Below are 72,089 nucleotides of genomic sequence, written 5' to 3' on the forward strand. Positions count from 1 at the left end.
CAGCGCTCGTCCAAAGGACGATCGCGCGCATGATTATAGCCGCGGTGACGGCACATCGCTGGCGATGGAATATATCGCCGCCGCGAGCGTACACAGATCTGTAGCTCCGGATCTGTTCATACAGCAACCAAAAAACACTCTAATCCGGATTTGCAATCAATCAAACACATTGATCTCAACAAAAAATCCATCATGCATTAAACCAAACCAGCAGATCATCAACAAATTAAATTAATCGATTAATCAGTTTTCTTAAAAACATATTTCAGACAGTTTACACAGATTCAATATGGCAACATATTATCATCAAAAACATGTTTAACCCATACACATAAAAATTGTAAAATTCGTACCCTAGGCTCTGATACCACCTGTTAGTAAACGATCCCGTATACGCAGCGGAAAAAAAAAAAAATAATGAGGATCGTTACTTGAGCCAAGATCAAGGGTATGATTTTAACAATTTGATTAAATAAAATCTGCATAATATTCAACATGAGTTAAGAGAAAACAAACGCACGTTGAAGGCTCCTCCAAATTTCGTCGAACGTTGTTGACTACCGATCCAGTGTTAGGAGAACCTGCGTAGTCCACCGAAGAAATCTTAAAAGAACCAAAGAGGGGATTTGCTAGATCCTCTTGGCTTCAAGATTAAGAGAAGACAAAATCAATTGAATTATTTATGGCAATGGTGTTACCTGCCTGGGAGAGGCAAAAATTGGGGGCTGCTATGTTTTGGTTTCAAAGAAAAAAAAAAAACACCTTAATTAAAAAATCACACACTTTTCCTTTTATACTTAAAAACAATTTGCCCTATCCCATACGGAATAGGCTGGCTCCACCCAAACGCCCATGTTGCCAAACACTCCCAATTTGATTTATTTAATTCCATCATTATCTCAATTAAAATCAATTAATATATATTTAAATATATATAACTTTAACAATAAATGATATATATTTAAATATGTGCGAACAACATTTAACGTAATTTCACATTATTTATTTTTCTAACAAATTAAATAAAGGCTACGACCTCAGAAAATTTAATTACACTGTGAAATTACCAAATACCCTTTCGCCTTAAAAGACGAAAACGCCCTTCTTCTTCTTGCATCTTAAATTGTCTTCTATGTGTGTGACCCTTAGGCTCCTATCATACGGCAGTGTATAGTATTGCGATTAACACCAATTAATCGTCTAATACACAGACCAGATGGCCCCTAGCAAGCATCATGGCCACCCGATAGATTCGGATTCACAAAGTAGCTACTGTCACGAATGGTTACCGTGCAATGCGATCCTTTCATCATACGTTCATCGGACGAGAACGAAGGCATAGAAATAGTGTCAACCTTCGGTTACTCTCGATATATTTATTCGTTTCGGGACCTGACCTGTATTAAACTGGATAAAGCAAACACTCAATCCCACTGTGGCCACCGTTTTGTGTCATTGCCATATAATGAATTGCGCCGTGAGATAACTTTCCCCGTACCAGGAGTGATGAACTCCTCTGTCAATCCACATAGTCTTGATACACTCCTTGATGCAGCCAATCACCACCGTATTGACAGCTCTGAAAAGAACTGCGTTAGGCTAATGTCAAACTACACCAATCGGTGCACAAGGCGCTCCGTGATCTCAAGTCTAAGGATCACTGCACCACCATTCGTTAGAGGATTTGTTCCATAGACACTGGGGTTACTCCATATGGAATCCTCTGGTGGTCAGTCCAGTGAACTTGCTGTGGTGTAATCGCTACAACAAACACCCATGTGTTGCACCAGGTTGTCATCAAAAACACCTTGACAGTGAGATCAGTCACTGCCTTTCGACGGGCGTTCAACACTATGATAGCCTTACCGTTATTATCTGTGCCCTTAGTTAGAATAATACTGGGGCTACGGACGTTTCTAGAATGGCCACCATTGTCTCAAGGGTCTCACTATCAAGATTTGAAACACTTGATACCCTCGTCACGGCTCTACCATTAGGACATATATCATACATTTCAATAATAATGATTTCGCGATATAGAATAAATGCCTTTATTGATCAATGAACATTATTACAAGAGTCAATTCTACAATAATGATTGGCTCTAGGGCATCTACTCTAACAGGTTTGACTTTTGAGAATCTACCTTTATAAAGTAATGGAGTTTGTAATTTTGAATTTATAATTTGTAATTTTATTTTTGTAACAAGTGCCAAGTGGGAGGGTATTGTAAGTTTTAAAGGTTTTTTGCTATTTTAAAAACTTTTTGGGGGTCATATATTTACAGGGTACCCAAACCGGAACGGAACCGTTGTTACAGGTTCTGGTTCTGGATACCTAGGAACGGAACCGTCGGTTCCGGTTCTTGTTCCAAATTTCAAGGAACCGTCGGTTCTGTTCGGTTCCGGTTCTTCAAAAAGTGTAGGGTACCCAGAAACGACACACCCCTATCTTTAATGATGAAACTAGAAATTATTAATATTTCATAATACCTGTGGGCTAATTAAAAAATAAGAATAATTTTTATCATCCCTAATTAATCATAAAAATATACATTCCCTGGTGGTAAAATGATTATACTAATATGATTAACTACAAACGATGTTATTAACCTTAATATGATCATAACTAATATTCTTAATGCATATTATCATAATTTAGATGCGGCTACTCTAAATTAATCAAAAATATATACGATCATAAAACATCAAATAATTTATAACAGAATTGTATAATAACCACAATCAATACAAGAAAATACATATTTATGCAAAACAATAATAATAACATAAAAAACCATCATACAAGCTGTCACCGACTTCCACGCGCCACCGGACCTAAGGACGCGCCCCCACCGCCGCCAGAAGGTAGCACACACTCTCACGCGCCCTCACGCGCCCCCACGGTCTACAGGCGCCCTCACGCGCTTACACGCGCCCAACACACACCCTCATGCCCTGACCAAGCACAAGGCCTTCACGCGCCAGCACGCGCCGGTCTTCAACAGGGTCGAGTTGACCTGTTTGACCGAGTCGGTTGACCTTTGACCCATTGGACCGGTTCGGTGGCCGGTCTGACCGGACCGGGTCAGTGATCGGTTTGACCTGTTGACCAATTCATTGACCTGTTTCTGGACTGTTGACCGGTTCTGGACTGTTGACCGTCGGGTTAACTAACGGGTTTTGGGCTGGGTTGATCGGGTTATTTGACCCTTTTTTACTGGACTTTGACCGAGTCAGTTTGACCCGTTTATCCTAGTAGTCGGTTCTTCTTGACCCGTTTTCCTGCAACTTTACCCAATTTTTTCAGATTTCAATAGCCCGTTTCCGCCATTTTTCTGGCTTTTTCGATGGGAAACTGAATGTGGACATATAACATATCAGTGACATCCCAAATGACAATTTCGCCTAAATCGATGCCATAAATGGCTTCAAAAACACCCAATAATATACTAACCAAAATTTTAACTAGCATAACTTTGCATCAGAACTCGTTTTGACAAATAATATCCGTTGGAAAGCTTTTTCAACAAGGATTCCAATGACATCAAAATCGAAAATATTATTTATATAAAATTATGCTGATTTACAGTACGGGTTTAATGGAAAAATCCTAATTTTATGCAATTTTTTCAGATTTGCAACAAACAACTTTATGCTAGGCAGAGATTCAAATAATGCTCTGATACCAAATGTAAAAAACACATTCATACCAATATTCATTATAACACAATCATTTCTATATAAAACCTCCATGGAATATAGCGGAAGTAAATGACAAACCTCCAGCCATAACAATGTGTTCTTTGATCTTCTTGCTCCTTTATAAATTAGGATCTTCCACTGACTGTAATTTTGGGTGATGTTTATGGAATCAAATAAAATTGCGTCTAATGGGGACCTGTAAAGTCCTTTCTTATGCAGTTGTCTTCTCAAGACAACTGCTCAAGAGACACAACCGTATGACCCATCAACAGGACCAAAATGTAATTATATGAGAAGGTGTATACCATATTGTAATTCTACACTTTTATCTTCTCATTCCTAACTACTAATCAAAATTTAGGACCGGTTACCTATATTAGTTAGGTCGACTTTTTCAGTGCTACCATGAGCTAGTCAGATCTCATTTTATAATAACACTAATTCCTTTTTTTTTTTTTTTTTTGGGATGACTGGGTGTCTAGTTAGCTTACGCACCTCGACTAATCTCTAGAGCCCATTGAATACCATAAAAACTCAATGTTCCAAGGTTTATGCACCTAACTAATCCTCAGGGCCCATTAAATACCCTAAAAACTCGATATTTCAAGGGAAGTCATGAATGTGGTAGGTGACCCCAAGGTTTAAACCCAAGAATCAATAAAGGGAGCAAACATTCTCGACCATCAGGCCAACTCTTTAGACTTGCACTAATTTCTTCTTACTATACATTTATATTTAGGGTTAACGACTTTTTTCCACCTAAATAATAATTTAATGACACTTTCCCACCCATAGACTTTTAAAATACGACTTTACTATCCAAATTTATATTTCGACAGCAAACAAAGAGCAAACTCAATCCAAGCTGTTGAGGGTTTTGAAGAGGCGAGGCTGGTGAATCTTTTGGTGATGAAAGGTTAGATTTTGGTGGTTAGGATTGATCGGAATTTGATTTGGGAGGGGGGCTACGCAAACCCTAATCGTTCAATCACCAATGATTCGCTAGGTCAACTAGAGTAAAGTTTGAAGGATTTTGGTGAGTGATGATGGAGGAAAAAAATGATGGTGGTGTGAGGTTGCAACGATGCTAGAATCAAAAACAGAATATAAATTTGGATAATAAAATGATATTTTAAAAGTCTATAGATGAAAAAATATCATTAAGTTATTATTTGGGTAGGAAAAAGTCGTTTATTGTTTATATTAATTTCTTTTTTATTGAGCCACTTTTAGATTTTCAATCATTTCCCTTCCCTTCCATTAGTTATTCCAAAGGAAGAATCAGAACAGTAAATTACTTTTATTAAACAGCTTTTATGCATGGCTAAACCAAGTTACAAGTAAATTACAAAAACGAGCATGGAATTACAATATTCCCTACACCTATGATGATTGAAGCAACGACTCACCCAATTGTAAACCAGTACATGCATTCCGAAGTTGCAAAGTTTATTATTTCTAGCTAGCATGGAACATGGATAGTGCCCTTCTTACTTATAAGTGATGTTTGGGATCGGGACCTCCAGGACTCACTCGTTTGGATTCAACCAGGCTCTTCTTGGTGCTTTCGTCTCCTGGCAAGACTTCTATTACTTTTCTACCACCTTCACCCAACACTTGGATTAGCCTGGCTAAGTTCCTCCCCTCTCTTTCTGGACTAAGAGGGCGAGTTTCAGACCAAGTAAATGAAAGCAATAAAAGAATTATGCATAGATATACTCTAATACCAGCCATTGTCTTATGATTTTCAGACGATTTAATGTTTGTGAGGTTGTTATGCGGAAATCCTAGAGGCTGGCATACGTATTTATAGCCATTTTGGTCACCCTATTCTAAATTTTATTAAGGGGGTCCAAAAGAGACGTCGTACGACACTCTAGTAATCGCTTTTCTCTAATAATCACTAAAATGAAAGACCAATCATGTGGAAAATTCGTACTTTGTCTCAACCTCACCGCCCACTCATTATATATATATGCCATTGGTGGTGAAAAAGTTGTGCCGATTCGACTAATTTGTCTGCAAGCAGATCTCTTATATGTACAAAGTGACATATATATTGCTGATATTCTAATTGGCTTTGAAAAGTCAAACCATTTTGGCTTCTTATTATGACAGCGTTTGTTAACGCCTTTTACATATTCTAATATTTATTTACTTGTCTTCAATAGCTTTGAGTCTTCGTTTAGGCCATAAATAGGTCAGTCCACTACTAAAACGGTGGGCCGCCACGTGTTTGTTTGTTTTTTACGGTTTCTCTTAAGGTCTGCTTGGGAGTTTTTTTTTCTACTGGTTTTGGGGTGTTTTTAAACCATTACTTGCCAGATTTTTTATGCACTAGTTTTGACAGGCTCAAAAACTCCCCAAAACCAGCGTAGTGTATTTTTGATGTGTTTATAAAACACCCCAAATTGGGGTGTTTTGATTGGTTTTAAAATTTTATTCCACAAATACCATATCCACTATAAAACTATCTCAATTACATAATAAAAAAATATATATATATATATATATATTAACCATATTATGCATGTCTTCAACTATATTAAATATAAAATAATTTTAAGCAATCATTAAAAAAAATTATTAAAATCTCATTTGTAGATGCTTTCTTGGAGAAGTAGAGTTACAATTTTTCAATCATTCCAGATACTACAAAGAATGGCAAAAAATGATAAGAAGACTTTATCACATTTAAAGTTATAAAATACTAATAAGTAGAAAACAAATAAAGAATTCTTACCTTATAATTGAAAAAACAAAACTCCGAAGTACTACTTAGAGTTTGGGTATTTTTATGGGCATATATGTAAATTTATCATTTAAAAAACTGTTAGAACCGGTAGAAAATAAACTCTCAAGCACCGGTTGAGTGTTTTAATAACCGCTACTAAAAACTTCTCAAAACCGCTACTAAAAACCCCCCAAAACCGTTACGATGGTTTACCCTCAAAACCACTACAGTGGTTTACCCTTATAACCGCTACCATGAAACTCCCAAACGGACCCTTAAGAAATGTCTTAAAGTCATCAAACCCATATTTTTCAAAAACCAGCGAACGCAACTTTTAGTTACATGATTCTTTAGCGTTTGTTTTAGTATTTTTGATATGATTTTTGAAAAAGTAAAAGTTAAGTGATTATTACGAGGTAAGATTTAAAAATTAACAAAAACACTCCTTTAAGTTTGTTAATTTACTAAACACTCTTGTAATAAAATATTAAAAATTAACAAAAACACTTTCACCCACCTATTAAATATCGACAACTGGCCACCACCGCAGAGGGTGACCAGAGTCGTCTTATTGGCGCACGACCGACTGGATATGGCCAATTGTCCGTTGATATGACCTTTTCGACCAGATCTGGCCTTTTTCGGTCGAATCCACGATGGATCTTGCCGAAAAAGGTTAAATCAACGCACTACTAGTTAGATCTAGCCGATAGTGCGTCATTATACCAAATTTCAACCACCTTCCAACAGTGGTGGCGGTCAAAATTTGGCAAATATGGGTAAGTGGGGGTGTTTTAGTTAATTTCTAAACTTTTTTTAGGTGTTTAGTTAGATTAACAAACCTAGGGGGGTTAAAATAATTGAGTAAAATAGAATAAGATTTTCAGAATAGGGAAACAAATGTGTATTTTAGGTAGGATAGGGATATGATAGTGCAAAAATATTGAAACAAATGCATACAAGAACATTCAAGAAAAAGTCTACAGTAAACGACATGTTCCCACTTCCTAACCAAGGTTTCGTGAAATTGCAAGTTTCCACCTGGTTTTATAAATTCTAGATTCTTATTCTTAAATTAATAGAAAATTGTTTAATATAATACTTAAAGGTAAAATGGTCATTGAACCCAGCCCATTCCAAACCACTACCACAATTGTCTCACCCCTCTCTCTCCCATATTCGATTAACCACCTAGCATCACCTTACCACTGTCGCCTCCTCTTTTTCTTCTACCCATTCTTCTTCTTCTCATCTTTTCCTACTTTCTTTCTTCTCTTCCTCCTACTTTCTTTCTTTTTTCCTCTTTTTCCCTCTTCTCTCTTCTCGGAATAGGCTCCGAGGCAACTTGATTTGGCTGCCTAAAGGCCATCACGTTGTGGCCACAACCACAACGTGATGGCCTTCATGTTGTGGCCACAACGTGATGGCCTTACAGCGGCCAAATCCAATAGCCTCAAGCCACCAAAAGATGTAACAACTGCTGTAAACTAGAACAATGCATGCATAATAATAATAGAAAATGGGCCCAAAACTTTCTTTTTATTATATGTACTAAGTCTTTTATACACAAAGAGCATTATTTACAAAATGCCATTTAAAAAGACAAAAACAGGGAAAACAATGTAGCTATTACTCCTCGCTTGCCGACGCCCCTCCGACTGTATTATCACCTAGATCTTGCATCCACAAAGGAAAATGACGAGGTGAGCACAAAATAATGCTCAGTAAGTAAACCCTCTATTTGTCTAACCCCGTAACTATTTTTCTGAATTCTTTCCTCACACTTTCTTTCCATTGTTTCCTACTAATGTCATGGCCTCATCTTACCGGAGGTACGGCCGGATGGCGTTCACACAGCGCCATCTCACTCTTCATGACTGTCGGTGGAGTTCACACAGCACCAACCCGCTCTTAATGACTACCGAGTGAGGATCACAAAGCACCTATCCGGTTTCCATAACTATCGGGTAGAGATCACAAAGCACCTACCCGTTTCTCATGACTTTCGGGTGATGATCACAAAGCATCAACCCGTTTCTAATAACTATCGGGTGACGATCACAAAGCATCAACCCGTTTCTAATAACTATCGGGTGACGATCACTAAGCATCAACCCGTTTCTAATAAATATCTGGTACGATCACAAAGCATCAACCCGTTTCTAAAACTATCGGGTGACGATCCAAAGCATCAACTCTTTCTAATAACTATCGGGTGACGATCACAAAGCATCAACCCTTTCTAATAACTATCGGGTGACGATCACAAAGCATCAACCATTTCTAATAATATCGGGTGACGATCACAAAGCATCAACCCTTTCTAATAACTATCGGGTGACGATCACGGCATCTACCCTTTTAATAACTTTCTCATTCACTCTACTCTAGTACTTCCTTCTCTCTACCCTTAGAGTAGTTGCATTCACAAAGTTCTCTACTCATAGAGCAAGTGCATACACAAAGTTTCCTACTCTTTCTTAGGTCACTTCTCAATGCACAATTAATGCCTATGGATGGTTCATCTCCACTAATGCACTTATGAAATGCCAACATGCAATGTTGCAAGAATTAAGGTCCACTACTCATACTCAAACCTCTATTAGGCATTTCATCAAACAACTCAAGTGCATAATAAAACTCTACTATAACAATAATTCTATGTCTTTCTCTAACCATCCAAAATGGGAGAAAACTCCCTCACATAGCCATAATTCCTGCCAAAGAATAACACTTCCAAAAAGGATTTCTCAATATCCTTCAATTCCATCTCAAACTACCATTGCAACCCACATCTCATTTCTCATAATTGAAATGTATGAACAATCACAAAACAATAATAATCTTCATTTGAGACTCAATAACATAGCACATAACATGTATACAACATACATACATAATTGCTATTAAAACCCTAATAAAAAAAATTCTCAAATCTCCACTTGGGTTGGGATTTACTTACCTTGTGATTGAGAGATCTCACTAGCTCTTCCTTTCTCTTGGTTTGCTTGACTTTTCTCTACCCTTTAAACAATTAAACAATTCAACCAAAAGACCTCAATATTCAAATATACACAAAATCTCACAAAACTTCACATCTAAAGCAAGAATCCTTACCTTAGGATGCCTTAGATTCATTTTCTACCCCAAATCATTCCAAAAGCCCTCTAAAAGTCCTTTAACAAATGAAAGAGAAATTGAGAGGAAATAAGAAAGGAGGGTGGCGATGGAGAAGAAGAATGAAGGGTTTGCAATGACTTAATTGCTTTTAACACACTTTATGCACAAGCCTTCCCATTTTGCCCTTACTCTTCCTTAGGAACTCCATCTATATCCTTTGATTCATTACAAAAACACCCCCACATTAACATATTCTCCATGAAAAATCATTTCAATTTACTCCCCACTTTTCCTACTAATTAGGGGTAGAATGGTCAAATTGCCCTTAGGGAAGAAAATATCTAAAACTTAACAAACATTTTGGTTGGCACGGCGAGGAAGCTTCTGTCGCCGCGACGAAACTGTCCAGCAACTTCCCCATGGCTTCAACACCTCTTCGCCGCAGCGAAAATTCTTCTTCGCCTCGGCAAAGCCTGGAACACAAAACTACCTTTATTTTAACCAATTTCAAGGCAAATGTTCAACATATCACTCAAAGGCCAACCAAACAATAATACTAATGAATCAACTCAAAAAGAGCAAAAGAAAAAGCATTAACTACGTACCTCAAGTGGGACGTTACAAAATACTATTGTCGCTCCCTAGAAACCCACCCCAAGCTGTCGTCATCGTCCCCTAGAAACCCAACGCAAACCACAATAATTGTTACCCCCAACCTATGATTGGCCTTTTTTCCTTCTTCTCTTAATAAAACCTCAATTTCATTTCTTTCTCCCAAGTACACTCCCACAGTCCCACATTTCCAATCTAAATCTGGGCTTGTAGGTAAGTTTGTGATGGGTTTGTGGTGGTTTTACGATGTGTTTGTAACTCGATTTGTGGTGGTTTTTTAATGGGTTTGTAACTGAGTTTCTAATGGTTTTCGAGTGAGCTTATGGCTGAATTTGTGATGGTTTGTGGCTGAATTTGTGAGTGATTTGGTGGTGATTGTTTGGTGGTGACAAGGCTAACTTTGGGGTTTAAAGGGATTATGATGGTGGTGACTTTAGGGTTTTGGTCATGATGGTGATGGTGAAGATGTCTAGGTGGCGATGAAATAAAATATCAAGAACAGTATAATAATAGCACCCTCTGTAGTTGTGTTATAAGTCAAAATCCCTTAATAGTGTTAATTTAAAGGTGAGACTCCTGAATTTATAAAACCAAGGGTGGAAACTTGCCATTTCATGTAACATTTGGTGGGAACATGTCGTTTACTCAAAGTTTAAAATACACTTGTAAACCTCTGTATAAATACCAAAAACAAAAGAAAAAGAAAACCAAAATTATAAATTATAATTTTCATGTATTTGAAGAATTTTTTAGAAGAATGTTAAATTTAATTAATATTTTACACTTTAATAAAATAAAATAAGAGAGGTTGTTGATAAAAATGGTGGGGCCAAAAAACAAGACCCATACTACATTTATGAGACACCCAAAATCATTGAGTAAGACTTGTTTCACATACAAAGCGAATTGAACCTAGAGCTAAGGTACCGAGTTATACACACTAGCGGACTAAGTCACACCAAAACACCATTTTATGCAAACCTTTGCAACATTCTCCGGCAATAACAAATGAACATGTCACATACTGCATCTAAAATATTATAAGATTCAAAAGAAATCAACAAATTTGGAATTTTTCTCTCAAAATCCAAATACATATATTTTTGTAAGGCAATTTTAAGACTTCAAATTCGATTGCTATAGCTTCTGAAAAGCTCAAACCTGTTGATAGCTATTACGACACACAAACTCGTATCCAAATCAAGAACTGCCTCGCTTGATTGGTAGAGATTTGCTCCTCTACCAAAGACCAAAATATCGATAATTTTTTTTTTTTTTTAATCTCTCTAGAATAAATGGGTTGACTTCTAAATTGAAAACAAATACATACAGAAATTACAGATAAAAAGACAATCTGAAGTTCCAAAATTGAAATAATGAAATAACTTGTAACATTTTAATCGGTATATGGTGTGACTTATGTGCATTACACAAAGAAAAAAGGCTATCTGAAGTTACCCAATAAAGTTCTATAGTCTCGTTTATTCCATAAATTTAAAAAAAAAAAAAAAAAATCAAACAAACAAAAAAACCATAATCACGTCATCCAACTTACGCCTTCACCCTGCATAGGCCTGGCCCGGGTTTGTAAAAACCCGAGCTTACATTTAAAAAAAAAAAAAAAGAGGCAAACCCGGCTGGCACAGGTTTTGACATCCCTACCATTGGCTCATCCACAATTAATTCTACTCCTGTAGGACAAACTGGGCTGCAGGGAGAAGAACTCGTTTTTAAGCCTCTATTTTGCTTCTTGGTCTTCGTTTCAGACTTCAGAGTAGCTGAATACGAGTTGATCTCTCCTGTCCTATCTGTTTTGGGGGAATTCCTTTGCGTTTTAGCGGTGATTTAATAGTTTTTTGTCGTGTGTGAGAAGAGCTGCTAGCTAGAGGTGCAGTTGGCGTTGTTAGGGCTGTTAGTGTTAGCCTTGTAAGCGGTACTAATCCCTCTTTTACTTTGTATACGTTTAAAGCTTTTTTCTTGACAGAGTAACATATAGCTAGCAGCCAACACCGTTGCATGAGTGCACTCTGTATAAAAGTGTCATAGCCGCCATCAGTGAAGCTCAGAAGCGGTTCATGCAATAATTTCAACTATTACAAAAGAACTGAGAATAAAATCTCATAAATTTTTACCCTGTGCTGGATTGGGTTCGGTGTAAAATTATATTGAGTGCATGCAATCAATTGATTATCTGAGATAAATTTTGGCAGTCAGAATTTCTGCTATTTTTCTTAATTGGCCCATGGTCCTGATGACTGCTCATTGGTATTAGCATGGCCACTTTCTCCAGCCTGCACAGCATGCATTTCAAGATCTCGTTCCCACTAACTTGAAATCGAGGAGAAAGTATTAAGCATCTGAATATAGAACATAGACCATTTATTATTTTACATGCATTATTACAATCTAGTTATTTTGAGAGTGATGTTGTGGATCAGGCCCCCCAGGACTTTCTCTCGTTGGCTTCCTGTACATGCCGTTTCTGAATGCCTCTCTGGCAATCTGTTTCGTAGTCTCAATTGATGAACTTAGGTTCTTCCTCCTCTCCGCAATGCAACAAGTGTGCGGCTTTCGACTCTTGCTGATAGTAGCAAAGAGACAAGGTAATAGGGCAAACAAGTTTTTTAACTTATTCATTCTACTCAATTAGGGTGTTTTTTGTGAGTAATTACAGATTGGTAAGTTTTAGCTTTTATAGACGACTTAAAATTTAACTTTTTTTATGAATGTTAGGGAGGATGGTTATTCACTCAGCACAAATTTAAGTCGTCATCTTACGTGAAAAAGGCCTCTTTTCTTGTGGGTCCAGCTAAAATTAACTGTCCTGATTCTATCTCCTCGTCGGATTGCAAGCTGATCTGATGCTGATGCCTACCATAATTTTCAACTATGAGGTGTCCATTAATTTAACCATATTGTCGATTACTTACGCCTGTCAATTTCAAGCAAATCTTGGAGTGAGAATATTGCATGCTTTATGACGATAGGACACTTTGTAAGTACACAATATTATTTACTCTTTCTTCATAGAATCTATCGGATCCTTCAAAAGTATGTGGTATTGTCGCTATGTACACGGATAACAGTGGATGGCGAAAGTTGATTATGCACGAATTGTAAATTACTTAAAGAGAAACTTAACTACTTAAGCATATGTAATACAAGAGATAAACAGATAGCACTTCCTGGCACTCTGTTTAGCACCTGCCAATCATCACTTATCCGTTAAATGGTTCCACTGAAGACATTAACCGACCTCTAAGATAAAACGGATAAGTTCATCGAACAGATCGAAAGACTACTTGAATATATTATATGATAAGTGATTATACCTTTTAAACTTCACCTTTTATGTGTTGATATTGCTGATATAAAACAGCTGTCATCACCCAGCTGCTATAGTTTACCAATAACAGTGGTAAATCATCGTCGAAATAACTAATCTCTTTCAAGTTATGCCAACCCTTATGCATCTACTGGTAAAGGACGCCTGAAGCAATTCATTCCCAGATCTTTCTCAAAGAGAACACTTTTTAATAAGCTTATTAGGTGAAAGATGCATGAAACCCGATGTGAACGTTTTGTGTCTTAGCTCCATCATAGTTTTAATTGATTTTCATTTATTATTAGTACTTTATTTTGCATGCGCATATGCTCACATCGATAAAAAACAAATATATAATAATAATAATAATAATAACAAAAATGGCGTTGCTTCTGGGAAGTGGGAACTACCAAAAGGCAATGATCTTTAATTTCTAGTAAAAATTTCTGTTCTTCACTTTTTTAATGCTTTATTAATAATTTTGGTACGCCAACACCCATGTAATAGGCTTCGTACATATATATTCAAGGCCTAATGATAGATAAAAAAAGGATTGAATTATTATTCCGTACAAGTAGATGTCAAAATTGTCAATGCTCAATTGTACAGTACGTACTCCAATAGTTGATTTTACCATCTTTCATTCTACAAATTTTTGTAATTGCAACTATATATGGGAGTTTGGAAAAGTACTGTCATATATTTCAAAGGCCTAATGATTAGGATCCTCAATTACTTTAATGTTTATATTAAGTATTTATTGGTGGTTCTCCTGGCTAAGTTTGCACTATCAATGTAATATGTACGTATATATGTTACTGTGTATAATCTAGTGCGCAAGGAAAGTCAAACAGAAAATGCTCCAATACTTTGAAATTATGTGAATTATTACTGTGCTGTTCCCCAATCCCCATAATCTGATTGCCTTTTTAACCCCCGAAGAGAAGATGTGACCTTTTATTGGAACCACAACATCAGAAACCTATTTAACCTGGAGTGGATCCAATGGTTAAAGATGTTTACTTCATTTCTTAAGTTATTATGTTTAAATCTTAAGTCATCTATCTAATAACAATATGATTTATCTATTCTTTTGGGTCTATAATATTCAATTAATCTCGTGGATTAGTTGATATGCGCTTAAACGGTCCAAACACCCTAGTTATAGAAAAAAAAATCAGAAACATATTGTAAGACTTTGATGGACCGCGACTTCGCACGTAGGCCATCAAAAGAAATCCAAATATCATGCATGAAGCAGTACGCATTCAAGTTGTTTGTGGATCATTTCATAGTCAGCTTCTACAACCACGTGCAGTAACGAGTCATAATAGTGGTAAAGAGATAAAAGCTGTTGCATTGATTTTTAGCTTTCTCCTTTGTTATTTTTTTATTTGAATTTTTTCATTACGGTGTTAAGGACCTTTAGTCGTCGACATATGCTGAAAGTTTGTTAGATTATTTTATTTGTATTATTGCTCATCGACATCAATAAAGGATATCAATATTTTTAACTCAATTTCTTTGTGTGGTCTATCTCACCCGAAGAGAATACTTGTAATTATTGCTGTAGTACACGAATCTTTGACTGGACCTAGCACATATCGATAACTAAATTGAAGTATTTCATTTACTATAGTATAAAAATGATAATAGAGATATCTACCATCCCAGACTTGTTGCAATAGGTTTCATGCCAGCCCTTGTATTTCGTTTACCTTCCTATCCCAGTGGGAATGATTTGGCACGATTATCCTTAGATTAAAATGCAAGTTCAGATCTAGCCAACGAGTTGAAATCCAGATGAGAATCGGCAGAAACTTATGTTAAGCCCTTTTTTAAAATAATTGATCAGTGATTATTGTAAAACTTTGAATAGAAATAATTGTTACCACTAGTTGTTATTTTTAATGCAAATAGATTTCAAGTTGGACCAGATATCCAGCTGTTTATAATGGAAAATGAGGTAGTGCCCATTTATTTAGGGCTCCATTAGTGGCTTGTCAATGTTAATGTTCTATCGGTAGGTAAGAGCAAAGTGCATTGGCCATATCTTAGCATTGGAGGAGCTGTGTTTTTTCTCTCAGAATTTCTTTAGGCATTGGACATGAAAGAGACACCATCTTTGGTTTCTTCCCCAAAGTCCTCCTCCTGTCCTCACAAAGTCCTATTCCTAATTAATAAAAAGTTCAAGTTGTAGATTTTCTTATTGCACCAAAATAAATCCAAGCCTTTTGTAGTCTTTTTGTTTTGATTGGTCATCATCTTTATAGCATCGTAACTAGAAGATTTGTTGTGGGTCAGAGACACAGTGCTAGCTTTAACTGAGATTTGCACAATAGGCATTAAGCAGTTGATCGTCCAAAACTGCGCAATGTCATGTCATGCTATAGTAGTGAGAGCTACACAAATAACTGAGCATTAATTATGCATACGATGATGCGCAACAATCTTAGTCGAGCTATTGCAACCGCAAATCGTGCTTTCTCATTGACTTATTGATAATGTTTGAGTTATATATATTATATTAAAGGACTATTCATGCAACTATCATCTTTTTCTTGATATGAAGACACAAGGATGTTGCACTTTAAATCCACTCTCTTTATTAATCAATGTAATGAATAGTTTCTTTAGATAATTGTATAGATATTCAAAAGTACTGACTCTGTTTTAAACTTATTATGGCTGCTGAATCTAATTAAGGATGGCAGTGTTATTTAGTTTGGGAGAAAAGTGTCTACAGATTTTACTTCACCCTCAGGGTCTCTGTCTGCATATATCTCTTATTCAATATGTATAAAATCTTTTCTGGTAATTGCCATGGTAAAAGCAAACCTTGAGAAAAGGTCTATTCCACTTGGAATCAATGGTATTGAAGCTTAAATCAGGTCAGAAAGCATGGATATATGGTAAAATTGAGCTCAATTTTCATTTAGGCATATGGATTGTGTTTTTTCTTTTTTTCCAATAAACTTTCTTGTCATGTTCCTTCACAATTTAAGTAAAAGGATACATTCGGAAATAGTTGTTCTTAAGATATAGTAATGTTAATTGTTCCTTGAAAAGCAGTTAATATCACCCTGGTTACTTGTATAGTACAAGGGAACTGTAGTAGAAGAGTAGAAAAACTACTGAATAGAAAAGAACAAAAATATATCGCATTCATAATCCATTGTAGTTGTGGTTTATCTGCTTATTGCTACATAAAGCACAAAAATTTGACTTGATTAATTTAAGGATGATGTGGGTTACTTTTCCTTTCCATATTCTTTAATTACTTAGAAATTGCTTGCGACTTAGTTATATTATAGAGCTCCAGCCTGCAGGCTATATAAATGATATGGCTAATTATGAACTCCATCTTCTCCCATATGAAGCTTAACTATCTTCTTGTGGGTACTCTAAATGATGCATTATATATTTTTTAATTAATGACGCTATTGAATCGGATTTTTTTCTCGATCGTTTGATCAGCAATCTAGTATGTATTACTTGACTGAAGATGTAATTTATTCTCGAATAATGCTATATTTACACTTCCTTTACACCATTTTTTATACATCAAATGTAGTTCTACACAAATTTTTAATTATTTTTAATTTTTAATATATAATAGAATTTATTATTAGTAAAATGGTCATAGTGTAATGAAAGGTGTAAATGGTGTGTAAAGGTAGCATTACTTTTTTATCTCTACATTATGAAGGTTCCAACACAACAAGGAATCCCTCTTAACCAAAGGATATATAGTTTAGTTTCTTTATATTATCCACTAGCAACCACTAGTTCAGGTAGCTAGTTAGAACCACTTCATGTTGCTATTTTTCAGTTACCCATGATAGCTGTTGTTATTTTTGTAAATATGTTACCCTTGTTATGAAGTGACAACCTCATGTAGAGTTCTTGTCCTGTGTCATTGTATAATTTTCTTATTCTTTCCTACCGAGGCAAGCTGTATGTTTTATAACTTATTAATAGTACAGAAACCATTCATAATTCTATGCAAAATCTTGATGATCATATACCATTTCTTTATGTACATACCACAAAAAACAAACAAAAATATGCAACATTTATATATATATATTATATACATAAGCGTTTCAAATTGAATGCTACCAATCGGACAATGATTAGAATATATTCTCATTCTTCCTTCTATCATTGTCCGATTGCTAGCACTCTATGTAAACACTTATCATATACGTAATATTGAACTGGAGAACTTAAGGACATACTTGCCCCACTCACTACATCTTCTATTTCACCTGCTAGGATATTACCCGTAACTACTATTTTTGCTTCTTAGTAATCTCATAGAATTATTGTTACTGATTCTTTTTTTTTTTTTTTTTTTTTGTTTTTTGTAACCAGAGTGTCCGGCCCAACTCGCCACATCTCAACTAATCTCCAAAATTTATTAAATACCTTACAATCTAAAGGACCAGTTAGTCACAATGTTATTGTGATAGGTAACCCCAAAGTTTGAATCCAGAAACTCAAAGAATGAATCAAACCTTCTTAACCACCTGGCTAACCCCTTAGGATATTGTTTTACTGATTTTTGGAGTGATGTTGCGGATAGGACCTCCAGGGCTCGCTCTTTTCGATTCATATAGCTTTTGTTTTTGTCCTCGTTTTCCAGCCCAGTGTTCAAAACTTCATCCGCATCTTCACCCAGCAATCGAATCACCTGGTTAGGTTCCTTCCCTTTATTTTTGAGTGTGAACTAAACAGAGGACGAGTTTGACACAATTCGAATGAAAGGAAAAATATGAGCACTAGACAGACACAAAATCTCTTACAAGACATGTTTCTTATCACAATTCTGAAAATGATTGCAATATGCTTTTCTAATCAACAATACTGAAAGTGCTTGCAATATGTTTTCTGTTAGAGATTGAAACTAGGATGGGTGCCATATATATAGATGAACACATATCACAGTGCCCAAATTTTTTCTTTGTGTTTAATCAATTAAGTGGGTGAATAGGGACATCGGCCACAATGTAGCATTTGTTTTTTTCTTTTTTCTTTTTTTGTTTTGTGGCTATATGGTTGTACTCTTATGATTTCTTTTCCTTGATCACACAAAACTATTACCGGCCATGTGAATTCAAATGCAAGCTAACCTATCAAACTTATTTGTCAGCAAAAGAAACCCAGGAAACTCTTTAGTTGGATAAACTTTATCTATTTAACTCCGTCTCTTTACTGAACCCCTTCCAGTTGCCACACCAGGGGTAAATATGGTTAACTTTTATGTGTGAAGCTGCAACTGGCGTTGAAATATTTGTAGAATCAACAATCTACATCTTAATTACCAATGCAAGCTTTAGAAGCCCCAATTATAAATCAGTAGATGCGTTTCAGATGAAAATGGTAAGAGTCGTTCTTAAATCTGCCACTACAGAGAAGCAGCCCTTCTATGGCCTTTGGATTCTTCCCATTGGACTGGAGTAGGATGAGTCACATTCTTGGCTTATGCGGAGCACTTCTAAGTACTCCAATTCTTTGTTGTTGTGAGTATTAGCTTTTCCTTCCGACTATTAAAACAAATTGAATCATCCTCTGCTACCTTTATATAGTATATTGTACCTTTTCTATTAATCCATGTAGCTCAATGGACAGCCGGCTGCCGTCTTTCAGAATCATGATAAGTCCTTACAGTGCTCGTTTTTGGTCAAAGTTGTAAGTTATATTGACCGAAAGTCGTAGAAAAACTAGTAGTTCTATAATCATATTATAGTCCACATTGTGTTCAATAAACCTATTTTAGTTCTTCAGTTGTGTCTCCACAGTCCTTCGTTTTTCTTCTTCCTTTGTTGTAATCCCAGCCTCAATCCCAAACATAATTGTTTAACGTAGTGGGAGGGAACATGCTAGATAAAGGCAACGTTTATATTTGTTTGCATATATAGACGAATTCTCACAGCTTCCTAGGGTTTTCAAGAAATATAAGTTAGACCCCACATTTTGAAAACCATAGCTGATTATACTATGCTTCTGATAAAGTATAAGTCATACACCATGACCCTTACTTTCGAAAAGGATTGCTAATTAATCTCCCAAAGTTTTTGACAGTTGCTCCACTATTCGAGTTTAGTCTCGTAATTTTGGTAGTTGATATTTGGAAAAATTTTGAATAGTGACAATCAATGATAGGAACTCAGCCGTGTGACACCCGACCAGGGACCGAGCTCACGTTTACCGTGCTCTACTATCGATTTGACCAGCGGTTTAATCATCTATCTCATAGTTTAAACTCTAGCAACACACCCCTGATAAGTCCACATTAGTCCCTTTAGGTTTGAAATCTAGCAAAAAGCCCTGTAACAAGTGACGATCGGCAACCAATGATCTTTGGGATGATGGGGTTTTGGTGGGGAGATGTTAGTGAGGCAAATGGAGGGTCTGAGGGTGATTTTTCAGCGCCAGGAACGACAAAAAAAGTAAATAGCGAAACCTTAGGGGTGACCGATGACAATCGACGAGCAATCAAGGTCAGGGTGATAGAGTTTTTGGTGGGAGATGTTGGTAGGCCAATGGAGGGTTCGGGGGTGATTTTAGGCACCATAATCCTCCGAAATGAGGGAGAAAGTGCTGGAATGTGAGAGGTATGGAAGGAATAGGGGTCTTGTAAATTTGAGATCTGATTTTCTGCCTTTGCAATTAAGCCGGTGAAGGCCTCAAGTCCTCTAAGTCTCTAACTATTTAAACCGATCAGGTTCCTAATCAGTGGTGACAATAATTGAGTCAAAAACGTTGTGACTCAGCTGTGGGAATTTTAGAGAAAGATGAAGGTTATCATTTAAGTTAAGGTGCCATGTCGACACCATTAAGTCTAACGACAAGAAGTTTGTTTAATGGCATAATCATCAGCAGAAAAAACCACATAATCAAACACAAACACCAAGCACATATCGCAAAATTTGAGAAGAATTTGATTATTCTATAAAATTAGCCTTGGTCATAGGTCAAACCCAGTAGCTTGGTGGATATAAATAATTAATATTATTATGAGCCCATTTTTTTATTTTAAGGTGCCATTAACCCTCCTTTTCTTTTCTTTTTGAACTCATATAACTTTTCTATTACTTATATTGTCTTATATATATATATGAGACAAATTTAATAAATTTAATAAAATCTAATCAAACAAGTGAGACGATTTTTTAACTTGTTGACTCTTTATAATCTAACAAGATAAATTAAACTAGAATCAACATCCATATTTATTGAAAATGTTTTGTTATGTTAATGAGTGTACATGATTATTCAAACCTATTTACACTGAAAATTCAAGTGTTTTTTTTTTTTAATGATCCAGCCAGTTTGCGTGCACATCGACTAATCTTTAAGGTCCATTGAACATCCTATAAATCCAATCTAAGTTAAGTCACAAATGTAGTAGTTGACATCAAAGTAATTTGAACTCAAGAAGTCAATAAATGGAACAAACCTTCTTGACCGTTAAGCCACTTATTGGGGTTAATTCAAGTGTATTGTTGTATCACTATTTACCTTGATATCAATAACTTGTTTTCAACCATTCGTAAAACTCTAATATACCTTAATTTAATGGTATATTAAAGGGCATTATAGAAAGTTTAGTTTCCTAATATATTTAAAAGGCAAAGTGAAAGTTAAATAATATTATATAAAGTTCACTTTAATTTTTATAAAATTAGGTTGATGATTAAGCAGATGCCGGTGACATATTTGTTCCTGGTGGACACTGTTTGCGGTGGAAATACGTAGGACCTGCAAACATCGAACCACTTATGAGTTGGTCTTAAAATTAAACCCATTCTCTTTCAACTCCTTCAACCTCGTGAATCATGTGATATGTAATGAAAACAAAGAATAGTTGAAGCTGGGTGGCCTGGGCCTTGGGCAGCAACATTGAACATCTTCATCTATTCTCATCGGAAAATTGAATAATTGGATTATTGCGAGTGGAGGATGGTATTTGCCATGAAAAAGAGATCTATGCCCCTTTTTTTTTTTTTTTTTATGCTGTTAATTAAAAAATGATATTTTTCTATTTATATTAAAGTTAAAAATTTATTACAAAGAATATGATAATGGATGGTATTTTTTAGGGTTAGGAAAGGTTAGCTATGTATGCACAATTTAAAATAAGGGTGGAAACATAAATTTATTCTGGGTCCATGCATGTGCCAGGGGCGGATCCAGGCCTACCCTAGATTTTAAAATAAAATTACTAATATAGTTCCACCAAAAATTGCTATTAATATATAAATCCAACTCAACCTCAGATTTTTTTTAAATGAGAATTATATACATATATCTAGATCAAAAAACACTTGTTTTAATATATATATATCAAGCCCACATCTTATTAAAATTAAAACTCTCTTTACTTTTTTTCTCTACGTCTCCACTTGCTTTTTTATGAGTTTATCCTCATATTCTTTACTCTCTCATTCTTTTCTCATGCTATTCGCTTTTAAAACTTTTAAAAATTAAAATGTTGAAGCTTTCACTATTCAAGTTGTCATAATTAGCTACGTTTTCTCTTTTATCACTTTTAGGTATGTATATTGCTCATTTCAATTTAGTTTATTTTATGATTGAATCATGTTTATTTTTTAACGTTGTTTTTTTAATTTGAGATAAAAAGACATAGACTTATAAGTTTATTTTGTATTTTATATCTAAAATGGACCTGCTTTTCCAAATTAAAACTTTAAATATATTTTAAAAGAGGTTATTCTTCACCCTTCACCAATCACTTTCTTACATTTCAAACGTCACCGTTTAATTGCTCAAAATTATTAATGAAATTTGAGTTATTAACTATATTTATATCAATGAAATTCCTTTTTTTTTTTTATTAATTCTATTAAAAGTCACGTAACATTGACTTGACTTAAGTTTGGTTGACTTTAACTTGGGTAAGTCTAATCAAATTCATAAAATTATATTAAATCTTTGGAAGCCAAAATAAAAAAAATTAAAATTAAAGAAGGTTTTGCTCAAGGTTTACTTAATACATTTACTCAAAATTTCTTCCATAGATTTATTCAAGTAGGAAATATTGTGTTATTACATTTTCTCTCATATTCTTGAATAGTATTTTTTTTTGTTTAAGTTTAATGTTTTTTTTTTAAGTTTTCACTAGTGTTTGACAAACAATAACCGTCGGGCCCCCCGGGCAAAAATCATGGATCCGCCACTGCATAGTGCATATGGCAATATAAAAAGTTTTTCAATTTTCAAACTTGGTGGGATAACATATGTGTGTTTTGTATGTGGAGTGGATTTTGCTGGTTTGATCCATCTATAAACCCCTCTTTCTAATTCTTCATCACATTATTTATGCGGGATTCGATCATATCACAATATTTAGGTATCATTCTTTAAATTCATCATATGTCTCATCATAACCACTCACCTCAAATTCAAATCTCACTACTTTTCATTTACCTACATTAGGTATGTTCATATATTTAACAAATGTATTATCACTGCTATTCTAAGCTAATCAGATCTCCTTTCCTACACTATGAAAAGCATATAGATTTATTGGGTGCGTTTGGTTCAGTATTTTGGATAGAATTTTGGGGATAGGAATTGATAGTTGGATAGGTTTATGATTATGAGAATAGGATTTACAAATATGTTTTGGTTGAGTATTTTGACCTTGATATTTGTGTTGAATTTTGATTATTATATATTTTTATAAATGATTTTATTATAATATTTTGTTGAATTTTGTTAAAATAATGTATTATTATATAATAACTTATCAAGTTACATTTTAATAATACTAAAATTTTATTAGTAATTTTATCACCCGTAGATATTAAAATAAAAACCCATATTAATTTCAAGTACTAATTCAACTGTTTAAAACATTATATTAATACATATATGACAAAAATACTAATTATCAACCCTTACAATCATTTTTACATGTACACTTTATTAACATTATAAAAAAAATTCAAACGTGTCATAAGTTGTCAAAAGAGAACGCATGAAAAGGGGGAAGACTGCAAAAAAAAAAAAAAAAAAAAAAAAAAAAAAAATTCAAACGGTCAGTTGTCAGAAAAGTTTTGATAGAATTTTGAAAATCCTATTGAATGATATTGAACCAACACTATCTCCAATCTGACTCAAAAATGGATGAAATATTCCTCAAACGCAGCCAATTTATTCAGATCGGGGAAATAAAATGTGGTTTCCAGACTGAATATCCCTCGCACGATCATCAACCCAAAGAGGAAAGCAACTAACCAGAAAGAGATGCAAAGATAACGCTACCGTATTTTTTATTATTTACGAGCTCTAATGCACCATCGTTAATATACCGAATATTAATATTACTTGTGAAAATCAGTACCATTAATAAATTAAAGGATACACCCCTTAGTTACATCTATATTCAAGTGTTACGAGCTAATTTACTATAAAATAGCCGTTATGCTTATATTAGTATAGAATAATGCTGTTTATTTCGAGTTTGTATTTCGAGTTTTGCATGCATTTCAATTGACGTGTTTTGGTTTTAGAGTGATGCGGCGGATTATAAGATTATATGAAGTTGAAATGTAGTGCTACTTTTATTATAGTAATACCAATACACGTGCATAATATTAGTTAATAACTATAATTAATTCGTTACATAATAACTATAATTAATCTGTTACAACTTTCTCTTCATCATTCCTAACTACTAATTCAAATTTAGGACCGGTTACCTAATTTTAGTTTCGCTTTTTCAGTGCTACCATGAGCTAGTCAGTCTCATTTTATAATACACTAATTCCTTTTTTTTTTTTTTTTTTTTTTGGATGACTAGGGTGTCTGGGTTAGCTTACGCACCTCGACTAATCTCTAGAGCCCATTGAATACCATAAAACTCAATGTTCCAAGGTTTATGCACCTAACTAATCCTCAGGGCCCATTAAATACCTAAAAACTCGATATTTCAAGGGAGTCATGAATGTGGTAGGTGACCCCATTTAAACCCAAGAATCAATAAAGGGCAACATTCTCGACCATCAGCCAACTCTTTAGACTTGCACTAATTTCTTCTTACTATACTTTATATTTAGGGTTAACGACTTTTTTCCACCTAAATAATAATTTAATGACACTTTCCCACCATAGACTTTTAAATATCGACTTTACTATCCATTTATATTTCGACAGCAAACAAAAGCAACACTCAATCCAAGCTGTTGAGGGTTTTGAAGAGGCGAGCTGGTGAATCTTTTGGGATGAAAGGTTAGATTTTGGTGTGTTGGATTGATCGGAATTTGATTTGGGAGGGGCTACGCAAACCCTAATCGTTCAATCACCAATGATTCGCTAGTGTCAACTAGAGTAAGAGTTTGAAGGATTTTGGTGAGTGATGATGGAGGAAAAAATGATGGTGGTGTGAGGTTGCAACGATGCTAAATCAAAAACAGAATATAAATTTGGATAATAAATTATATTTTAAAAGTCTATATAGGAAAAAATATCATTAGTTATTATTTGGGTAGGAAAAGTCGTTTATTGTTATATAATTTCTTTTTATTGAGCCACTTTTAGATTTTCAATCATTTCCCTTCCCTTCCATTAGTTATTCCAAAGAAGAATCGGAACAGTAAATTACTTTTATTAAACAGCTTTTATGCATGGCTAACCAAGTTACAAGTAAATTACAAAAACGAGCATGGAATTACAATATTCCCTACACCTATGATGATTGAAGCACACGACTCACCCAATTGTAAACCAGTACATGCATTCCGAAGTTGCAAAGTTTATTATTTCTAGCTAGCATGGAACATGGATAGTGCCCTTCTTACTTATAGTGATGTTTGGGATCGGGACCTCCAGGACTCACTCGTTTGGATTCAACCAGGCTCTTCTGGTGCTTTCGTCTCCTGGCAAGACTTCTATTACTTTTCTACCACCTTCACCCAACACTTGGATTAGCCTGGCTAGTTCCTCCCCTCTCTTTCTGGACTAAGAGGCGAGTTTCAGACCAAGTAAATGAAAGCAATAAAAGATTATGCATAGATATACTCTAATACCAGCCATTGTCTATGATTTCAGACGATTTAATGCTTGTGAAGTTGTTATGCGGAAATCCCAGAGGCTGGCATACGTATTTATAGCCATTTTGGTCACCCTATTCTAAATTTTATTAGGGGGTCCAAAGAACGTCGTACGACACTCTAGTAATCGCTTTTCTCTAATAATCACTAAAATGAAAGACCAATCATGTGGAAAATTCGTACTTTGTCTCAACCTCACCGCCCACTCATTATATATATATGCCATTGGTGGTGAAAAAGTTGTGCCGATTCGACTAATTTGTCTGCAAGCAGATCTCTATATGTACAAATGACATATATATTTGTTGATATTCTATTGGCTTTTGAAGAGTCAAACCATTTTGGCTTCTTATTATGACGCGTTTGTTAACGCCTTTTACATATTCTAATATTTATTTACTTGTCTTCAATAGCTTTGAGTCTTCGTTTAGGCCATAAATAGGTCAGTCCACTACTAAAACGGTGGGCCGCCACGTGTTTGTTTGTTTTTTACGGTTTCTCTTAAGGTCTGCTTGGGATTTTTTTTTTCTACTGGTTTTGGGTGTTTTTAAACCATTACTTGCCAGATTTTTTATGCACTAGTTTTGACAGGCTCAAAAACTCCCCAAAACCACGTAGTGTATTTTTATGTGTTTATAAAACACCCCAATTGGGTGTTTTGATTGGTTTTAAAATTTTATTCCACTACCATATCCACTATAAACTATCTCAATTACATAATAAAAAAATATATAATTATTAATATATTAACCATATTTGCATGTCTTCAACTATATTAAAAAAATAATTTTAAGCAATCATTAAAAAAAATTATTAAATCTCATTTGTAGATGCTTTCTTGGGAAGTAGAGTTACAATTTTTCAATCATTCCAGATACTACAAAGAATGGCAAAAATGTAAGAAGACTTTATCACATTTAAAGTTATAAAATACTAATAAGTAGAAAACAAATAAAGAATTCTTACCTTATAATTGAAAACAAACTCCGAGTACTACTTAGAGTTTGGGTATTTTTATGGGCATATATGTAATTATCATTTAAAAAACTGTTAGAACCGGTAGAAAATAAACTCTCAAGCACCGGTTGAGTGTTTTAATAACCGCTACTAAAACTTCTCAAAACCGCTACTAAAAACCCCCCAAACCGTTACGATGGTTTTACCCTCAAAACCACTACAGTGGTTTACCCTTATAACCGCTACCATGAAACTCCCAAACGGACCCTTAAGAAGTCTTAAAGTCATCAAACCCATATTTTTCAAAAACCAGCGAACGCAACTTTTAGTTACATGATTCTTTAGCGTTTGTTTAGTATTTTGATATGATTTTTGAAAAAGTAAAGTTAAGTGATTATTACGAGGTAAGATTTAAAAATTAACAAAAACACTCCTTTAAGTTTGTAATTTACTAAACACTCTTGTAATAAAATATTAAAATTAACAAAACACTTTCACCCACCTATTAAATATCGACAACTGGCCACCACCGCAGAGGGTGACCAGAGTCTCTTATTGGCGCACGACCGACTGGATATGGCCAATTGTCCGTTGATATGACCTTTTCGACCAATCTGGCCTTTTTTCGGTCGAATCCACGATGGATCTTGCCGAAAAGTTTAAATCAACGCACTACTAGTTAGATCTAGCCGATAGTGCGTCATTATACACTTTCAACCACCTTCCAACAGTGGTGGCGGTCAAAATTTGGCAAATATGGGTAAGTGGGGTGTTTAGTTAATTTCTAAACTTTTTTTAGGTGTTTAGTTAGATTCAAACCTAGGGGGGTTAAAATAATTGAGTAAATAGAATAAGATTTTCAGATAGGAAACAAATGTGTATTTTAGGTAGGATAGGGATATGATAGTGCAAAAATATTGAAACAAATGCATACAGAACATTCAAGAAAAAGTCTACAGTAAACGACATGTTCCCACTTCCTAACCAGTTTCGTGAAATTGCAATTTCCACCTGGTTTTATAAATTCTAGATTCTTATTCTTAAATTAATAGAAAATTGTTTAATATAATACTAAAGGTAAAATGGCCATTGAACCCACCCATTCCAAACCACTACCACAATTGTCTCACCCCTCTCTCTCCCATATCGATTAACCACCTAGCATCACCTTACCACTGTCGCCTCCTCTTTTTCTTCTACCCATTCTTCTTCTTCTCATCTTTCCTACTTTCTTCTTCTTCCTCCTACTTTCTTTCTTTTTTCCTCTTTTTCCCTCTTCTCTCTTCTCAATAGGCTCCGAGGCAACTTGATTTGGCTGCCTAAAGGCCATCACGTTGTGGCCACAACCACAACGTGTGCCTTCATGTTGTGGCCACAACGTGATGGCCTTACAGCGGCCAAATCCAATAGCCTCAAGCCACCAAAGATGTAACAACTGCTGTAAACTAGAACATGCATGCATAATAATATAGAAAATGGCCCAAAACTTTCTTTTTATTATATGTACTAAGTCTTTTATACACAAAGAGCATTATTTACAAATGCCATTTAAAAGACAAAACAGGGAAACAATGTAGCTATTACTCCTCGCTTGCCGACGCCCCTCCGACTGTATTATCACCTAGATCTTGCATCCACAAGGAAAATGACAGGTGAGCACAAAATATGCTCATAAGTAACCCTCTATTTGTCTAACCCCTTAACTATTTTTCTGAATTCTTTCCTCACCACTTCTTTCCATTGTTTCCTACTAATGTCATGGCCTCATCTTACCGGGTACGGCCGGATGGCGTTCACACAGCGCCATCTCACTCTTCATGACTGTCGGTGGAGTTCCACAGCACCAACCCGCTCTTATGACTACCGAGTGGGATCACAAAGCACCTATCCGTTTCCATAACTATCGGGTAGAGATCCACAAGCACCTACCCTTTCTCATGACTTTCGGTGATGATCACAAAGCATCAACCCGTTTCTAATAACTATCGGGTGACGATCACAAAGCATCAACCCGTTTCTATAACTATCGGGTGACGATCACTAAGCATCAACCCTTTCTAAACTATCTGGTGACGATCACAAAGCATCAACCCGTTTCTAATAACTATCGGTGACGATCACAAAGCATCAACTCTTTCTAATAACTATCGGTGACGATCACAAAGCATCAACCCTTTCTAATAACTATCGGGTGACGATCACAAAGCCAACCATTTCTAATAACTATCGGGTGACGATCACAAAGCATCAACCCTTTCTAATAACTATCGGGTGACGATCACAAGGCATCTACCCTTTTTAATAACTTTCTCATTCACTCTACTCTAGTACTTCTCATTCCTCTCTACCCTTAGAGTAGTTGCATTCACAAGTCTCTACTCATAGAGCAAGTGCATACACAAAGTTTTCTACCTTTCCTAAGTCACTTCTCAATGCACAATTAATGCATATGGATGGTTCCATCTCCACTAATGCACTTATAAATGCCAACATGCAATGTTGCAAGAATTAAGGTCCACTACTCATACCCAAACCTCTATTAGGCATTTCATCAAACAACTCAAGTGCATAATAAAACTCTACTATAACAATAATTCTATGTCTTCTCTAACCATCCAAAATGGGAGAAAACTCCCTCGAATATTAAGAGTTATGGGAGTTTCTTAACCAATTGATACTAATTTGTTAGGTTCTTCTTTATGTGATTGAATATATTTCGAAACAACGGTGTAACCGGGCTCTTGGACAAAGGTTGATGTAGTACCTATGCGGCTTACGCTTAGCCACAACCAAGATTACCTAACACTTATTGTAAGTGTGGTGAATGTCATTAAACAATGTTACAAATGCAACATCATCTATTTTAATTTAACTTTAATATTGCATAATTTTTGTGAATTAGTTAGTGCTATGGTTTGGGAAATCACCTCAATTTCTAGGGGGTTTAAATCATAGTATTAGAAACAAGTAATTTCCTAATGAATCAATGTCAATGAAAATCTAAAAGTTTGAAGATTTAATCATGTTAAAGAATTTAAGCCGAGTGCCCAATGATGATGTTGTAAAGATGGCACTTATCTTTGTTTTAGAGCATTTCATGTTGAACAAACCTAACAAAAAGGTTATCGGGTTTGAGAAAGAATAAAGATAGGCTAACAAACAATTTTTACTAATTTTATCTCATAAATGCGACGTGATAATTTACAATTGGTTGGCTAGTATTTAGTCAAATGAGACCCATTGTTGAGCAAGTGGAATCCATTGCGAGCTATACAATTGAATTAATAAGAGAAAGTTTATGAGAAGTATTTGTAAACAAGTATTACTCTTTGAGAAATCATTTTGGGTAGATAATTTAAATTATTTTAACTTTTACAATAATTTGGAGAGCTGGATTGGGCCATTCTGGATAATTCTTTTGTTGGGCACTCGATTTTATAGGACATTGATAGGCTTAAAGATATAAAGGAACTTGTGACACCTTGGTGTAGATTCGGCCCAGTGCGGGTTCGGCCCAGCCTGGTCCTAAATTCAACCAGCCCTAGGCTTGGAAAATAAGGCCGAGGTATATCCAAGGCGACCCAGATGTACGATATTAAGTTTTACAAAATTCCAATAGCCTCCACATATAATTAAATTAAATTAAACCCCTTAAAAATTACAAACAACCCCTAAAAGTTCCAGAAAGTCCACATAAACTGCATCCTATTACCTTTTATGATATAAAATTGCAATAATATNTCGGAAGTTTGGCCGTTGTACAGATTCCGGCTATCACCGACGGTGGTTGCCGGAATCTGACAAGTTGGGTTGATGGGGGTGTTTTTGTTAATTTTTAAACTTTTTTTTCAGGGGGTATTTAGTGAAATTAATAACCTTATGGGGTTAAAATGTAATTAAAAAATATAGGGTAATATTTTGAGAATATTGTACCAAACGCTATTTGAAAAATAGGATCCAGAATAGGGATAAAAATATTAAACCAAACGCATACTTTGAGTTTTCGTTAAGGCCATAAATAGGTGAGTCCACTACTAAAACGGTGGGCCGCCACGTGTTTGTTTGTTTTTAACGGTTTCTCTTAGCAAATGGCTTAAAGTCATCAAACCCATATTTTTCAAAAACCACCTGACACAACTTTTATTTACAGAATACTTCAGTGTTTGTTTTAGTATTTTTTGATAGGGTTTTTGAAAAAGTAAAAGTTATGTGATTATTAAAAGGTAATATTTAAAAATTAATAAAAACATTCTTTTATATTTGTTAATTTATTAAACATCCTTGTAATAAAATATTAAAAATTAATAAAAACACCCTCACTTATCCATTAAATATCGACAGCTGGCTACTATCGTCGGAGTCACCGTATTGGTACACAACTGATTGGATCTGATCGATCGTGCGCTGATTGACTTTTTTCAGTCAAATCCATCGTGAATCTGGCTAGAAAAGACTAGATCTAACCGTGTTTGGTCGTCAACGACCATATCTTTGGCCAAGTGAAAGTTAAATAACCGCATTTCCACCCTTATTGAAACCAAAAGATATGGTCATCGTTGACGACTAACTACGACCAAAGACTTGGTTGTCAACAGCCAGATCTTTGGCCATAAATCTGGCCTTTTCCGGTTAGATCCACAATAGATCTTACTGGAAAAGGCTAGATCGACGCACTACCGGCCAGATCCAGTCGATAGTGCACCATTATACCAGATTCTGACCACCTTCCAGTAGTGATTGCCAGAATCTAGCAAATATGGGTGGTTGGGGGTGTTTTAGTTAATTTCTATACTTTTTTTAAGTGTTTAGTTAAATTAACAAACCTAAAGGGTTTAAAATAATTGAATAAAATAGAATAAGATTTTCAGAATAGGGAAACATATGTATATTTTAGATAGGATCGAGATAAGATAATGCAAAAATATTAAAACAAATGCACCCACAAGAACTTTCAAGAAAAAGTCTAGAGTAAACGACATGTTCCCACTTCCTAACCAAGGTTTCGTGAAATTGCAAGTTTCCACCTCTGGTTTTATAAATTCTAGATTCTTATTCTTAAATTAATAGAAAATTGTTTAATATAATAGTTAAAGGTAAAATGGTCATTGAACCCACCCCATTCCAAACCACCACCACAATCATCTCAGCCCTCTCTCTCCCATATTCAATTAACCACCTGGCATCATCTTACAACCGTCACCTCTTCTTTTTCTTCTACCCATTCTTCTTCTTCTCATCTTTTCCTTCTTTCTTTCTTCTCTTCCTCCTACTTTCTTTCTTTTTCCCTCTTCTTCCCTCTTCTCTCTTCTCGGAATAGGCTCCGAGGCAACTTGATTTGGCTGTCATAAGACCATCATGTTGTGGTTGTGGCCACAACATAAAGGCCATCACGTTGTGGTTGTGGACACAACGTGATGGCCTTACAGCGGCCAAATCCAATAGCCTCGAAGCCACCAAAAGACCATTGTCACTCCCTAGAAACCCACCCCAAACTGTCGTCATCATCCCCTAGAAACCCAGCGCAAACCACAATTGTTGTTACCCCCAACCTATGATTGCCCTTTTTTCCTTCTTCTCTTAACAAAACCTCAGTTTCATTTCTCTCTCCCAAGTACACTCCCACGTTTCCAATCTAAATCTAGGCTTATAGGTAAGTTTGTGGTGGGTTTGTAGTTAATTTTGTGGTGGTTTTAGGGTGTTCGTAGCTTGATTTGTGGTTATTTTTGAATGGGTTTGTAACTAAGTTTCTAATGGTTTTCGAGTGGGCTTGTGGCTGAATTTGTGATGGTTTGTGGCTGAATTTCTGAGTGATTTGGTGGTGGTTGTTTGGTGGCGACAAGGCTGACTTTGGGGTTTAAAGGGATTATGATGGTGGTGACTCATTATTTTAAAAACTGGACCGGAGGACAAACCGCTCTGATGGCCTGGTCACGATTCAACCGGTCCAATCAGTTGGATCGTCGGTTGAACCGATGGTTTGATAGGTTTAAAATCTAACAAAAACCTCCTAATAATTACCATCAGACCTTATAGGTTTGAAATCTAGCAAACACAACCCTGGCTAAATGCAAATCGATGATCGATTGGGAGAGCAGCGGCGACACACCAGAGAGGGTAGATCAGATGATGGGGAGGGCGAATCGGCAGCTAGCAAGTAGAGGCATCGCCGAAAAATGGCAGATCGATGGTGGAAGTCACTGGTCGCGGTTGCTTTTTTTGGTGAGATGACAGGATCTTCGTGAACGACACAAGGGAGCTTGGGAGAAGGTAGATCGGTGGCTAAGGAAGCCTGTCGATGTCTGAGCGCCTCAAAGGTGGACGACGAAACGTCACACGACAGCTGGAGATGAAGCTTGACAGCGCCGGAGAAAGTTAGAACTCAGAAGGTGGTTTCCAACAATAAGAGAAGGTGGAAGGCCTCTGAAAAAGGGGAGGTTATTGCCGATTTGCATTTGGCCAGAGGGTGTGTTTGCTAAATTTGAAACCTTCAGGGACTGATGATAATAATCAAAGGTGTGTTTATTATATTTTAAACTTCAAATAGTTAAAAAGAGTGACCCGACCTAGAGAAGGCCCCGGGTCCCGGTCCAACCGATTGGACCAACCGGTCCGGTCCAGTTTTTAAAATAGTGTGGTGACTTTGAGGTTTCGGTTGTGATGGTGATGGTGAAGGTGTCTGGGTGGTGATGAAATAAAATATCAAAGACAGTATAATAATAACACCCTCTGTAACTGTGTTAGAAGTCAAAATTCCTTAACAATGTTAATTTAAAAGTGAGACTCTTGAATTTATAAAACCAAAGGTAAAAACTTGTCATTTCATATAACCTTTGATGGGAACACGTCGCTTACTCAAAGTTTAAAATACCCTTGGAAACCTCTGTATAAATACCAAAAACAAAAGAAAAAGAAAACCAAAATTATAAATTATAAATTATAATTTTCATGTATTTGAAGAATTTTTGAGAAGAATGTTAAATTTAATTAATATTTTACACTTTAATAAAATAAAATAAGAGATGCTGTTGATAAAAATGGTGGGGCCAAAAAACAAGACCCATACTACATTTATGAGACACCCAAAATCATTGAGTAAGACTTGTTTTACATACAAAGCGAATTGGACCTAAAGCTAAGGTACTGAGTTATACACACTAGCGGGCTAAGTCGCACCAAAACACCATTTTATGCAAACCTTTGCAACATTCTCCAGCAATAACATATGAACATGTCACATACTGCATCTAAAATATTATAAGATTCAAAAGAAATCAACAAATTTGGAATTTTTCTCTCAAAATCCAAATACATATATTTTTGTAAGGCAATTTTAAGACTTCAAATTCGATTGCTATAGCTTCTGAAAAGCTCAAACCTGTTGATAGCTATTACGACACACAAACTCGTATCCAAATCAAGAACTGCCTCGCTTGATTGGTAGAGATTTGCTCCTCTACCAAAGACCAAAATATCGATAATTTTTTTTTTTTTTTCATCTCTCTAGAATAAATGGGTTGACTTCTAAATTGAAAACAAATACATACAGAAATTACAGATAAAAAGACAATCTGAAGTTCCAAAATTGAAATAATGAAATAACTTGTAACATTTTAATCGGTATATGGTGTGACTTATGTGCATTACACAAAGAAAAAAGGCTATCTGAGCTTTCTACTGGAATAAACCAAATGGGACTCCTTGCACATTGAATCAAGATCTAGGTGGACTCCCCTCTTTCGGCATTTGGCTTGAAAAGAAACATGAGAGGTTGAATTGTGTGAAGCTGAAGTTGAATCTGCTAGCGAATCCAAGAGGTTGGTGATGTCCTCAAGTGGATATCTGATTCTTAATTTGTTGGAGGTAGAGGAAGATTGAGACAGCTCAAGAACTGGTATGGGCTGCTTTGAAGAGAAAGGACTAATATTTTCTTTGCTATCATATTCACAAAGAGAGAGCACGGCCATTGTAATTTGTAAGAGAGAGACTGAAAGTAGAGATGCGGAATGAGAGCGACAAGAAGAGGTATATGTAATGGTGGATTTTGGAGGGGAAACAGGAGATGAAAAATTCGAGTTAATTTTGTTATGTTTCCTGGGTTTTGATTTTCACGGAGGGAGGCAAAAGTTTTTTTTTTATTTCTTCTTATTTTGAATTCTGCGCCTTTTTCTGCCGCTAATTGGGTATACGAGGGAGGGAGTTTAAAATTTCAATTTGGTGGAAGGTCAGAAAACTAGATTTCAATAAGAGTTAAAAAAGAAGCGGACTTTGGACTTGAGAGTTGAGAGTTGAGAGATTAAAAAATTTAAAATTTAAAATTTAACTAAATCCTGTCAGGAGTACCAACCTAAGGTTGAATTGTTTGGAAATCATCACTCCAGATCCCAACTTGAGAATTGACATATGGCCTACTGTTTATTTAGAATTATGATATCCAACATCAACTTTACAGTCATTTCATTAGAGGCATGCCATAAAAAAAGGGCAAGAAAGATTACACCATTTCGATATTGCTATGGAAAAGCCAAACTAGGTGCTGCCTTGGACCAACTCAAAGTGCAAACTCAACTCGTATTCGTGGGGGCACTTGAAACTTCCTCTTCCTCATGCCTGAATTAATCCATTTCTTGGCTCACAACGAAGAACGGTCAACTACTCTTATGTTAAGGCTAAGCTGAACCAACACAGTCCTTATTGCGTTCCTAATGTTATGTTGAATTTAGAAACTGCTTGAAAGCTGAGATAAATGTGGGGTTAGTATCACCATAATGCCATTACTTTAAAACATAATAAATCATAGTGAATTGATGGGGATGTTTGACCTGTATTTATATACCGAGTGAAATTTTCCAACTTGTCCCTTCATTGGTTATTTAATCCTGGAAGATTTTAAACACAAGTAATAAGGCTCAAGCACCAGCCTTGTAAGGACTTGACCAGCGGGGCATGAGTTGAATAATATGTAAAAGAAGAAAACTAAAATATTGAAGTAAAACCTATAAAACAGTAGCTCTCAAAGAAATATTCCTATGATAGAAATTGCAGCAGCAAAGCAAACATATATTCTATCCCTAAAATTTGCATGGCATGAGAAATTATCAACTGACTTGAAATGAATCTCTGAGAGAGAAAGAGAGAGGCACCATTGTAGAACTATTGTCCCCAATCATCATGTTGGGATTTCCTTGCACATTAATTCTGTGGCAAACTTCTGAACCATGCGAATGTTTTCAATTGTGAAGGTGCAACATCTTCATTCCAAAAATAAATTCCAAAGGAAAAAATATAATCAACAAAGAAAATTGGAAGGATATCTTCTCTTCATAGATTGGATGATTCAGCATGAGTAGATTATTGTTGTTCACAATAGTTCGCACCAATATTTCTTTGGCTTCCTCATGTTTCTTCTTCAGCATGTTGCATATCTGCAGAAAGAAACTCATACTAGCTGTAAATCTTGATATTTAAAATAACCCCATTTTTATGGACAATCAATCATTTGCAAATCATCTAACAGTTTGGAAAGCACAACTCATTAGGACTTATTGCTTAGAATAATTTGCATAATTGTAAACCTTCCATCTTGTTTCACAACTAAGCAGGGAATTCTCCCTGACTGCCTACATTCTGAGCTCCCCTATTTTCCTCTATACTGGAGAAACAGAATCATCCATATCACACACAAAAGTGGACTTATCTTTGCTGAGGAAGAACTACAACAATTGCCAGCTAATATGAACCAACCACAGGAGTTATAAAGTTGACTCAGAATTAATTTATCGGAAGCTAATTCATTCTTCAGCAGGCCTTGAAACCATGAAATTGATTCATTTTCAGTACCAGACCCTGTCATCCATTTAAAACCATGAATTGGATGGTAATGTGGTTAATACATAATAGAATCACTGTGTTCTGAGATTCAATTGATTGGATGATTGAAAGCAAGGACGAAAAACAAATGTTCCATATAACAAAAGGGATAGCAAAGATACGTCATTTAAGGAATTTGCATGTTCCCACACTTAAACGTTGAGTTAAACCACTGTTACTGCAGGTTCAACCTACATATTTCACTGTTAAAGATAATGATTCCATGCAGTAACATGTTCCACTTATTCCGACTGTGGGTCTCTTAGTCATCGTGACTTTCTGCTAGCATGATTTTTAAGTACAAAGATTTTTAGTTATTTAACATGTTACGGACATGTGCAGTTGTTTCATAAGCTTTATGAGATAAATCATGAACGACTAAGTAGCAAACAGAACATCTATGGTCACTTACATCCTCAAGCTCTTTTGAGTAAGCTTCTGCCTTTTCCACATTTCCATCATCTTCCATGACCAATGAAATTTCTAGTTCAGTCATCCTGAAATCCCTAGCAACTTCAAGTCTAGGGCGTGTATGTCCATGGAGAACATTCTTGGCCTCATTTGGTCCTTGACTCTCATGCTTCCAGACCTAGTCAAACGTAAAGGTAAGGGAAGTTAGATACTTGGATATTTGTAAGCATCAGACATCAACCTAATCCATGTTCCACATAAATTTTATAGTCATCATTTTTCATTGATGTATTGAGCCACAAGCTTTCTTGGTAAGATACCTCTCCTTCAGTAACTCCTCCCAGAGTTTCTTTCAACTTCCTGCAGGTTGTAAGGATTATATTATTCCAGCACACTCCCAGTATTTTGACTTAGAAGATATGTATGATCAAAAGTATTACGTAACCTGCTTTCCTTTGGTGATTCAGAGAGACGTTTAAGGGACTTCAAGGACACTAAATCTGCATTTGATTCCTACAAATAGCACCATATGAACATTGGAGAAATGTCACAATAATGTTACAGATATTATAGGACAGAATCTGTGGGATCAAAAGCAAAACTGCACATATAACACTTGTTTATAAACTTAATAATTTATAACATCACTTGGTGAACTTGAAATTTGAGATACCTCAATCTTTTTCCGCTTCAAGGATGGTGTTACAGGATTTTGTTTCTTAATGCCACCAACAAGATGAGCTATAGTGGATGGTGTAATTCCTGGAAGTTTTACCGTCTGTCCCGGGTTTCTAAATGAACTACTTTGCCTCAAAACTGTAGAATTTGGCATATCTTTGTTTCCTCCTATAGTCCTGTGTTCAGAGGGGTGCAGTAATTTGAAAGATTCACGAATATATAATAATAGAAATTAAATAAGAATTTGTACTGTACTGGCTTCAAACCTCAAATCTTTCAAGGCAGAAAGATTGGATGTCCTCTTTACAGTTTTAAGCCCTTCAACAGAAACATTCTTCAGGTTCTGGATAGAGCGCGTGCTTGAAACAGCAAATTTTGAATTTCCACTCGCCTGGATACTTAGCTTAAGTTGACTTTGATTTAAACCAGCCGGATTTAGATGAAAACTGACATGATATTTCCACACCATCACAATAGCTTATCATCTCAACATGATGTTTCCCAAAAGATTAAATGGCATAAATAACTTACCACATAGCATTACCATATAGTACATATGAAACTGATTTTCATGTTTAACACAAAATAAATATAAGAAAAAATAATGGTAAAAAAAACTATTTTTCTGAAGTTCTAAATTAGTAAGGAGCAGTTAGAAGCAAATAAGTGATAGAATGAATAGAAAATGGTCATGATTATACCATAACATCCCAAACAAATTTATGATAAGCTATATTGAATTTTTAAGTGATGCATGTCTTAAATAAAACCATATCTTCCAAAGAGATGGAGAAAAAGAAATCATTATCCCAAAAACAAGTAAAGAATTTGTGACATTAAGCCGGAGGAAACTCTATCCAATAATTATCAATGTCAAATTACAAGACAGCCAAAGTGGTCTGCTAAATTCCTGAATGTCTATATCATAATGTACCATATCATGCTATTTAATTAAGCTAAATAATTTCATTTTTAGTAAAACTATAGAAGGAATTATATAAAGAAGTCCATAAGAAATTATAGATTTTTTTTTTTTTTTTTGGAAAGTCAAGTACCCAATGCTTTTTTTTAATTATAAACTTTCTCGATAATATACTTATTGTGGATTATAACATAGGTTTGATACCAAGTAAAAATAAGAAATCTGAAGTGTAACTAAGAGAAAAAATCAACAAGAAAAAAGTTAGTATCTCAGATTTATAAATGACTTACCCTGACTTTTTTTCACTTTTTAGCTTAACTGGTTCTCCTGTTTTTGCTTGTTTATCTTGTGGTTTTATATTAACAATTTTGCTAAAGTATTGTACTCCATCATCATTGGTAACCTCCCTGTTGCAAATATCATAAGACAGAGTCATTTGAGTGTTAATGATTGTTGGTTCTAAACTTATATGATCAATTTTATGATTTTCTATTGCAAAAATGTGGGTAATGTATGCATTAGTTTAGAGAAAATCTTCTGGAAAGAAAAGAAAATAAAATCAATAATTCAAAAATAAGTAAGAAATCTGTTACATAAAATGAGAAGAAACTGTATTAAAGTCAATTTCAAATTTATGAAGACAGTTGTCTCAATCACATGGTTTAAACCCAACCTATTGTCATAATATATCATATAATGCTATTTAATGAAGCTAAATGACTTAATTTTGAATGGAATGTAGAATGCATTGTGACAAGAATGCCAGGAGACATTCTCAATTTTTCCCTCTGATGAAAGCTAATATCCCAATGCTTCTTATATTAAAAACTTTCATGATCGTGTACTTACTCTCAATTATTAAACAGCTCAATGCAAAGTAAAATATTAGAAATCTAAAGGGTTATGTAAAAAAAATGAAAAAGAAAAAAATATGTATCTCAGATAGAGATGCTTTACCCTGAGTTCTTTTCACTTCTTAGCTTAGCCGATTCTCCTGTTTTTACTTCTGTGTACTGCGGCCTTGAATTACCAACTTTGCCACAATTTTGTCCACCATCAGCATTGATAGCCTCTCTGTTGCAAATTGCATTAAACGGTATTATTTCAATCTTAATAATTGTTGGTTCGGAACTTACATTATCACACGATTTGCTATTGTAAATATATGAGTAATATATATCTAAAATAAATGAAAATCGTTCATAAAGAAAAGAAAATTAAATCAATATCCCAAAAACAAGCAAAAACTATGTTAGGTCAAGTGGGAGGAAACTCTTAAAATTAATAAATGTTAAATTTATGGAGACAGTGATCTGAGACATGGTCCAAACCCTGCATATTATGTCATAATATACCATGTTATGGTATTTAATGAATCTAAATAATTTAATTTTTAGTGTTAGAAGGCATTATATCAAGGAGTTCAGAAGACAGCCTAGACTTTTTCTTTTCGATGAAAGCCGAGAATCCCATTGCTTAGTTTTTCACCATAAATTTTATGATCATATCTTAACTCTAGATTACTTGAGTTTAATACCAAGCCAAATATAAAATGTGAAGTAAAAAAATGACAAAGAAGAAAAATTACAACCTCGGATATAGATGCCTTACCCTAAACTCTTTTTAATTCTCAGCGTAACTGGTTCTCCTATTGCTGCTTCTTTTTCCTGTAGTATTGAATTAACTACTTTGCTCTCACTTTGTACACCATCAGGATTGATAACCTCTCTGTTGCAAAATGCATAAGACTGTGTCAGTTGAGTACTAGTAAGTGTTGGCTCTGAACTTAAAGGATCAAAACTAGTTCATCAGAGACAAAAGTCCAAGTGAATGTCAAGACATAGAAGCTTTTGACATAAAATAATTTCCAAGAATAGTTACCTCACCTGATATTACTAAGACATTTAACATTCTTTTCACTTCCCAGAGAAACAGGTTCCTCTTTTGTTAATTCTTTGGAGTGTGACTTTGAAATAACCAATTTGTCATTAATTTGCACATCATCATTAGTATTGAAGCCCTCTCTGTAAAAGTTGAAAAAAGAAAATTTTGAGATTAACATACCAGAGATACATGAAAAACACCACCAAGCTGAAAATTATAGGCATTTATCCAATGTTATCAAACTTACATATAATAACCAAATTTACTGCTGGACTGAAATATAAACAAAAATAAAATTATTCTGTTCCAAGTTACTGTTGGGGATAAAAATCTACTGATGTCATGAACATGAAATCAGCAAGATTTAACATGACTAATGATACCAGAGCAGAACTCTATTACTAACAAAACACCATGAATAAAAGATGACATAAGTTACTTGACCTAAAATGTTAGAAGGAAAGAGCTTCTGTTCATCACATATTCATGTACCAACTGGATGCTATAAAAGAAGAGTTTTAAGGGAAAAGGAGGAAGAGACGCAAAATCTGATTTGAGGATTAAGGCAGCAAGCTTGAAGGGAAGCTAAGCAGTAGCACTTTGGGATGACTAAATGAGATTTGTTAAACAAATTTTCTCATGTCTATCTTCTACATCTCACACCAAATAAGCCAAGCTAAAACTTCTAGTTTATCAAGAAGACAACTTCCTGAAACAAAACATACATCTTAATCAAGTGACTTACTTGATGACAGATTTATGTCACAAGGTTTACTATAATTTTGCATCCTCGTGCTACCCAAAGCAATTGACCAAAAGTGAAACTTAAACCTCTTGGCATGTAAGGAAGATACCAGATTGGATACCTGAAAGGGTATCGAGGTTTCACTTGGGAAATGATCAACCACTAACCTAAATTATAGTTGAAAGCAACATACATATCACTAAATATTTTACTGGTTCTTAACTTGCAAGCTCTAATCAAACTTTGGTTTAAATATTAGAAGATTTAACACTGAAATAAAAAACAAATGATAAAATTTAAAAGTGTAGATGCCTCACCTAGTGCTTGTTTCACTTCTCAGCTTAAAAGGTTCCCCTTCTGCTACTTGTTTATCTTTTGGGCTTACATCTCCAACCATTTTGCTCTCATTCTGTACACTATCAGACTCAACATCCTCCCTAATGAAGGTTGTACAGAAAATGTCATCTGAGCATCAGTAATGGTTCTGATTTTATAGGTTATTATAAGTGTATTATCTAATTTAGTTCTGTTGGAACAAATTTAAACACCATGTCAAAAATATAAACTTTTGGTATGAGATAGTTTCCGGGAATAAATGTATCACCTGACATCATTGAGATTCTTCATGTTGTTATCATTTCTAAGCAAACCATGTTCACCCTCTGTTGACTCTTTGGTAATTGACTTTGAATTACCCACGAATTCGCTCCCAATTTGGACATCACTGGCAGGAAGATCCTCCCTGTTGAAAGCCAAGTGTACCAACAATTAATTTACTGAATCTAAACCTCCATAATCTAATTAGTTTCAGGAATAAGGAAGTTTCCAACTCCAAGTAATTATAAAAACCAAAATGTAATGAACTAATGCCCAAGTATAGACATATCACCCAATATTATTTTGACTTCCTAGAGTATCAGGTTCCTGTTCTGTCACTTGCTCATCTTGACGCCTTAAATCACCATCCAGTTTGCTCTCATTTTTCCCACCATTGAACTCCTCCCTATTGCAGAGTGCATAGGAAACTGTCATTTGAGCAATATCAATGGCTCTATTTATTGATTCTAAAGTTATATGATCTATTTCCACAGGACCAGATTTTGACACATCATAAAGTAGAGCCTTTTGGCATTAAATGGTCTCCATGCACAGATTTCTCACCCGGTAGAACAAAGGTTGTTGATATTCTTTTCATTCCTCAGCAAAATAGGTTCGTCATCTGGTAGTTCTCTGAAAGGTGACTTTGAATTACCTACAAATTTTCTCCCAGTTTTTGTATCCTTTGCAAAGTCCTCACTGGTATAGAATTCAGTACATTACAGTTATACATCTGAAGCTTCAAGGAGCATCTTAATAAGGATTCAGTCCTCTTACTCATTGAAATCAAAAGAGAAGTTGAAGAAGTCTCTTTTTCCTTGATGATTTCCAGAGGAACAGTCATCTTCAGCTCTTTCCTTGGCTTTTGCATTCTTTGTTGATGGGCATGAAAAATCAAGATCTGGCATGTCCACTTTAAATGATGATAACTTGTCAAAATCACCATCTAAATTAAAATCCATATCCCTGGAATAATAAAAAATAAAAATAAAAAGTTCCATCATCGTTTTCTGGCCACTGGAGATTCATGCATGATTCTACAATCTATCAACTGGATTGATTACTGAGAATTTTGTCTTGTGAGATATAGTTTGCTAAGCACGGCACACTGTGATCACAGAAAATGTCAGGGAAAGGGACCATGTGCAATATGCAACACAGAGTTAGAGACAACGAGTATTGGTGAAATAATGAAAATTTAATCAAGAGTTTAATGTACTTTACACTCGAGTCAGAGTAAAGAGACCACATTCAGCAGAACAAAGATTTACCATGAGAAATCACTCTTGGGAACAATAGCACAATAAGATTGTAAAATCTTAAAACTATATCAGCACTCACAGTTTGTCAAAGTCAAATTTTTTCTTTCCATTTGAAACTGTGTCAAAGCCAAAATCCATGGCATCATCTTCTGTCACTGACATTGATTTCCAGGAGCTGAGGAAGTCCTTTCCAATCTCCTCATCTGTTATAAGGGTAATACGATCAAAATATATAAATAAAATATAACTAGAAAGAAATAAGACTCAAGAAATTTTCCTATAGTGTTATGCAACATTTCAGGATTTCAAGCATTGAAGATACAGGTTGGCTGGCCAACAACATGCAGTCTTCATGAGACCTGGTGACTCAAATAGACCAGTGTAACAAGTTGGCTATGCCAAGCTCAAGGTAAAGTGGTATGAGAATGGGTGTAATTAAAAGTTTAGATATACAGTTGGTCCTTCATTCTCTAGTTTCCCCAGCATTTGCAGCAATTAGTCATACACTTTTTCAGATTTTTCTCCACTTTTGATAATATTTTTACTACTGTTATGTGTCAATTGAAGCCTGAGCTGCATATCAATATGCTTAAAATGACAAATTCATTATGAAATGAATATATGCACCACCTCAACCATTTTATTTCCTATTACTATCATCTCCAAAATTATGGATGAAAAATCAGTGAAAGGAAGAAAGACAGTACCTAGAAGTGATTTTTTCTCTTTAACAGTAGCAGAGGCAGAATTTTTGTCACGCATGTCTGCCATTTGCAGTTAATCTTATGTTTAGAGTACTGCATACAACCAAAACAGTATCAGATACTCAAATTTGGATCTGAAAGAGATGGCACTTTTAACACCATTTAATTACACAGATTGAAATGAAAAAATATTTTGACAAAGCTGCATTAAAATCAAAGAATCAGAGAAAAAACTAGACATAATGTCTGACAGTTAAAAACATGATAGACTTCATCAAGTGACAGCATGACTAAGATATAGAGTTATGAAAAAAAGCTGCGAATGATAATTCATTTTTAAATCAAATAGAAGATAAAGTCCATTGTCCACAAGTTCCGCAATATGCCAAACCAGTGAATACCAAATATACACTCGGCAAGACAAGATAGATGGATTAATAAATGGACGAACTAAAAGATGAGCAACTAAAAACTAATTCTCTTATTGTGCAGAAGCATTATATTTAGAAGCCTGCCTCGACAGGTAGAAAGTCAAGGGAGAAAATCTTTGAAACTGATTAAATTTAAAAAGCAAGCAACAAAGAGCTCAAGTTTTTAATTAGTCAAATAAAACTGCACAAAATTTGATAACCTCTTCAGTAACGGTAAAATCAAATAACGTAACTGACGGTACAAAGGTCAAATTGATAGAAGTTTTACATCAAATTAACTGGTAGACAAAATCATCACCTACATTTAACAAAACATGGGCAACAAATACTATAAAATCATATTGTGCGAAGGAGAATCTAATTCTCAGAAAGATTAAAGCAAGCTTAAAAGAAACCAAACTGATTCCGTTGCCAAAACTAAATGAAACTTGAAATGTGAATCTATTTCTAGCGAGAGTCTAATTAAGCGAAGTGCACATAAGAACAGACATCAGAATCCTAGATTTTACCCAAAAACAGACGGTAAATGTTTTGAAACCCTAAAATTTCCAAATCCACTGGTCAAATGTGTGCTCGTATGCGTGGGAGAAGGAGTGAGAGAGGCTTTGCCTGTTTTTCTAGCGCAGGAGATGAAAGAAGTGTCGCTGTTTGGTTCCCGGGAATATTGTGAGGGAAATTTCTGATGAGGAAGGAAAAGTACTTTCTGGAATTTTGTTTTTCTGCTGGAAAGTGTTTGAATTTGAATTTATATCATGGTAACTTGGAAAAGGCGGGAGGGACTGGTGAAGGACGAATAATAAGTTAATAACACGTGGATAAAATGGGTAATACTAGGATAACAAATCCTCTTATTAATTTATTGTTCGGCTTACTATGAGTTCCATCTGACTAATTACAAATTGACCAATTAAAAATTGTTATGTCGTATTTGTGAGAGAAAATTTGTGAAAAAAATTTACCGATATGATTTTATCCAGATACAATATATTCACCTCCTAATCTTTTGTAAATGTCCAGTGCAAAGCGCAACCTCATTTCTTTGCAGAGAACAGGATCATCGGATAACAAGCTATAGCAATATGTTATAAAATTAGATACTATCAATTAGGGGATTTTTTTTTTTTCATAAACTTATATATATATATAAGTTTATGAAAAAAAAAATCCCCTATATATATATTAAAAATAAACTTAAAGAAAAAACCAAAAAAATTGTTAACTATTTATAAATTTACCAGGAAAAAAAAAATCTAAAAGTTACAAGTAATATATATATATATCATGTAGGTTATTCGCCATATGATACATTTTGAAACTCATAGAATTGTTCTATTTTGACACATAGGATTTGTGGTTGTTATGTGGTTGAATTTTATTGGTGATGCTGTAGAGAGATATTAATTGTTGAATTGGTATTTCAAATTCAAAGGTAAAAGCATACCTATTTGAGTGATACGTAGGACACTTTTTTTTTTTTTTAGCTTTAAAATTGTTTTAATTTGGAGCTCTAGAATTGCTCTCTCTTGCCGCGTTGGATATGTGGTTTAATGAGATATTTTTAGCTATAAGATTCATGAATATTCATATGGGTTGTTCGCCATGAATACTCATATGGATTGTTCGTCATGTGACACATTTTTTAAGCTCTAAAGTTGCTCTATTTTGACACATTAGATTGACAAGTCAATCAAATTGATTTATCTTGACACATTGGATTGGTATTTATTACTCCATCTATAATTATTAATTAATTAAAAAAATGGAAATAATTCTAATTATATAGGTGCATTGCATTGGCATTCTAAATGTCTAACCATAATAATACCTTATATTTGTTATTGTCATGTGGTTGAATTTTATTGGTGATGATGTAGATAATATTAATTGCTGCATTGGTATTCCAAAGTCTAAATAAATAGACATAAAGATTGGATTACATAGGTGCATTGCATTGTTGTATTAATAATTAATAATAATACTAATTATATAAGTGCATTGCATTGGCATTCTAAAGGTCTAACCATAAAGACATATTGGATTTGTGATTACTATGTAGTTGAATTTTATTGGTGATGATGTAGACAATATTAATTGCTGCATTTGGTATTCTAAAGTCTAAATAAATAGACATAAAAATTGGATTACATAGGTGCATTGCATTGGTAGTAAAAGCATATCTATTTATTAATAATTATATAGGTGCATTGTATTGACATTGCAAACTTTTCTTCGTATTCAATTGTATTGGCATTTGAAAGGTCTAAATAAAGGGTTATAAAAGGGGTGTATATTCAGTTGTGTATTATCGCAATATGTTAGTTGGTGTCAACAATATGTCTGGTCTTTTATTAATTGTTTATAGGTTATGTTAGTTTGTGTCAATAATACGTCTGTTCTTCATGATTTTATTAATCGATTTATTTATTTATGTTTTTGTTGTTGTTTATAGGTCAAAGATTTATGAATTGACATGGAATAAAGGTAGAATGTTCGATTGACATTGTCAAATGAGTTTTTTATTTTGATTCATTCTTCTGAATTGTAAGCATGTCTTCTAACAATTTTAATACGAAATTGTAAATATATCTCCTAACTATTTTAACGGTTATTATTTGATTGAATGATTGTTTTTATTCGGTCAATCTATTTGAATGGTTAATTGTGTTAGTCTTGCCAAACGTAAGTGTATTCTTTAACAATTTTAATATGAAGATTAATGAACTTTTGTTGATTTCGTTTTCAAGTAACAGTTGTTATACGAATGAATAATTGTTCCTTAACAAATCTTAACATGAAGATCGATTAAATTTTGTTATGTTTGTTTTCAAGGAAATATTCATATACTTTACTATGATCAAATCGAGTATGATCCTATTGTCAGCTGAATTGTGATTATGTGTCATATTTATATTAGTAGAAACAGTTCAATTGTGTTGAATATGTTTTCTATAAAAACATTCATGTATTTTAATTTGCTATATGAATGATTTATTGTTTATGTCCTGTTGATGTGCGAGTATATATGTTAAATGAATTAATTTTGGTTGATTCCGTTTTCCAATTAATAGGTGTTTTTGAAATATTTCTTATCAGTCCTAATATGATAATCCCTTAAAATTGGGTTAAGTAAACCATTCATTCTATCATCACATGCGTTTCAGTTTCCACTGAACAATCAATAGTAAATTGACCATATCTTGCTCAATAAAAATCCAATTGATGAGAGGATTGAATCTTTAGAACTAGACAAACAGAGCTTTAATTTGATATATTATACACTTAATTTGGATAACTGTAACCCCCACTGCCGAACCATTCCTTTCATCATCACACATATTTCAGCTTCCACTAAACAGTCAGTAGTAAATTGACCATAACTTACTCAATAAAACTCAAATTGATAAGAGGTTTAAATCTTTAGAAACTAGATAAATAAGGCTTTAATTTGATATATTATATGCTTAATTTGGATAATTTTAGCCCCACTTCCGAATCATTTCTTTTATCAATACACATTTTGGTTTCTCATATTTCTCGATTTCTACTGAATAGTCAGTAGTAAATTAGCCATAGCTTGCTCAATAAAAATCAAATTGATGAGCGATTTGAATCTTTGAAAACTAGATAGATAGGGATTTAATTTGATTATTATACACTTAATTTGGATAACTGTAGCCCCACTTCCAAACTATTTCTTTTATCATCACATATATTTCAGTTTCTACTAAACAGTCAGTAATAAATTGACCATAACTTGCTGAATAAAACTCCAATTGATGAGAGGTTTAAATATTTAGAAACTATACATACAGACCTTTAATTTGATATATTACACGCTTAATTTAGATAACTGTAGCCCCACTGTCGAACTATTCCTTTTATCATCATACATTTCTTTTTCCACTGAACAGTCATTAGTAAGTTGACCATAATTTGCTCAATAGAACTCTAATTGATGAGAGGTTTGAATATTTATAAACTAGACAGATAGGAATTTAATTTGATATATTATACACTTAATTTGGATAAATGTAGCCCCACTTTCGAACCATTCCTTTTATCATCACACACATTTCGGTTTTCCCTATTTCTCAATTTTTACTAAACAATCAGTAGTAAATTGGTCACAACATACTCAATAAAAATCCAATTGATGAGCGGTTTGAATATTTGGAAACTAGAAAGATAGAGCTTTAATTTGATATATTATATGAAGAATTTGGATAACTATAAATATGCGGCCAAACTATTCATTTTATCATCACACACATAAAACCAATTGAATTTTAGTGATGACAAAGGAAAACAAATATTGATATATAGTTTTAATTGTACTTGTTCTATCTCCTTTTGTTGATATTTTTTTATGTTACATACATATATCGGAAACAGGTTGTTGCTGAATATAACAAATTTTATTTATATCTCAAATATCATCTTATGTTTGTTGTTGAACAATGTAGCTTTAGTAAACCATTTATAATATATCGAACCATTATTATTATCCTTAAAGGAAAACAAATATTGATATGTCATTTTAATTGTAATTGTTTTATCTCTTTTTGATGATATCTTTTATGTTACATCCAATATCATGAAAAGAGTTTGTTGCTGAATATAGCTAATTTCATTTATTTAACAAATATCAACTGATGCTTGATGCTAAACCATGTAGCTTTAGTAAACCATTCATTTTATTATCATACACATTTAAGTTTCCACTAAATAATTAGTAGTAAATTAACCATAACTTGCTCAATAAAACTTCAATTGATGAGAGGTTTGAATCTTTAGAAACTAGACAGACAAGACTTTAATTTAAAATATTATACACTTAATTTGGATAAATGCAGCCTCATTGTCAAACAATTCATTTTATTATCACATACATTTTGGTTTCCACTGAACAGTTAGTAGTAAATTAACCATAAGTTTCTCAATAAAAATCCAATTGATGAGATGTTTGAATATTTAGAAACTAGACAGATAGGTAATTTGATATATTATACACTTAATTTGGATAACTTTAGCTCCACTGCCAAACCATTCTTTTTATCATCACACATATTTCGGTTTCCACTGAACAGTTAGTAGTAAATTGACCATAACTTGCTCAATAAAAATCCAATTGACATTTCGGTTTCCACTGAACAGTTAGTAGTAAATTGACCATAACTTGCTCAATAAAAATCCAATTGATGAGAGGTTTGAACCTTTAGAAACTAGATAGATAGAGTGTTAATTTAATATATTATACACTTAATTTGGATAATTGTTCCTTTTATCATCATACATATTTCGGTTTCCCTCGTTTCTCGATTTTTACTGAACAGTCAGTAGTAAATTAGCCATAACTTGATCAATAAAAATCCAATTGATGAATGGTTTGAATCTTTGGAAACTAGAAAGATAGGGATTTAATTTGATATAGTATATGATGAATTATGATAACTATAGACGTGCTGCCAAACCATTCATTTTATCACCACACACATAAAACAAATTCAATTTTAGTGATGACAAAGGAAAACAAATATTGATATGTAGTTTTAATTATATTTGTTCTATCTCTTTTTATTGATTTTTGGACTGATTTTGTTGTTTGATTTGTGGGTTTTGTGGGTTTTACAATTATTGTCTTTCTTTAAGATACTATGATCGAATGCTTTTTTTGCAATAGGTGGTGGTCAATTCTAATTGCAACAAATGAATTTGTGTCAGAGGACCCTTATATTCATGGCTTCTTCAATACTTCAATTAAGTAGCCTTCAGATTATACTGTTAGAGTTGTTGTTGCTTTCTATGTGAGTTCTCTTCTCAATATTCTTAATTTTTTTTTATTTCTAAAATAATAATAATAAAAATAATTCATTTTCTCTTCTTAAAAATCAAAATCAATTTTTTCCTTTGGCTCTGCAAGTCTCTTACTTAAAAGTTTCACATTTTTCAATAAGTCTTTGATTAATTTATAGACTTATCAATAATACCCAGTGGGTTATCCTGCAAATTTTTTTGTTTTTCTTGACAAAGTTTTAAACTTTGGTAGCAAATGTCTAATGGTAACATATTTGAGAAGAACAATGATGATATAAACTTTGAGTTCAATTTGTGAATATTTTATTTATTGATTTTTTAATTATCAATTCAATATAAAATGAACTTTAATATAGAAAATATATATTTAAAACACAAAAAAACCAATAATAATGTGAAAAAAAAATATAATAAACATACCCGCGCAACGCAACTTGAAAATGAATATAAGTTACAGAAATTGTGGAAGGTTAATATAAAACTTGAGTATAAATAGTTGATCTTGATAATATTCAGGTGATATTAAATATCATACACGATTCACCACAAAATACTGACATTAAATATCAAAGACATGTCTGCAAAAATAATATCAATTGTACAAGGTGATGATCCTAAAAGTATAATTAGACCATATAATATTTAGGTGATCTTCTCAAGTTGGATGAATGATTTAATAACATCTAACTATAATTGATATTAATAATTATATAAGTACAATTATTAATTTTATCTTAACACAACTTTGTATATATATACAATTTATATTTACTTTAAAATTTGTATAATTTAACACTTATTATGTCTTAATCTAATTAGTTTATTTTGTTATAATAAATTTGTTTACAATCTATTTAAAAAACATTGAATAAACATACTCACGCAACGTGCGGATCCCATGTCTAGTTTTATATTAAATGAGAAATATTTGTTTTAAAAAAAAAAATTGATATTCCTTAAATATTTGACTTCTCATTAAATGTTTTATTTACGGGCATAATCATACCTAATTATAAGAACATTTGTTGTAAAGGAATAAGAAGATTAAGCTACTACTATATAGTTAACATTCCATTTCTTCCCTTAATAATAACGAATCTAACTTCGAAAAACAATTTGGTTTCAGTAGGATGTCGGTGACAATTGATAAATTTACAAGGTGGTTCTACCATGGCGGCGGCAGCAACTACGATCATTATTGAGGGAGGTACAAGTTTGGCAACACACATCACTACCGTTGGTGCTGGGGTGAACAAAAAATAGGAAAAACCAAAATGGTAGCTGGGGTGAACAAAAAATAGGAAAGAACCAAAATGGTAGGTGAGTAGGTTCCAGTTCCCATCTGGAACCAACTCTTCCAGGGTCGGTTTCGATTCTAAAAAATTGGAATCGGTACTGTGCGATTCTGATTTCTGTTTTACTATTGTAGGAATCAAAATCAGAATTGAAACTAAGACCCGGGTAGGAACCGGGATTGAAATGTAATTTTTGTAAACTTTTAGGGGTGTATTTAATTTTTAGAGATATATTTATCATTTTTGTGAATAGCAAGGTAATCGTAATTTTCTCAGAACCAAAACCTATGTTTCAGGTTTTGGTTCTAGACTCTTAGGTACTAAAACCAGCCGATTCCAATTTTGGTTTCAAATCCTAAGAATCAGTCGATTTCTATTCTGATTTCGATTCCGATTTCGAATCCATGGGATTTCGTGGGTGCAATGGTGCCATATAAGAGATAATAGCATGATAATTCAAATAATTATATCAAAAAACTCTCCTTAACCAGATTATTTGCAATTTATTATCTTAAAATTAACTTTTCTCCCCCACCAACTTCTCTCACCAACCCTCGGTGATCTTCCCAGCGTGTCCCGCGCCATGTCACAATAATCAACTAATCCACCTCCATAAATCTCAAGCTCAAACCAAAAGCATGAACACAACACAATTGTTGCGAATCCATCTTTAAAGATGCAAGTGAAAATCTTAGAAACAAAATCCATTCTTCCTTCCACACTACCTTTTAACGATGACCACGTTCTCCCTCTTTCCCACCTAGACAATGACCCCAACCTCCGTGTAACCTTCCGTTACCTCCGCGTATATGACAACAAACCCACTGACCCCCAGCCCTTCCACGTCATCGCCACTGCTCTCTCCTCCGCTCTTCTTCATTACTACCCTCTTGCCGCCACCCTTCGTCACGTCGGCAACCAACGTCTCTCGCTGTTTTGCCAGGTGGGCCAGGGTCTCCCTCTTGTCAATGCCACTGTGGACTGCACACTAGAATCTTTGAACTATCTTGACGACCCGGATTCGGATTTTGTGGAGCAACTAGTTCCCGACCCGGATTCGGAGGAGGTGTTGCTTAATCCGTGTATTTTACAGGTCACGGTGTTCAAGTGTGGTGGGTTCACTCTGGGTGCTGCTATACATCACGCTTTGTGTGATGGACTTGGTGCGACCCAGTTTTTCAATGCGGTGGCTGAGTTGGCGCGTGGGGCGGCTCAGGTGTCGGCTCAACCGGGTTGGGACCGAGCGAGATTGTTGGGTCCAAGAGATCCACCGCGGGTTGAAGGTTCTGTTACGGAGTTTTTGAGGTTGGAGAAAGGGTTTAAACCGTACCGTCAAGCGGTTGGACCAGTTGTTAGAGAATGCTTTAATGTGACGGATGAGTGTTTGGATCAGTTGAAACTTGCATTGCTCGAGAATTGTGGCTTGAGTTTTACCACGTTTGAGGCTTTGGGTGCCTTCTTATGGCGAGCCAAGTAAGTCCATTTTAGTGATTTACTTAAATAAACTTGACTTTATATAGACATTTTTATTATTAATTAATTAATTGTGTGACTTGTGAATTGTCCCCTTTGACTCAGTTTATGGTTGATATAACAGGGTCAGATGTTCAGGGATTCCTGGAGATGAAAATGTGAAGTTCGCGTATGCAACCAATGTTCGGAAAATAGTGAAGCCTCCTCTACCTTTTGGATATTGGGGTAATGGCTGTGTTCCGATGTACGCGCAGCTTAGAGCCAAAGAACTAGTAGAGCAACGACTTTGGAAGACTGCTGAACTGATTAAGAGGAGCAAAAGCAATACCACTGATGAGTATGTGCGCTCATTTATCGATTTTCAGGAGCTGCATTCTGGAGATGGTATCACAGCGGGTAATGAAGTGAGTGGATTCACAGATTGGAGGCACTTAGGCCATTCGAGTTTTTGCACACTAGATGCGTTTGCTCAAACGCCTATGGCTTAAGAGGGGCAAATGATGAGGTAATCGGGGAGTGGGAATGGGTTTTCTAGTAAATATTTTTTTTCTTGTTGCCAGATATATCTTAGGTGATGCAAAAGTAAGAGAGGATGAATCTGATATCTACCAAATTTAATTACTGGTTTTGTTCCAAAGTTGTGTTTGTGCCTTTGTGGATTGCACAAAGGATAGGTGGAAAAGATGAACGGTGGAGAAGACGGGAGAATTTGGGTTTCTTTTTTTTTCTTCTCCTTTTAATTATTACCGATACAAAATACTGAATAGCATTCCAGTTTTACCCCTGATTGTTATTGTAAACTTACCCTTCAACTGTTAATTTATCTTGACGGCATCAGGTGTCAAGGCCTCAAGGGTAGTATATGACTAATATTAAATATTTGAAGGGGAGTAAATAACATGTTCCCACCCGAGGTTTAACAACATCCCAATTAGTACCCTTAGTTGCATTTATTCCAAATTACCATCTTTAAACCAACAACATTAGCAATTTTTAAGATGCAAAAGATGCTATTACCATATTACCCTTAACAAATAAATTAATAAATTATATTTTAACCCCTAAATTAGTAGAATTAAAATAACCATCTTACTTTCAAATTTATTTCAATAACACCCTCTTTTTCAATCTTCCTCTTCCACCTCACAATTGTCGTTTTCAAGCCAAATTGGCCTAATTCCAGCGTTGTTGGAACACCTCAACGCCACCAAACACATCCCCGTACCTCCCTCATCAAAATCCCTATCATCTCCACCCCTTTACACTACCAAATCATTGGTGCCACTGGTTGTGGAATTGCGTACTTCTTGCCGATTTTCGACCAATTGCGATGACAAAAACCTATCCGGACATCACATTTTGATCCACTAGCATCCCCTTTCTAAAACCCCACCACCCCAAGTTGTGATTGCCTACCGGTGGGAGGGTGGCTGTTGTAGGTTGCGTGACAGGGCATGCTGAGAAGGTCTTTTCCTCGAGCACCTGGTGTGCCCCTGAGAGGAAGAGAGTTAGGAATGGTTGGGGGATGATGGAAACCTAGAAAAACAACCACAATCAGCCCAAAAAACACAACACAACACCCCAATAGCAATAACCAACACCCTAATAGCAACAACCAACACAAAACTACAAAAAAATTAGCCTCTAAAAGCTCCAAAACAAGCAAATCGCAAAAACCCAACGTCAAGAGGGCAACGTTTCACAGCCGATGATCGGAGGAAAACCAAGTGATAGGGTTTGAGGGGTTTTGTAAAGTAGAGGCCGATGATTAATAGAGTGGTGGAAGATTTGATTTGGCCTTCGGATTGAGGCAAAATCTGACTTGGAAAGACAAGAGGCGGCTTGCGAAAAAATGGTTGGTGACGATGAAAACAGTGGCATTTGGTCTAATTCGAGGTGGGAAAGGGTTGGATTTGCAAAAAGGAGTTGATATTGGCCAGTTTTCTCCTGATTCCAATGACGATGCTAGCAATTCCGGCCAAAAATAGGCTGATTTTTGGAGAGAGGGTGCTTCTGAGAGGAATTTTAGCTGTAGTGGGTTATTTGAAATTTTTATTTTTATTTCAGATTTAATGCAGTGTAAATAACCTTTTTACCCTTTGACCATTATATTAAACGATTTTTTGTTAATTTAAGAGTGAAATCCAAAATAACTACAACCAGGGATATCAACTTGGGCTTTCGCTAAACCTCAGGTTGGAACATGCCATTTACTCTCTATTGTAGAATACCTTTAAAGTCACCATCTAAAATCACTTTCCAAAACCTTAGGGTGGTTGTTATAAGAGTAAACGACTTTTTCCCACCCAATGACACTTTTCCACCCACAAGTTTCAAAATACCACTTTCCCACCTAAAGTTAATATTCTGTTATTACCCAAAATTGATTTCGACTAATTTCGATGACAGAAATTATCTCTGTCACCACCATTTGAACCTCTAGTCTCCTCTCCACAAAACCCCTCTCACTTCGACACCTGATTTCTCACCTATTGCCAGCCACCACAAAGCTAGGGTTTCTTGTTCTTAACTAATTTTCAGCTGATTCCAACGGTGAATATTCAATCAATCACCACCGTTCGATCCACTGACCTCTACTCTACAAAAACCCTCTTACCCTAGCTCCAGGTAACTCGTTGAATGCCGATTGAGACAGTGAAGTGTATTTTGGGTATTAGCAGAATATAAATGTTGGGTGGGAAAGTGATATTTTGAAACTTTTTGGCTGTGAAATGTCATTAAGGAAAACCTTTGGTGGGAAAAAGTTGTTTACTCTTTTTATAATTATATTAACCCTCCAAAATGACTTTGAATTAGGGCCGTAGTCAAACCCAGTAGCTTGTGAGCTACTCGAGCTCGATTGGTCATTAGGTCAGGATTGGTTCGCGATGAGGCGAGTTGTTCATGAGATCCCGCTCGTCTTCAAGCTCGAGAAAAGTGTCAAGCTTTTTTGGGCTTGACTTAAACAGCTTGAGATCTTCGAGTTGCTCGCGACATCATTCGAGTAAGTGGAGCTCGTCTGCTCATTCGATCGATTAAGTTCGTGTATATAAGATTTTCCCTAAAACCTGCCACAACTTCACTCAGCCGCAAAATCCCTAAAACCTAAAATAGAGACATTTTTGCTGATTTCACCTCCTCTACCATCATCTTCACTTCTTCAACCACAAATCTGAGACGCCATCGTTGTCTAGCCTTCATCCAACTTCACCCAGCTACCGCTGTCCAGCAACCAACCTTCATTTACTCTTCAATCGGAGTTGCTGCAAATTTGAATTCAACAAGGAAGCTGCTGCAAACACAGATTCTCATGCCTACCGTCATCCACCCTTCATTAAGCTTGGGTTCTTGAATCTTAACACCACAGACTTAGGCCAGCTTCCGTTTCTTAATTACTTGCTCTATTTGTGATATTTTGTTTGCTGCAATCGATTCTAGTGCATATCAAGTTTTGTTTCTATTATTATGAGTGCTATACATGTTTTAAGATCTGAACATGAAAATGATTAGTGTAGATTCCATGGTCTAACTCTATATCCGAGACTTCAAGCATCATATATATTTTATGCACAACTTGGATCCACTACCATAGTCAAACTATTAAATGTATTATGTATACAGGAAGAAGTTTGTCTAACTATAGATCTATGGAGGCAAGATTACAATATCGAGCAACATAATACATACATGAAAATATTATTTAATATATCTGAAGCAATACAATATACAACACTGAAGATGAACATTGCAAGCACAAAAAAATATTTAGGTGGTTGCAAAATATACTTATGAGCAGATATATTAAGATCGATTATCCCACCACTTAGTGAATTTGCCCAAATTCATGTGAGATCATTAATACCATAGTATTAATCAATTCTAGTGCAGATCAAGTTTTGTTTCTATTATTATGAGTGCTATACATGTTTTAAGATGCAATCAACTTAGTGAATATGATTTGGCTTGCTTTTTCTTATCATATCTATATATATAAATGTCTATGTGAGATCGTTAATACCATAGTTTATATTATTTTTGCAGAGGGATTTCTTAATTCACATGGAGCCGTCATCCACCCCCAATCGAACACAGCCATCTACTTTAGGAAAGCTTCTAGTAGATGATATATTTGATACGTTGTACCAACAAACACACCTATTTCTCGTACCGTAACTAATGCTGATATTGATGCTCCTGTCCCTAGTAATAAAGAGGAGCAAGTTAATCCTTTTCAGGAAAAAAAGAGACCAAAGAAATCGGTGGTTTGGAGTGAATTTAAAGAGGTAGTTCTACCGGATGGTTCTACAAAGGGAGAGTGTATGCATTGTAAGGCAAAGCTCACAATAACGGAGACCAAGAGCACAACTCAGTTTGCAAGACACTTGAAATCTTGTTTGAAGAGAATAGCTAGTCAGAGGCAAACACAATTATTTTTCTGGCCAGCGGCCAACCAGTTCAATGGATGAAGTCTCAATGCAATTTGCACTTGCATTTTCAGATGCCCAAGTTTGATATGAGCAAGATACAGGAACTAGCTGCTAATTGGGTGCTTATGCATGAGCATCCATTTACAACTGTGGAGGAGGAGGGTTTTAACATAATGCAAAGATGTGGTATGCCACAATGGGAGAAGATAACGCGTACTACGTTGAAGCAACATTGTGTGGCTATGTATGAGATACAAAAGAAGAAGTTGTTTGATTTGCTTAAGAGTATTAAAAAGATTAGTTCGACAACTGATCTATGAAATTCTTCTAATCAGAATCTTGAGTACATGGTTCTCAGTGGACATTTTATAGATAATGATTAGAAGTTGCAAAAGTGTGTTCTCAATTTTGTTCGTATACCTCCTCCTCGACCTGGTGTTGAGATTACTACTGCTATTCATAAGTGTTTAATAGAATGGGGAATTAAGAACAAGATGTTTTGTATCTCGGTTGACAATGCTTCAAGTAATGACGCGACAATCAAGATCTTGAGAGTGAATTTAGAAGAAACAAGAAGCTATTATGCGGTGGGAAGTTGTTTCATGTGCGGTGCATGACACACATACTGAATCTTATGGTTTAGGATGGGCTTTCCCAAATTAAGCCCATCATTTAAGACATACGTCAGTCTATTGTGTATATCAATTAATCAGAGGTTAGAGTAGTTATGTTTTTTGAGATAGCTTAGATGTTGCAATTGCCATGCCAGAAACTGCAACTTGATTACAAAACGAGGTGGAATTCTACTTATGAGATATTGGTGCTTGCAATTAAGTACAGGGAGGTGTTTCCAATGTTAGTTTCAATGGATAGCAACTTTACTTATGTCATATCAGGAAGTGAGTACCCCACTTCTAACTTATTTTTTGCAAGAAGTTTGTGACATAAAAGAGTTGATAGATGAAGAATGTTCTTATGATGATGATTTCATTCGATCAATGGTGGGAACGATGAAAGAAAAATTTGATAAATATTAGGGGGAATGCAATTTCTTAATGGCAATTGAAGCTGTATTGGATTCGAAGATGAAAATGAGGCTGCTGCAATTTGCCTATCCACAATTGTTTCTTGATGAAGAAGCACAAGAAAAAATTGATGAAGTGCGGGCTGCCTTGTATGAAATTTATGACGAATGTGCGGCAGAAAGTCAATCTAGCAGTGAACCACTTGTAGAAATCAGTAAGGTTGAGCAGGTGAATGTATAATGTCCTAAACGTACTAGTTCACGGTTCAGTCAGTTTGTTAGGACAACTTAAATGGTACAACATGAGAAATCTGAGTTAGATCGTTATCTAGAAGAGGGGTGTTTGATATGCACTACAAGGAAAAAGGGTTTTCTTGAAGGGGATTCTTCGTCAAGAAGGGGGTACAATGACAATTTTTGAACTATCAAGGACCTCTTGATAGATTGATAACTGTCAAGGATTTAGCGGAACTTGAACCAAATCCTTCACAGTTCAATAACTGTCAAGGATTTAGCCGAATTTTCAATTTTTTTTTTTTTTTTTTTGAGTTTAGCCAAATTTTGACAGTTTTCACATTGTCAAGATTTCGTTTGTTTAATTTTTTTTTTAAATTAATGAATTTTTTTATTATTACGTATTAAACTATAGAATAGTCGAATGAAATGCTTCATAATATTATGACCATTCAACAATATATAATGAGAAATCAAACAATTGATCAAATAATACATGTATTACTGTTGCTCTAAGTAAACAAAATTGAACAATAGTACATAAATTTTACAATATTGCATAAACAATAATGAAACGTTTGATACATAGTTTTTGCAATCATTGGCCTCCGACATCACTGAAACAACAATATATAACTAAAGAAAGTTTGTTACGTACATCGCCCATTCAACTTTGACTTTATCGACCTCCGCATCTTCATATATTTCTTTCCCCATGAACTATAAAAGTAAACACTATAAGACTAATCAACAAATAAATATCAACTATATCTTATTGTTCAAAATGAACCAAAAAAAAAAAAAAAAGACTTACTTTATTTTTGAATAATGACAACCCATTCTTTGCTATATCTCATAATATAAAACCCACATTCAACGCATCCAGGTTGAATGGTCCCTACACAAAATTAATTCGGAAGTAAGCATAATATTCAAAAGGTAAAACAATATTATAACTGATAATTAATTGCTATTGATAATAACAATTCTACGCACCAATACTTTTTGCCACGAGATAATAGCCCTTTTTTTGGACACATTCCGAGTAGAATGGATTAAGATACCACTGTGAAAGTTAAAACAACTTCTGAAATTAACACACATTATTTGATATTATATAGAGCTTAAAAAATGACATAAGTAGAAATACTAACTTTTGCACTACTTCCTGTAAATCCTACCCAATATCTCCCCTCAAGGAATCAAGATAGTACACAATTAAAGTCTTCATGTCAATAGCAACAAGAACCTAATGAAACCTATGAACAAAATTGCATAAGTACCCAACACAACAACCACAAAGAAGCAATTGAATAATCACCAAGCAACAGTTTATCAGCCCAAAACAAAAATGAAATAAGATTTCAACATGAAGACAATATATTATATTAAGATTCACACTCAAAATTCATGTTTGGGGATATGATCTTATGGACTGAAATCAAACAATGAATACGGCACAATTTAGCAACAGATGCACTCTCAATAATGTTTCAATCTTAATATGTCAGAATAATCAAATATAATCACAAGCATCATGGATGATCAAAAGTGAACTGAAATTGATGAAGCCATATTTATGCAGATTTTTCACTAAGAAAACAAAGCAAAAAGTAGTTTCTTCACACATAAATATCTGCAGGCGCCAAGAACTACACAACTATCCCTTCAAACATAACTATTGCTTGAATGTTTAAACACTCAATATCCCTTCAAACACAACAACTAATTACCATTCCACACTTGATTCTTCACACGCAAATAACATCTAACCACCCTCCACTGCAGATTCTTCACACGCAAATAACACATAACCACCCCTCCACTAACAATTATCAACAACAAAAGGAAAGTAACAGACTATATTCCCAACAATTCCTTCCACTAACCACTTGATTCTTCACATGCAAATAACACCTAAGCACCCTCCACTAACATTGTTTTTAAATCTTAAAAAAAGATTATTTAAACAAGATTAAAAGTAAGGAAATCAATGAATTACTAACCCTGGGTTGTATGGCACTATAATTAAATTCTCTTTCTTCACACTTGCCAACCGAAGATCATAGTCCAACAACATCCATAATGGAAAAATGCAGCATGGAGTGACCATATCAATCCAACCCAACACAAAAACTAAATTCCCTAAAATTAAAGCTCAACCAGAACATTTTACTCATCACAAATAAATCACACCTTAACCACACATGAAAAGATAATCAGCATTTATTAATTATATCAGGGTAAAATACTAGCTCTCATAACTCTAATGGCATACTCACAGTTCTGGATCAACTAGAACATATTATTTCACTCACTTTTGGTCAACAATTGTAACATCTCTTTACGCGTAGACACCAAATAGGTATCTCAAAAGGATTAATATACAGAATGTCATATTATATCAACAAGGAGTTGTGAGCCACAGGAAGGGTTAGCAACATTCAGTATACCATAAATGTCAATGTCCTTTACTCATTAGACAACAAAGGAACAACGAAAGCAAAATGAGAGTTTCTCTTAATTATTCACAACAAACGCTAAGGCTTTTCAAAGAAAACTTTCAAAAATGTACCACTGCAGTAAATTTAATCCTCGAGTAGAGGAAGTACCACATCTTTGAATGGATGAAAAAAAAAAAAAAAAACAATAGTGAGACCTTGAATGCTTCTAGAAAATAAATGTTCATGAAATTTTAACCAGGAAGGATCTTATAAAATAGTACTATATATATACATATCATAAGCCACCAACCAAATAATATTTTAGAAAGCTAGTCACCAAAACACCCCATTTCAGAAGTAAATATCAGTTTTTTTTTTTTTTTTTTTATTTGTACATATAGCAGTTTGGAGGGGGGAAAAAAAAGGTGAAGGCGACTTGCCTATTCTTTGCTACACATATTATTTCTTTATTCCTTAGCAAAAAGTACATGACTTATGGACAAGCACATGAATGACAGTTTACAGTTTTTTTTTTTTTTTTTTTTTATAAATAAAAATTACTAGGAAATGTTATACTTGTTATACAGAACAAGGTATAGCTACCTCATGTTTAATTTTGCAAGGAAGAAAGCGTTGAATTGCCTTCCAGTCTGAATTATATTCCATCATCCTCAGTGCCAACAATCTATATTAAATTTCAATATAAATAGGAAAATTAGAAGAAATCGGTTTAGTGAAGAAGTCAGTTAGTCACCAAAGAAAAGGCAAAGAAGCATGAAACTCACTCATCCTCTGCATCAGAAAAAAGCACCCGATTTGCAACGGCCATAGGGGGTGGCTTGCGTGGAAATAATGATGGATTAAAAAGGGGAAAAAACCTATGCACTAACTTGGAAATTTCCTTAGGGACTAAAGCAACTGATTGCTTTTTTGTACTTTCGACAAGTGCAGCTGCCAGTGACTTCTTTGGTGGTTGCTTACTAGGAGAAGATGGTACTGCATTGGTAGATGAGGGAGTTTTTCTTTTGAAGCTTCAGCATTAGCTTGAACAAACGATGTAACAGGAAAAAGGAACAGAGGTTCTCTTTCAAAGCAAGTATCATAATTGAATTCCACACAACGTTTTCGATACTCTTGATGGCTGTCAGAAAAGTAATTAATCAATGATAACAATTTCAAAAGTGAACCTTGGCAAAAAGAAAATCATTGCAAAATCATGAAGAATAAATTTGATACTGTTTTTAAGGTGTAAACAAAAGTCCGTTGGGCTGCTATTGGTATAAACCAATCTAAGCTTTAATTTGAGTAGTATATGTTAGAGTAAGTGCCCTAGAGCCAATCTATTATTGTAAAATTGACTATGTAATAAATGTTTATTTATCAATAAAAGACATATTCTTCTATATCGTGTAAATCCTAGTTATATGTAATGATATATGTCCTTAGAATGGTAGAACCGTGACGAGGGTATTAAGTGTTTCAAATCTTGATAGTGAGAACCCTATGATCACATATGGTGGTCATTCTAGAAATGTCCGTAGCCCTAGTATTATTTTGACCAAGGACACAGATAATACGGTAAGGCTATCATAGTGTTGAACGACCCTGTCGAAAGGCAGTGACTGATCTCACTTGACAAGGTTGTTTATCGACAACCTGGTGCAACGCATGGGTGCTTGCTAGAGGCAAGTTAACTGGACAGACCCACTAGAGGATTCCATATGGATGGTAACCCTAGTGTCTACAGAATAAATCCTCTAATGGATGGTGGTGCATGTGATCCTTAGACTTGAGATCACCAGAGTGCCTTGTGCACCAATTGGTGTAGTTTGATACTAGCCCAACGTAGTTCTATTCAGAGCTATCAATACGGTAGTGATTGTCTACATTGAGAAGTGTATCGAGACTATGGTGGATCGACAAAGGATTCATCACTCCTGGGTACGAGAGAAGTTATCTCACTGGATAATTTAGTAAATGACAATGACCCTAAATATGTGGCCACAGTGAGATTGAGTTGATGCTCAATCCAATTTATTATTTCGGTCATTGGTCCATTAATTAAATACAAACATGTCGATGATATCTAAGGTTGACACTATTTTTGCACCTCAGTCTAGATGAGATAGCGGATGATGAAATGATTGGATTGCATGGTAACCATACCGTTGATAGGTTGCAGTTTCGCTAAATCCGAATCTATCGGGTGGCCATGATGCCTTGCTAGGGTCAATCTTGGTTTGTGTGTCGATTAATTGGTGTTAATCGCAATACTACACACTGTCGATATGATGAGGAGCTTACGAGTCACACACTTAGAAGATAATTTAAGAATCAATTTGTGAGAAGGGTATTTTCGTCTTTCAGGATGAAAGGTTATTTTGGTAATCTCACAGTGCAATTAAATTTGCTGAGGTTGTTGCCTGTATTTAATTTTAATAATAAAATTAAATTAGTGAGATTATATTTAAATATATCTATGTATATATATTTAAATGAATTATTATTATTAATTAAATGTTAATATATTATATAATATATTAATTGATTTTAATTATAATAATAATTAATTAATTAAAATACCATAAGGGGTGTGTTTGGTTGCAAGGGTGAACTAGGGTTGGAGCCCATGGCTATTCCTAAGTGGAATAGGGTTTTAATTGTTGCACTACATAAGTGCAACTTAAAATTAAAACAATGAGGATTATTCAATAATAAAAAATCCTAGCCATCCTATCTCTCTCTCTCTCTCTCTCAGACATTACACTCTTGTGCGAAGAAGAAATTTTTTTTCTTGTTCTTCTTTCTTGATTTTTGAAGCCCTTGATTGTTCTAGCAAAATAATCAAGGGTTCTATGGATTATCTTCGTGTGGACTTCCGTGAGTGCGATCCTACACTGGATCGATTAGCGAAGAATCACATGAATAGTGTCGATGAACAATAACCTATGAACAGCAGCCAGTAGCCAGTGAACAGTGTTCGTGTTCGAAGTTAGAGATATTCGGAGGAGCCTCCAAACGTCGGTATGAACTAAATTCTTATATTAACAATTTTATTTTATGTTTCAGTTTATGCATGAAAACGTTATAATCTGTACTCAGATCTTGGTTCGTGTAATTGATCGATTCATTTTAAATATTACGTTTTTTCGCTGCGCGAATCTTGTCAATTACTCATAGTATATGTGTAACTTGATTCTTGAGTGTTTGTGTATGATGTATGATAAGAAGTATTGGCTGTTTAGATGCTTGTTTGATGGAGAATAATATGTAGAAATTCAGCCAAGATGAGTAGTTATGTAGGTGTGATGTTTTGGTTGAACTTTGGATGAAATTTTGATGAATTGATGTAGGAATTTAGAAGTGTTGAATCTGGCCAGATTTGAAGTTAAGTTTAGTGAGTTTTTGCTCCAATTTTGGTTGATTTGGAGAGATGTGGAAGTGTGGCCAACCAAGTATTTGCATGTGCATGTGAATTGTTTGATGAAAATTCAAAGAGAAATGCATGGATGAGTTTGTTAAATCTTGTTGAAGAAATTGTTTGGGAAAGGAAAGAATTGGAGTTGAAAGGTTATGTTAGGCTTAACCAAGTGTAAGTTTTAGAATTCAAGAGTGCATTTTGTTATGCCAAAATTTAGAATAACACTTGGTTATGTTAGTTTAATGAAATGAATGGCCTTTAGTGCATGGTTCAAGTTGCTTGAAACTTTTAGCATTAGTTTGAATGGCATATTGTATTTAGTCATTGAATTATGAGTTTTGAAACTTATGACTTTAGAAAAATGATGGCAAGAATTGCATATTAAATTGTTGCAATAGTGTAGTATTGATGATGGTAAAAGATGGGTGATTATATTATAATATTACAATATGCCACCATAAATTGTCAAGCTTGTGTGCTTGAAATTAGAAAGATCATTCAAAGAATGGCTTAGCCAAATGAGTATATTGTTGTTTCTTGTTTTGAGATTAGTTATAAACAATATGTAATAGGTCATTTTATTGTATAAAGAATATAAAAGCTTTCCCAAGTATAAATATCAAAGAAACATCAAAGAAATAGAAGTTTGGTTTATATATTAAATACATGACCATTTTATAAATTGATTGGTATGAGTATGGTTTTCATGCCTTATTATATATTACAAGCCATAGAATTTGCTAGAAGATCTTGAGAATATTTTGTATTGGCCAAAAGTTTAGTTAAGACTGTTAAAAAGAAATTAGAATTTAGCCAAAGTATATATATTGTGCCATATGTTAGATTGAATTTACAATGATTAATATGGCAATATAGATTATTGTACAGAATGTGGCCAAAAGAAAAGAAGATAGAAGGGCTTGTATAACAATTGAAGTTGATGTTCATGTAAGAGAATGCAAATTTATGGCATTAAGATTTGTATTTAGAAAGTTGTACAAGGCATGTTTGTTACATTAGAAAAATATTAGAGAGTTGTTTAATGACATGGTTATGTGACATATAAGTTTGAGAAAATCTAGTAGCATAATTGGGCAAGTTAGTAGACTTAATTCCTATGTTGTGGCATAGCTTTTTATAGAAGAAATTAGATTGCCCAAAATGTAGAATTCATTCCCTAGTTGAATTGTGCCATTTTAATATCTCACTAATAGAATTATAGAAGAGTAGATTTTTTGAGAGATAATGTACTTGTGTACGAGTACATTTTACATAGCATGATAGAATTAAAGAATTATAGAATTATGTAGAAATTATAGAATCGCGTACGTACACACGATGCATAGAATTCAGAAATAAAGAATAAAATAGAAAATGTTTAAGTTAAGCGTGTTATTAGAATAGAACTTTGGGCTTTCCAGAAAAGAACATAAATAAAAGCCTTAGAATTAATAGAATACATGCCAGAGTCAGACACGTATTTTGGGATCATGCATAGATAACATATAAATGCATGACATAACATAGCATATATTTCAAAAAATTTAAAATTATTGGAAAATGTCTAGCTAGTTATTTTGCAGATTTACAGAGCATATTTTCAGAAGGCTGTTGCGATGGGGAACTTGTGAGCATTCGCTGCGTTAGCTAGTGGTGACAAAGATGCAGAAGTTTCCCGCATGCATGCTGTCATCAGTGAGCAGCCTCATAATAGAAAACAGAATTGTACAGTTTTCCAAAAGTGCATGTGGATGAGGACTATACCTAGAAAAAATTTCAGAATACGCTCACAAGGCTAGGGTTCCAAATCCATGCCTCAGCCTAGTCCGATCGGCAAATCAGAACAGAATACAGAAAGAATTTTAGAAAATAAAGATAAATAGAATAAGAAATAGAAAACAGAAAGAATTTTAGAAAGAAAGAAAAATAGAATAAGAAATAGAAAATAGAAAGAATTTTAGAAAGAAAGGAAAAGAATTTCAGAAAGAATTAGAAAAGAATTTTAAGAAAGAATACAAACATGACCATTTGCATATGCATCAGACATTTTATGTGCATTGCATCTCATGCATTTATGCATAGAGTAAACAGTTTATTTTATTATTGTGTGTCTAACTAGCCAAGAAAAGAAAATAGAAGCCCGTGAGAATAGCCAAGAAAAGAAAATAGAAGCCTATGAGAATAGCCAAGAAAAGAAAATAGAAGCATATGAGAATGGAGAAGAAAAGAAAATAGCAGCCCATGAGAATAGCCAAGAAAAGAAAATAGAAGCCTATGAGAATGGAGAAGAAAAGAAAATAGTAGCCCATGAGAATAGCCAAGAAAAGAAAATAGAAGCTTGTGAGAATAGAGAAGAAAAGAAAAATAGAAACCCATGAGAATAGAGAAGAAAAGAAAATTGAAGCCTACGAGAATAGAAAAGAAATTAGAGATATACAAGAAAAGAACATAAATTAGATACATGCTAGAAAAGAACATAAATTAGAAACATGACAAATAGCAAGGAAACTTAGCGATTTATTGAGTAAAGAAAGAAATAGAAAGTTATAATCTAGCAGAGAAGAGAAATAAAATGATAAAGAATAGCATAGCATTAGAAGGATTTAGAAAGATTTGAGAAAAATAGAAGACTGCTAAGTAGTACGCATGAGAATAAAGAGAGAAAGCAAGTAGAAATTTAGAAATAGTATAGCGAAAACGGGGACAGTGGAGTAACAGCATAGTTAGATTTGGTTTACTTATTGAGCATTTATAGCTCACCCTGTTGCTTTCCTTATTTTTTGCAGGTATTAGATATTAGTGGTTGGGAGACGTCAAGCTGGCGAGAGGATTGCACACACTTTCTTAGTGAAGAAATTTAATGTGGATTTATGTATGTGAGAAATAATCTTTGTGTAATAGTATGTTATAACTAGATTAAGGATAAAAAATTTAGACGAACACCCTCTTTAGCAATTCTCTAGAATCTCTCTATAAGATACTCAGTGAATACTTGCCTAGTGAGACATTATAGGAGAGCTTTGGGTGGGAGAGATTTGGGCGGAAGACACTTCGGTTTTTGGCGGCAGTTTTCTTGCCTTGTTTTTGACTTTGTAGAATTTTGGGGGGAAATGGGTTTTGAGTGTTGATAATGACGAGAAGGGACTTGTGTGTTTTGGTTTGGGCAGAAAATTTTGCCTTAGCAAATTTTAGGGTAGGAAGCCTTGGAGCCAAATTTGAGACTTTTTTTTTTTTCTTAATCCTTGACAGTTAAGCATTATCAAGGATTAAGACTATAATAGTCAAGGAATTATATTGCACCTCTTGATTTTTACACAATCCTTGACAATTAATAACAGTCAAGGATTAGCTAAAACAGTCAAAGTATTGTCTCAAATCCTTGACAGTTAAAAAACAGTCAAGGAAAATATTTCTTGACCGTTTTTTAAAATAGTCAAGAAATTCTGTCAAATTTTCTATCAAGAAAGGCCTTTTTCCTTGTAGTGATGGGACAAGGATGATAGTTCTTTTGATGCGTTAGATTGGTGAAAGGTTAATCAAATGAACTATCATATCTTATCCACGATGGCTTGTGAAATACTTGCCATTCTAATCACCACAGTCGCTTTGGAGGAAACTTTCAGTGCTGAAAGTCGAGTTATTGACACTTATCAATCATTGTTGTCTCTTGATACCGTGCAAGTGCTACTCTGTGGTGCTGATTGGTGTCTCAATCTTTATTGAGTAAAGAAAAATTACAAAGTAAGTTTCATACTTCCATTATGCAATTTACTAAAATTTTGTATTTATTTGGTCATTTATTAACATTATTCATACTAAATCAATTTGTTTTCCTTGTTGTTGTTTAGAGGGATAAGACAAATGAGCAATTTTGACTTCCAATCCTATAAAGTTGCATGGAATCTTGACAGGTTAGTGATAGTAAATGTTGTACTGTTTATGAGAAATTGCTTAGTATTAATATTAATCCATTAGTTAATGTGCATGCAATTGTGTAAGTTCTATAGTTTCAGTTTCTAAAAACTGATATCTTTTTGTTTGCATGACTCATGGTAATTGTAATTTTGCAGTTTGGTTGTGGCTCAATTAGATGGATGGATGGATGGATGGTAATTATATAACCTTGGCTTATTGTGAATTATTGGTGGTAAATGCTTCCAATTTTTTCAGATTCAATTATTTCTTTTTTTATTTGGTAGTCAAATGGAACTACAATATGTTTGCGTTCTTGTTGCGTGGGTCAGGTGGTTGCAAGAGAAGCTACTAGTCTTATAGGCTGAATTTTTTTGTTTCATATGGACTTAATTTCCTATGCATGTTTCCTTGTATTTTGCTTTGAATGTTGTTGTTGGACCCTTTTTTATATTGATGAAACTGATTTTAGTGAATGCTTAATGGTTTTGCTTTGAATGATGTTTTTTGGTTTTTTGAGGCTAGGTTGATTGTGCCCAAATTGCTTCCACTTTGGTTTGCTTGCTGCCATGTTTTGTGTGCAAGTGGTTGGAGAGGGACAGTAGGCTGGGTGGGTGCTTGACGTTGCTCTCTTCGGTTGGAGAGGTGAGTTGTTTGAAAGTGTAGCCTTCAAGTGCCCTGAAAGGAAAGACACAACATATTTCCTTCAAGGAATAGCATAATTCTTTGAAAATTAATTTTTGCATGCTATTTTGGAGTTGTGTAGGAAAAGACTACTGGGAGCTTAGTATCGAAGAAGTGTAGACTTATATCAAGTTTTTTGTTGGATAGAGATTTTAATTGAATGATTGAATTCTGTATAATTTTCCGTATTATCATATTATCAGCATTTTTGAATTTCAATTTTGGTTTGTTATGAGAATACCAATTGTTATTGTTAATAGATTGGTTTTTTTGCACCCAAAGTGTTTGATTTTTTGCTTGAAAAAACAGCAGAAGACAAGAGCAGTTTTCATTTTGTTATACAAATTTAATCGAGCTCGGCTCGGCCTTATATCAAGCCAAGTCGAGCCGAGCTCTAGCTAAGCATTTTTATTATCAAGCTGAACTTGAGCCAGCCATTACTCGGTTCGGCTCAACTCAACTCGTATGCACCCCTACTTTGAAAAACTTAAAATATGAGGAAATTTAATTGGCCAGACCTCCCAAGTTTGCATTTAAAAAAATGACCTTGAAAATATTTGTAATTTTTTTTAATTTAGAAAAACTGACGTGACACACTTAGGATTCATTAAACATGTAAAACGGATTAAACTGAAAAGATTTAAACATATGTGGGTAATATTATAATTAACGAAAGTTTGTTTAAATTTTAAAAATTAAAAACGACCCCCACCCTTCAAAATCGTTTAATTGAGCCATATACCCAAAAAAGGACTGATGAACACCTTTGATTTCTCTGCTATTTCTGGCACAAAGGTGCCGTATTTTTGGCAAATATTCGATCCTAAAGCTTCCTTACACAAAATCATGACTGACATTCACAAAGAGGAGGAAAACCCAACCCCACTCCAAATCCTAGACTTTAGCGGTGGCCTGTTGAAGAAGAGGCTCTGATGGATCATCCGATGAGTCAAGGTGGTCCAGAGGCAGAGGAGACAACGACGGCACAAGAACAGAGAGAAGAATTGGAAAATGGTTTTGAAGAGAAGGATGTTAGCGAGAATTCAAGCAAAGAGGAGGACGCCGGTGAAGAAAGGGTACGTTTTTTAGTTGTTGTTTTGAATTTGATGAGAAATTTGATTGATTTGTGCGAATTTGGGGGATATGTAGTTGGTTTTATTGTTATGGTGGTTGTGGCGTTTTGTCGAGCAGTTGACGGGTATCAAGGGAGTTGCTTTTTTTGGGTTCCGAAGGATACAGGAACGCAAGGGAGGTCGTGTGGAGGTTGTTTGTGGGAGGTTAGAGGGCTGGGGATGGCAGGAGGTGGCCGAATAGGGGGGCTAGAGGGCTGCCCTACAACAACCTCATGTAACCTGCCATAACAGCCTCTGTAGGGCTTGCATTGGCTTCCCCGATCCTTTGGAGGCCAAAAACACCCACTCCCCGATGCCCTTAAAGCCCATATCCCCCAAATTGGCAGCCTATTGGTTGTTTTGGTTTTTTTTTTTTTTTTTTTTTTTGCTAATATTTAGTTAGACGATGTGTAGATTTTCTGAAGCGTAAATTATAAAGACTATGGGTTGGAGGTTGTAAGCCATAAGGTACCATACTTCCCCATAAGGGTGACAGTTAGGTCGAGTTGGCAAGTTTTTATGAGAATAATGGAGATTTTACAGGAACAAAAGAATGGTATGGATAGATTAGAGTTGTTTTGGTTATTTTGTAAACATCGGAAAAGGGGGCAAGGAGTGCATTATATGATGCTGCACTCAGTTAAAAGCAAAAAAAAAAAAAAAAAATTGAAATGTGGTTCATGGTGGATGGAAAGCCACTACGTTTTGGGATGATGGAATAAGCCCTGATGGCAGGCTTAAGATGTGGGGCATTTTCAAATGTGGAAGAGCAAGAGAGAATAAAGAAGAGTAAGGCAGCCGATAACTTAGCTAAAAAGGTTTTGGGCCGGGGGGGGGGGGGTGGGAGATGGGAAAGCATTTATTACGGACGTGATTTAGAGGACAGGTTAGGGGAAGAGGTATGTGCCTAATATGGTTTGTGCATTCGATCCTAATGGCTTCTTACTCAACAAAAGCCGTTAATATGGATTGGGTGAAGTTTGCAAACAACATGAACTTCTTTAATGCTTATCTGTGGGGATAGCTAACCATAGACTCCCTACAAGGAAAAGACATGGCGTTAAAGCATTGCCGATCTGTCGAGAAGAATAGACCGAGCATGTACAATTTGTTTGGGTTCCCATGGGTAATGCAGGGAAATATTAATAGCTTTTTGTTATATATTTTTTATTATATGTGTTTTAATTATGATATGGACTATTTTTTTACAATGTAAGCTTGGATGTATGAGGCTATCCTTGTCTTGGCTAAGGCGGGGGGGGGGGGGGGGGGGGGGGGGGGGGGGGGGGGGGGGGGGGGTGGAGGATGAAGACTTCGGATGAGCGACCGCAATTTTCTAGGATGTTGCGGTCGCACATTAAGAAGTGTACCCATTGGGATTACGACAAAATAGACGTGGAAATTCAAATGTCTCGGGTAAGATTAAAGGATTAATTTTTTGAATATGCACTTGCTTTTAAATGTAGCTTAAATTTGATTGATTTTTTTTTTCTTATTGCAGGGAGTCATCCATCCCTTCCTCACCGCTACTAAGGGTGAAGCGGGAGAGGAGTATGTTACATCGTTCAAAGCATTAGACGATGCAGCAGATGAAGGGATAGATTGCCTAATATGGGACCTAGAAGGGGTCACTCATGTGAGTGCAGTTGCAGGGCCACTGCTTGAGAATGTTGTTGACATGGAGGATGATGAAGCTCTAATCGACGGGAGGGAGGAGAAGGAGGAGGATGAAGAGATTCGTATGTTAGAGTAGATGCCCTAGAGCCAGTCAATTATTGTAGAATTGACTCTTTATAATAATGTTCATTAATCAATAAAAGGCATTTTATACTATATCACGTAAATCATTATTATTGCAATATGTATTGATATATGTCCTTAGAATGGTAGAACCGTGATGAGGGTATCAAGTGTTTCAAATCTTGATAGTGAGAACCCTATGAGCACATATGGTGGCCATTCTAGAAACGTCCGTAACCCTAGTATTATTCTGAAGTAAGGGCACAGATAATACGATAAGGCTATCATAGTGTTGAATGACTCTGTCGAAAGGCAGTCACTGATCTCACTTGTCAAGGTTGTTTAGTGACAACCTGGTACAACACATAGGTGCTTGCTATAGGCGAATACACCGTAGCAAGTTCACTGGATTGACCCACCAGAGGATTCCATATGGATGGTAACCCCAGTGTCTATGGAACAAATCCTCTAAC

At 34.8% G+C, this 72,089-nt stretch overlaps 2 protein-coding genes across 7 annotated transcripts; one reads left to right on the plus strand and one right to left on the minus strand.

The window, feature by feature from the left end:
- Nucleotides 1-34,875: 34,875 nt before the first annotated feature.
- Nucleotides 34,876-43,690, minus strand: LOC116133704 (uncharacterized protein At4g18490). Of its 6 annotated transcripts, XM_031419391.1 has the most exons (19): nucleotides 43,609-43,690; nucleotides 42,981-43,104; nucleotides 42,417-42,605; nucleotides 42,204-42,338; nucleotides 41,932-42,045; nucleotides 41,647-41,784; nucleotides 41,360-41,479; nucleotides 40,300-40,437; nucleotides 40,025-40,141; nucleotides 39,371-39,487; nucleotides 38,704-38,820; nucleotides 37,758-37,937; nucleotides 37,487-37,667; nucleotides 37,259-37,326; nucleotides 37,134-37,173; nucleotides 36,815-36,991; nucleotides 35,847-35,957; nucleotides 35,676-35,758; nucleotides 34,879-35,269 (listed from the first exon to the last, which is right to left on the minus strand). In XM_031419391.1, the coding sequence occupies exons 1-18, from the start codon at nucleotides 43,670-43,672 to the stop codon at nucleotides 35,702-35,704; spliced, it is 2,187 nt and encodes a 728-aa protein (XP_031275251.1). In that variant the 5' UTR covers nucleotides 43,673-43,690; the 3' UTR covers nucleotides 34,879-35,269; nucleotides 35,676-35,701. The 6 variants fall into 6 exon arrangements, 5 of the variants coding, with proteins under 5 accessions (XP_031275252.1, XP_031275250.1, XP_031275249.1 ...); XR_004128599.1 differs by having other exon boundaries at nucleotides 34,877-35,269; nucleotides 35,355-35,957; XM_031419390.1 differs by having other exon boundaries at nucleotides 34,877-35,758.
- A 7,970-nt stretch (nucleotides 43,691-51,660) lies between these two features.
- Nucleotides 51,661-53,106, plus strand: LOC116133694 (spermidine coumaroyl-CoA acyltransferase-like). The gene is made up of 2 exons (XM_031419378.1): nucleotides 51,661-52,618; nucleotides 52,743-53,106. The coding sequence occupies exons 1-2, from the start codon at nucleotides 51,822-51,824 to the stop codon at nucleotides 53,104-53,106; spliced, it is 1,161 nt and encodes a 386-aa protein (XP_031275238.1). The 5' UTR covers nucleotides 51,661-51,821.
- The last annotated feature ends 18,983 nt before the right edge of the window (nucleotides 53,107-72,089 follow it).

This window comes from Pistacia vera, unplaced genomic scaffold, assembly GCF_008641045.1.
Source record: "Pistacia vera cultivar Batoury unplaced genomic scaffold, PisVer_v2 Contig272, whole genome shotgun sequence".
NCBI classification, from domain to species: Eukaryota; Viridiplantae; Streptophyta; class Magnoliopsida; order Sapindales; family Anacardiaceae; genus Pistacia; species Pistacia vera.

Excerpts from the sequence above, each read along its gene's own strand:
- LOC116133704 (XM_031419389.1), bottom strand. The coding sequence starts at position 43,672 with ATGGCAGACATGCGTGACAAAAATTCTGCCTCTGCTACTGTTAAAGAG. Across the intron at positions 43,105-43,608 it reads AGAGAAAAAATCACTTCTAG|ATGAGGAGATTGGAAAGGAC; the intron begins GTACTGTCTTTC and ends CCCTTATAACAG. Across the intron at positions 39,488-40,024 it reads AGAATTAAAAAGAGTTTAGG|AGAGGCTATCAATGCTGATG; the intron begins GTAAGGCATCTA and ends AATTTGCAACAG.
- LOC116133694 (XM_031419378.1), top strand. The coding sequence starts at position 51,822 with ATGCAAGTGAAAATCTTAGAAACAAAATCCATTCTTCCTTCCACACTA. Across the intron at positions 52,619-52,742 it reads GCCTTCTTATGGCGAGCCAA|GGTCAGATGTTCAGGGATTC; the intron begins GTAAGTCCATTT and ends TTGATATAACAG.